The sequence below is a fragment of the Lagenorhynchus albirostris genome, chromosome 9 (genome assembly GCF_949774975.1).
Source record: "Lagenorhynchus albirostris chromosome 9, mLagAlb1.1, whole genome shotgun sequence".
Classification (NCBI taxonomy): domain Eukaryota; kingdom Metazoa; phylum Chordata; class Mammalia; order Artiodactyla; family Delphinidae; genus Lagenorhynchus; species Lagenorhynchus albirostris.
Genome location: NC_083103.1, coordinates 86,743,794 through 86,815,882, shown reverse-complemented (window position 1 = coordinate 86,815,882; position 72,089 = coordinate 86,743,794). Strand labels below are relative to the sequence as shown.

General features: G+C 39.2%; 1 protein-coding gene across 1 annotated transcript; it reads right to left on the bottom strand.

Moving 5' to 3' along the window:
- Positions 1–34,034: 34,034 nt before the first annotated feature.
- On the bottom strand, positions 34,035–68,947 carry FDX1 (ferredoxin 1). Its single transcript, XM_060160352.1, has 4 exons — positions 68,580–68,947; positions 63,558–63,682; positions 39,686–39,815; positions 34,035–34,850 (listed from the first exon to the last, which is right to left on the bottom strand). Exons 1-4 carry the CDS (start codon positions 68,777–68,779, stop codon positions 34,724–34,726), a joined length of 582 nt encoding a protein of 193 aa, XP_060016335.1. The 5' UTR covers positions 68,780–68,947; the 3' UTR covers positions 34,035–34,723.
- Positions 68,948–72,089: the final 3,142 nt, after the last annotated feature.

Here is a 72,089-nt window from a genome sequence, read left to right as displayed (position 1 = left end):
CAAAGCCTTGACCATAAAAAAGAATGACCTTTTAAAGATAGTTTGTAGGTTCTGAATTTTCCAGAAAGAATGTTATCTGGTTCAGATGTGCAGTTTCTTTAGCCTAATTAAAAAAAAAAATCCTATCTGATGTACCCTCATAAACGTCCCATGGGGATTTCTGCTAAATCTGAAATGGAGGATTTCACGTCATGCCTCAAATATTTATTGAGTGACTGCTCTGTGTGGCTGGTGCTAGGAATATAGTGACATACCTGATAATGTCTCATTCCCCACCTTCATCAAGCTTGCTGCCTAATTGGAGACTCCCAATGGAGGTTTTCGGGTTTTGAGGATAAAGACTGCTGTCTTCTCTTCTCTATTCAGTTCCCAGAACAGGAGCTTGGTGTTGCCACAATGCTCATCTTGGTCCTTAATGGCAATTCCCCATGCTCTTGTCTTTTTTGTCCCTTCTCATGACATAAAAATTAAACATGACAAGAACCTAGTACCTTCAGTTCCCTGTTAGGTGGCTGGCTCAATTGGTAAACTCAAAATTTTACTAAACTTTGCTTGTCATTCTTCTTAGAAAAAATTATTTAGCCCAAAGCAATCAGTATTATAAAGTCCAAGGCAGGGACATGGGGTTTGCTATTTAGAGACAGAGAGAATATTTTAGTGTTCTCCTAATCACACCATTGTTGAAAAGGTAAAATAATAACAATTATAACCACTCATGTTCTTGCTCTGCAGTGTAAAAGTGCTTTCAAATACATGACATCACCTTGTGAGGTAGGTAGTTATACTTCCCATCAGAATGTCAGCTCCAGGAGAAAAGGAATTTTACATTTTGCTCACTGTTGTATTTCCAGCATCTAGACAGTGCTTGACACATACTGATACTCATTGAATATTTGCCAGTTGCAGGAATGAATGAATGAATGAATGATCATAAATTTTATAAAAATAAAATTGAGGTTCAGACTCATCACAAAGTGATGAGTTCAAAGTCAAAAGGCTGATGCAATTAGAACCCAGGAAAAATCTTGGAAAAGTACACAAAAATACAATTTTCCAGAGAATACAGTCAGTAGTATTTGTCATCAGAAAATTCATATTAAAAACAGAGACATTTTATGACTCAGGTCTATTTTGGTAAACGTTTCATGTGCAGTTGAAAATAATTTGTGTTTTTCTGTTGAAATAGTGTTCTGTAAATAACAGTTGGGACAAGTTGATTGATACTGTTGTCCAAATCTTCCATTTCATTACTAATTTTTAAAATCTACCTCTATTATTTACTAAGAAGTCTCCAACTATAATTATGGATGTTTTTGTTTTCTCCAGTTCCATATGTTTTTATATTACATATTTTGGTAGATGCATACACATTTAGTATTTTTATGTCTTCTTGATGAATTGACCCTTTTATCATTATGGAATTCCCTTTTTATCTCTAGTTATATTCCTTATCTTGAAGTCTACTTTTTTATAGTCACACCAATTTCATGGTAGACATTTTTTCCACTCTTTCACTTTCAATCTGTCTGTGTCTTTTTGTTAAAAGTATATATCTAAAGGGAACATTTGTGCACAGTTGGTGAGATTGTAAATTGGTGCAGCCACTATGGAAAACAGTATAAAGGTTTCTCAAAAAATTAAAAATAGAACTACATATGATCCAGCAATTCTACTTTTGGGACTATATCTGAAGGAAATCAAAACACTATGTTGATCAACATCAAAAAATACCAAACGACCCAATCAAGAAATGGGCAGAAGACCTGAATGGACATTTTTCCAAAGAAGACATACAGATGTCCAACAGGCACATGAAAAGATGCTCAATATCATTAATTATCAGAGAAAGGCAAATTAAAACCACAATGAGATATCATCTCACACCTGTCAGAATGGTTATCAAAAAAGATCACAAATAACAAATGTTGGAGAGGTTGTAGAGAAAAGGGAACCCTTGTACACTGTTGGTAGGAATGTAAATTGGTGCAGCCACTATGGAAAACAGTATAGAGGTTCCTCAAAAAAATTAAAAAGTACTACCATATAACCCAGCAATTCCACTCCTGCATATTTACCCAAAAAGTCTGAAAACACTAATTTGAAAAGATATAGGTACCTTAATGTTCCTAGCAGCATTATTAACAATTGCCAAGATATGAAAGCAAACCAAGTGCCCATCAACAGATGAATGGATAAAGAAGATGCAGTGTATATATATACAATAAGATACTACTCAGCCATTAAAAAAAGAATGCAATTTTGCCATTTGCAACAACATGGATGGACTTGGAGTTAAACACTGTATGATATCATGTATATGTGGAATCTAAAAAAATACAACAAACTAGTGAATATAACAAAAAAGAAACAGATTCACAGATACAGGGAACAAACTAGTGGTTACCAGTGGAGAGAGGGAAGGGGGAGGGGCAAGATAGTTGTAAGGGATTAAGAGATACAAACTATTATGTATAAAATAAATAAGCTACAAGGATATGTAGTATAACAGGGAATATAGCCAATTTTTAATAACTATAAATAGAATATAACTTTTTAAAAAAATATTTATTTGGTTGCGCTGAGCCTTAGTTGTGGTCTGAGGGCTCCTTAGTTGTGGCATGCGAACTCTTAGTTGCAGTATGCGTGTGGGATCTAGTTCCCTGACCAGGGATCAAACTCGGGCCCTCTGCATTGGGAATGCAGAGTCTTATCCACTGTGCCACCAGGGAAGACCCTAGAATATAACTTTTAAAAATTGTGAACCACTATTGTCATACACCTGAAACACATAATATTGTACATCAACTATACCTTAATTTTTTAAAAAAATCACTAAAACAATGCCCACTATGTTGAAGAGATCTGCACCCACATGTTCGTAGAAGGATTATCTACAATAGCTAAGACATGGAAGCATCCTACGTGTCTATTAATGGGTGAATGGATAAAGAAGTTGTGGTTTTATATACAATGGAATATTATTCAGCCATAAAAAAGAAGAAAATCCTGCCATTTGTGACAACATGGTTGGCAGGACCTTGAGGGCCTTATGGCAGGCCCTTGAGGGACTTATGCTAAGTGGAATAAGTCAGAAAGAGAAAGGCAAATATTGTATGATTTCATTTGTATGTAGAATCAGAAAGAAAGAGAGAAAGAGAGGGAGGAAGGAGGGAAAGAAGGAAGGAAGGGAGGAAGGAAGGAAGGAAGGAAGGAAGGAAGGAAGGGAACCAAATGCATAGAAAAGAGATCAGATTTGTTGTTACCAGAGGTGTGAGGGTGGGGAATTGGATGAAGGTGTTCAAAAGGCACAAACTTCCAGTTATAAGAGAAGTAAGTAGTGGGAATGTAATGTACAACATAATGACTACAGTTAACACTGCTGTATGGTATATTTGAAAGTTAAGAAAATCCTAAGAGTTCTCATCACAAGGAAAAAAAGCTTTTCTCTCTTGTTTTTTTGTATCATGAGATGATGAATGTTAACTAAACTTACTGTTGTAATCATTTCACAATATATGTAGATTAAGTCATTATGCTGTACATCATAAAATCATACAGTGCTATGTGTAATTATATTTCAATAAAACTGGGACAAAAAGTGTCTCTCTCATAAACAGCATATAACAGATTCTTGATTTTTTAAAAATCCTGATAATCTCTGCCTTTTAATCAGTTTCATCTATTAATATTTTATTATTTAATATTTTAATATGATAGTATACCCACAAAATTCATGTCCACCTGAAACCTCAGAATGTGACATTATCTGGAAATTGGGTCTTTACAGACGGTAATTTGCAGAGGTTATTCTGAATTAGGACAGAGCCTAAATCTGATGCAGTTACAAGCCAAGGAAGAAAGAATTGCTAGCAATCACTAGAAGCTAGGAGAGAGGTATGGAACAGATTCTCCCTCAGGGCCTCTAGAAGAAACCAGTGCTGCATGGCACTTTGATTTTGTATTTCTGGTCACCTGAACTGTGAGAGAATAACTTTCTGTTGTTTTAAACCACCTAATTTGTGGTAATTTGTTAACGGCAGTCCTAGGAAACTAATACAACATTTATGGTAGTTATTGACATGGTTGAGTTTGTACCTACTATCTTCTTTTTGGTTTTTATATTTCCCATCTTTTCTTTCTTTTTCTTTCTTTCCTATCTTTTTTATTTTTAATTAAAATAGTAATTTAGTAATATTCAGTATTCCATTTTATTTCCCCTGTTGGTTTTTTATCTATATTTCTTGGTTGTGTATGTATATTTAAGTGGTTGCTCTATGGCTTCTTATCACATAATTAATATTATACCTTTTCACATATAATGAATGAAGCTTACGGCACTGCTGCTTCAGGAACTCCCCTCTCATCTTTTGTGTAACCAGTTTCTGCAGTTTTCTTTCCACCAAGCCTCCCATTTTCTCTCCCCATTCTCTTTTCCCACCTTTCCCAGAACCCAATGATCTAACAGTAAGGACAGAATTTAGACTCATCTTACAGACTTAAGCATATCTATTAATGTTGGGTTTTTTTCATGAAGTAACTGAGAATTTGCTCAGGAATTTATCTCTTTAGAGAAAAGTATGAGCTTGTGGCAGCATCACCAGAACTCAGACTGATGGAGCTGGGAAGGACTGGGTGAAATTGTCAAACCCAGAGCACAAAGAAACAGAGAAGAACGCAGGGGTGGGCTGGTGAGGGGATGCTGCGAGCTGGGGCTGGGGGCCAGCAAGGCCTGATGTCAACAGGGGCCCTGGGCCTCCCTTAGAAGGAGCCTGGATTTTATTCTGATCAAGATTTTTAAACCCACTAATGGAAATTAAGCAGGGGAGTGACATGACATGATTATTGTCTAAAAGATCAGTCTGGCTGAGCTGTGAAAACCTGGCTTGTAGGAGAGTAAAAATGGAAGCAGGTTAAGAGGCTACTGCCTTAGTCCAGGAAGAGCTGATGGGAAAGACTGATTTCTCTGAACTTCCCTGAAAGCCTGTTTTAAAACTCCATTTCTCTGAATCAGTACGTGTATTTAATAAGAGAGCCGTCGCAGAACATGAGATGAAAGAAGAAATGGCCTGTGTGCACCACAGCTGCAGAGCCTGGTGTCAGATGGAATACATTGCATTTACCTGAAGAGCACAAAGGAAGTGGCTGGATGGAAGCAGAGATTAGCTACTTAAGGGCTTATTCCCTGCTCCCTGCGACCCCTCCAGTGGATGTGGGCACAGTAGATGTGGGTGAGGCCAAATATTAGGGGTTCTATCGGTTGCCTTGGCTCATTCCATTTTTCTCGAAGTGGAGGAAATCTTCTTCCAAGTTGGAAAGCAATCCTTGAAGTGTTTGGCTAAACTGCAGGCTATTACCAAGGCCCTGGGAAAGCTTTTAATGTGTGTTTGAAGGAAAAACCTGCCCCTTTGAAGATTTGCTGATTTTTTTTTAACTCTATTCTGAGGCCTCCCTAACGGACAGACACTCGGGGGCTGAGGGGAGTGAGAGGCGAAGGAAGCAGTCTGGCCACCCCAAGGATTAGAGGCAGCAGGAACCTGGCTGAAATAGTCCTGCCATCCCCCACTTCCAGACCCTACTCCCTCCCATGTACGTATATATGGATCAACAGGCCCTACCTGTCAGCCTGGCCCTACCCACTGTATCCCAAAGCAGATAAGATGGCCCTTACCATCAACAGGGGACAGGAGCCTCATGGCTTGTAGACTTAGGATGTGCTAAAACAGACCAGCACCACAGAACCTACTTTTTTAAAAATATTTATTTATTTGGTTATATGGGGTCTTAGTTGCGGCTCACCGGCTCCTTAGCTGGGGCACGTGTACTCTTAGTTGTTGGTATGCATGTGGGATCTAGTTCCTTAACCAGGGATCGAACCCGGGTGCCCTGCATTGAAAGTGCGGAGTCTTATCCACTGCGCCACCAGAGAAGTCTCAGAGAACCTATTTTTATGCAACAGATTTTGTGCTATGTGCTGAGATAGAACGGTTGACAAAATTATGTGTGTCTGCTCTCATGGAGCTTGCATTCCAGAAGAGGGACGGGAGAAGAAAAAGTTCCCCAGGAATAAATGATCTTACACCCACCCCTCTCCTCAACCCCGCTCCTCCCGCACACGGCGCCACCACATAATACTCCTCTGACTGACTTTGTGGGTGTGGTAACCTGATCCTCAAGTGCCTGAACACTGCCTGTATCACTGCCTCGCCTCCAGCCTCTCCATCCACTGTGCCTCCCTGAGTGCCAATACTAGCCGGATTCTCTTCGAAGATTCCAAGCCCCTTGGCTCCCTGCTTGCTGTGTGAACTAAGCCAGTGTCTCCCACGTCCATCCCACCATTTTCTCTGGAGCTATGATGAAGTTCACGCCCCAGGGTGCTGCCTGCTTGAGCTTACATTAAAATAGTTCTGGCGCTTGAATATGCTTTATCAAGACTGGACCATCTACTTCATTTTCCTTTTCCTTTGGTCGTCCAAAAAAAATAAAAAAAAAATAACTTGACTAGGATTTTCATTCCCAAGAATATTTCTCTCTCTAAATGAAACTTGAATCCAACCACCATCTCCCACGAGCTGATCACGCCCTCTTTGAAACATTACTATAAAACTTCTCACTACCCTCTCCAAGGGGGAACACAGTTTTTCAAGGCAGGAGCCCGTTGACACACAGTTTTGAGTGCATTAGCCCACTGTGGCCCCCTTTGCCTGGAAAAGCAATAAAGATATTCTTTTCTACCTCATCCAAAACTCTGTCTCCATGATTTGATTCAGCACCAGTGTACAGAGAAGCTGAACTTTCAGCATCATTTTTGTAGAGATCCAGGTCTGATGAGGGATGATTGATTTCTACACCTTGAAGTCCTCACAGGGAGCAGAACTGGACCAGTGTTCCTGCGAGCCAGGAAGCTCCAGAAGGTGTCCATAGGAGCAGGGAAGAGGGAAAGGGAATCTCTCCATCCCTCCCCCACAGTCCTCAAACTCCACCAGCTGGATGGGTTTTTTTGTTTTGTTTTGTTTTGTTTTTTTGGCTGTGTTGGGTCTTTGTCGCTGCACGCAGGATTTTTCTAGTTGTGGCGAGTGGGTGCTACTCTTTGTTGTGGCCGCAGGCTTCTCATTGCGGTGGCTTCTCTTGTTGCGGAGCATTGGCTCTAGGCACGAGGACTTCAGTAGTTGCAGCACGTGGGCTCAGTAGTTGTGGCGCACGGGCTTAGTTGCTCCACGGCATGTGGGATCTTCCTGGACCAGGGCTCAAACCCGTGTCCCCTGCATTGGCAGGTGGATTCTTAACCACTGCGCCCCCAGGGAATTCCTGGATGGGAGTTTTAACCTGGAGAGCCGCAGGCTCACAGACGTCATAGGTGGTTTCTCTTCAGATCTGGAGCTTAGAGGTAGAATGCCCTCAGGTCAGACAGCTCAGTCGTTCTCAAACCTGGTGGCACAGTAAAATGTAAAAGAACAGAAAAGAGGGGAAAAAATTCCCAGTTCCCACTCCAGACCAACTGAAACAAACACTCTGGAATGAAGCCCAAACAATTATGTTTTTTAAAAGTGCCCCAGGTGATTCTAATGTGCAGTAAGGGTTGAGAACCACTTCTAATCCAACACGCTCATTTTGTAAATGAGAAAATCACAGGCCCAGTGGATTAGACAATAAAAGGCATTAGGCCAGTATAGGAGCCATTCTGGAAGAAATCAAATGAAATCCTCATCATGCACAACACAGCAAAATTAATTCCAGAAAGTTAAATGTAAAAAACTCAATCCTTAAAAAAGGAAAGTAGAAAAAATATATGTGCATATTTATCCGCTAGAAAAATTATAAAGAAATGCTCAACTTCTTTAGTTAGTAAAAGAAATGTAAATTCAAGCAACACTGAAATGTCCTTTTCCATATAGTATATAAATAGGATTTTTAAAAGATGAATGCTGAATGGTGTGGGTGAGGCAGACACACACTGTATTTCTCTTCTTTTCTGAATGTCAGCTTGTGTCCTCTCACACATTACTGGGAGGAATATTCATTGTTAAGTCTTCTGAGAAGCAATTTGAAAATAGCTATCAAAAACTTTGAAAATATTCTAGTGAGAGTTAGGGTTTTCCAGAGAAACACAATTGATAGAATGTGCAAATCTATCTATATATAGAAAGAGATATATTTTAAGGACTTGGCTCATGCAATTATGGAGGCTGAAAAGTCCAAAATCTATAGGGTGAGCTGGCAGGCTGGAGACACAGAAAAGAGCCAATGCTGTAGTTCAAGTTCAAAGGTCATTAAGCTGGAGACTCAGGAAAAAGCCAGGGATTGCAGTTCAAGTCTGAAGACATCTGTTGCAAAATTACCTCTTGCTTGGGGGAGGATGAGTCTTCCCCCCACCCCCCAGGCCTTCAACTGATTAGATAAGTCCTACCCACATTATGAAGGACAATCTGCTTTACTCAAAGTCTACCAATTTAAATGTAAATCTCATGCAAAAACACCCTCACAGAAACATCCAGAATAATGTTTGACCAAATATCTGGGCACTGTGGCCCGGCCAAGTTAAGTCATTAAATTAGCCATCACAGATGTATTTTAGAATTAGACCAACCAGCATTTGAATCCCAGTTTTGCCACTTAGTAGCTGTGTGACTCTCTGAGCCTTCCTTTATCTGTAAAATATAAATAATAATACAAATCCTGCAGGATTATGAGAATTAAATTATGCAATGAATATAGAGTGCCTAGCATATAGTAAGTACTTAATAAATGGTAGACATTTTTATTACCTTTACTCATAGATTCCTCTTTTGGTACTCTATACTAAAAGAAATAACCTGATGTGTGAAAAAGTTTTATCATCAAAGATGTTTATTGCTGTACTAGTTATAATACTGAAAAAATAGGAAATAGGAAATAACCTAAATGTCCACCCATTGAAGAATGGTTAAAGAAACTACAGTAGGAAAGAATATTAAGCAGCCATTAAAACTGATGAATGCAAAGTATCTTCTACACTACAGGAAAATAGTCATGTCATATAAAGTAATAAAAGCAGGAAACAAAATTCATATACATTTTATGTGCTTAACTATGTAAAAAAGGACAGTGAAATATTAGTCATGAATTATTCAAATATTCGTGATTTCTTTATTTTCTAATTCAACAATGAGCTTTCATGTTTTAATAATTAAGCAAAATTAAAGTAATAGCTTTAGATTGCCTTCTGTGATGAACTCTCTTTGGTGTAGTGGCAGAGTGGTGACCAAGAACACCTTCTCCCTAGCCTGGACCTTCTCCTTTGAGCTGGGCTTGAGCTGTGCATGGGCAGGTAGGAACATCCCAGGCTGGCTGCCAGGTTCCTTGGATGGTTTACAGCCAAGCTGCCCCATGGAAATTCTCCAAATATTTTTTCATTAGCTGGCTTTCTTGAAGAGTAAAGCCACATTTCTGACTCTGCAGGCGATATAGTAGTAGTTCCATTTTCTTAATTTCTTGAGAAAAAGTGCAAAGGTGCCCATAGGCATTAGGGCTGACTCCAGTCTCCTAACACTGGAGGTGCAGTTAGCAGATAAAGTTCCATACCCAGAGTCCCGGGCAGAACTCATGTGCTTATGGCTTATGTCTAGCTGAAATTACCAACTCCTGCAGGCAACAAAGAGTTGGCTGACCAGAAACCCAGAACCCAAGAACTGAGAAAATGCCTTGCATTGCTTCACCTCATGAGCTCATGTGACCAGGAAAACAAATTACTCACTGCAGAAATCACAAGGTAAGAGAAGAGCAGGAAAGGAGAAAAGAGGAAGGTTTCCTTCTCTCTGCAGCTGAATACATATAACTAAAGCATAAACTAGGATCAACATTCTGTCAGTGTGACCAAAACTGAATTTCTGCTGGGGATGGAAAGTCAGGAAATGATTTGTGTGTCATATTAATAATTTAATCATGGTCTCTGCAATTATCATCATGAATGAGCAATGCCCTTTCCCACAGGCAAGGCCTCAAGACAAAAAGAAATGTGTGAATGGACACCACGGCATAACCCATGTCAACTACAAATTGGCATTTTCCATGGGCACTTGCCATCTACCTCTACAAAGATTAAATCAGGTGCTGCTGCAGCAGCCGACTTTCAACACCCCCTGAAAGGAGTTCAGGGTGGAGAGCAGAAATGAGGCACTCTGTGCTCTGGAAAAAAAACTGGCAGAACAGGTCTTCAGATATTGATAGTTAGATATTTTCAGGAGCCAATTTTGTGAGCCCAATTCTTATATCGCCTCATACCTAGAAAAGCACTAAAATCCTTCATGGTGACGTCTGCTCCTTGTGACTAGCAGTAACCCTCATGAGACTAGAAAAAACCTTCAGCAAAAGAATATGTGCTTGATTGCATGTACTCCCCTTTCACCAAAATCACATACATCCTGACCTTCCCCCCTGCCACTTTGGAGCAGTTTCTCAGAGCTATCTGAAATGCTATCTCCTGGGCTACAGTCCTCATTTTGCCCCAAATAAAACACAACTCACAACTCTCACATTGCTCATTTTTTTAAAGTTGGCACCCCTAACTCTACCTTACGGGTTTCGGCATAAAATGGCACCAGAGTGATTTTCAGGAATAGGCTGGCTGGACATGACCGCGTGAGGGTAGGCAAGAGAGTGAATGCTTCTGGCTCCAGGTTCAACAGGAAAGCATTTCCCACCTTCCTCACAGTATCCTCTTCCTCTTTCACACATCTCTTCTTTTATCCTCCCCCCTCCCGTTCTAACATATTCCACCACCTTGGGTTGCACCGTGCTGTTTCCTGCTAAGGGCTTGTCTAGATAAGAGGTTAACTAGTAAGAGTGTATAGTGGCCACAGAGCTCCTACAGAGATTCACCAGTAATTAGACGATTCTTTGTGGAAAAAAAAACTTTTTTTTCCATTATGAAAGATAACACTCAACATTTTGTTATAATTCCCTTCCTTCTTTACCCTGTGCATAATTTTCATTTGGACTTTTGAGTGCAGCTGAGATGATTATGAAGCCTACTTTATTTTCATTTAACAAGCATTTTCCCCCCATTTATTATAGACTCATAGGAAGAATCATTTTTTTCAGGTGCTTATAAATATTCCACTGAGTGGATAGGCCAGAAATCACTTAATTCCTTTTCTATTGTCATAATTCCTTTTTTTACATTAAAAAAATTATTGAGGTAAATTGACATATAACCTATTAGTTTCAGGTGTTCAACATAATTTTTTGATATTTGTATATATTGTGGAATGATTACCACAATAAGTCTATTTAATATCCATCACTGTACATAGTTATCAAAAACAATTTTAAGAGAAAGTTTGTTTCACTCTTTTAGCAAATTTCAAGTATTCATTATAGTATATTAACTATAGTAAACATGCTGTACATTACATTCCCATGAATTATTTATTTTATAACTAGAAGTTTGTACCTTTGACCCCCTTTACACACTTCCCCCACTCCCCACTCACTGCCTCTAGCAACTACCAATCTGTCCTCTATCTATAAGCTTGGTTTCTTTGTTTATTGTTATATTCCATATGTAAGTGAGATCATATGTTATTTGTCTTTCTCTGTCTGAATTGTTTCACCTAGCAGGTCCATCCATGTTGTTACAAACAGCAAGATTTCTTCTTTTTTATGGCTGAATAGTATTCCATTGTGTATATATACCACAATCTCTAACCATTCACCCATCAATGGACATTTAGGTTTGGGGTGGGCGTATATATCTTTTTGAGTTACTATTTTCATTTTCCTCAGATAAATACCCAAAAGTGGAATTGCTGGATCATCTGGTAGTTTTATTTTTAATTTTTTGAATTAAAATAAATCTACTACTTTCCGGAATAGATGCTCCAATTTACATTCCCACCAACAGGGTATGAGGCATCTCTCTTCTCCACATCCTTGCCAACACTTGTTATTTCTTGTCTTTTTGATAATAGCCACTCTAAGAGGTGTGAGTTGAAAGCTCATTGTGCATTTCCTGATTTGATCAATGATATTGAGCATCTTTTCAGCTACCTATTGGCCATCTGTATGGCTGCTTTGGAAGAATATCTATTCATATCCTCTCCTCATTTTTTTTTTTTTTTGCGGTACACGGGCCTCTCACTGCTGTGGCCTCTCGCGTTGCAGAGCACAGGTTCCGGACGCGCAGGCTCAGCGGCCATGGCTCACGGGACCAGCCGCTCCGCAGCATGTGGGATCTTCCCGGACCGGGGCACGAAGCCATGCCCCCTGCATCGGCAGGCGGACTCTCAACCACTGCACCACCAGGGAAGCCCTCTCCCTGTTTTTTAATTGAATTCCTTAAGGAAGAACTGTCTGATCTTACAAAAATGCTTTTAAGTCCTAGAAGAAATAGTAACAGCTAACATGTATTGAATAGTGACATGCCCAGTATTGTACATTCATTAACTCATTTGACCCTCACAGCAAATCATGTAAGAATACTATTGATTTCACTGCCATTTGGTAGATAAGCAAACTTGAGCAGAGAGATGGTGAGTAACTTGCTGAAGCTCCCAGCTAGAAAGTGAAGAGCAGAGATTCCAAACCCACACACTTTGGCTCTGGAACTTGGGGACTGAACCACCATGAGATGGATGGTAAAGGTCCAGGTTTGAACTGGAGTCAGAAGTTCAGAGTTAAAGGACAAGGGCATAACTGCTCAGCATGACATTTGTTGTTGAAGCAAGAGAAGGTGGCGGGGAGAAAGAATGGAGGTGAGGAGAGAAGAGCCAAAGGGTGATGTGGGAAAGGGCCGAGCTCCTCATGGTGGGGAAGTCTAAAACAGGTCTTTGGAGAACAGGAGTGTTTACAATTTTTTTTAACAACAGCTTTATTGAGGTATAATTGACATACCCTGTACATATTTAAAGTATACTATTTGATAACTTGAAACCATCACCGCAATCTAGATAGTGAACACATCCATCACCCCCAAAGTTCCCTCATATCCCCTTGTAATCCCCAACCCCCTGCCCTCCCAGGTAACCAATTATCTTCTCTCAGTCATTATAGATTAGTTTGCATTTTGTAGAATTTTATATAAATGAAATCATACAGTATGTACTCTTTTTCTGTCTGCTGTCTTTCACTCAGTGTAATTATTTTGAGATTCATTGTTGTTTTAATGTGTATCAATAGTTTATTTGTTTTTAATGGACATGCTTTCATCCTACTAGGAGTGAAATACCTGGGTCATATTTTAGGTTTATGTTTAATTTTTTAAGAAATCGTTTTCCAAAGTAGTTATACCAGCAGTGTATGAGAATTCCAATTCCTCCACATTCTTGAGGAAACTTGGTATCACTAGTCTTTTTAATTTTAAACATTCTAAAGATGTGTATCTCATCTAGTAGGATCTCATTGTGATTTTAATTTGCATTTCTCTAATGACAAATGATGTTGAGCATCATTTCATGTGTTTACTTACCATCCATGTATCTTCCTTTATTAAATGTCCATGAAAATATTTCCCCATTTTTCTTATTGAGTTGTTTTATTGAGTTTTATTTATTTATTTTTGCGGTAAGCAGGACTTCACCGTTGTGGCTTCTCCCGTTGCAGAGCACAGGCTCCGGACGCGCAGGCTCAGCAGCCATGGCTCACGGGCCCAGCCGCTCCGCGGCATGTGGGATCTTCCCAGACCAGGGCACGAACCCGTGTCCCCTGCATTGACAGGCGGACTCTCAACCACTGCGCCACCAGGGAAGCCCTGTTTTATTGAGTTTTGAGAGTTATTTATATTTTTGGATACAAGTTCTTTATCAGATAGGTAGTTTGCAAATTTTTTTTTCCAGTCTGTGTCTTGACTTTTCATTCTATTAACAGTGTCTTTTGAAGCAGAAGTTCCCAATTTTAATGAAGTCCAATTAATTCATTTTTTTTCTTTCCTGGATCATGTTTTTGGTGTGATAGCTAAAAAAATCTTTGCCTAACTCAAGGTCACAAAGATATTCTCTTATTTTTTCTTCTACAAGTTTTATACTTCTAGGTTTTACATTTAGATCCATGATCCATTTTGAGTTCACTTTTTGACATGGAGCAATTATGGATCACAGATCATATTTTGCATATGGACATTAATTATTCCAGCACCATTTATTGAAGAACTATACTTCTTCCACTGAATTGCCTTTGCACCTTTGTCAAACTCAATTGACCATTTATGTGTGAACCTATCTCTGAACTCTCTATTCTGTTCCATTGATCCATATATATCTATCTTTACACTAATATCACATTATCTTAATTACTGTAGGTTTATAATACATCTTAAACTAAGGTAATGTAAGTCCTCAAACTTTATTCTTCTTCAAATTATTTTGGCTATTCTAGGTCCTCTGTATTTCCATATGCATGTTAGAATCAGCTTGTCAATTTCTATATAAAAGCCTCTTGGAATTTTGACTGGGAGTGTGTTGAATCTATAGATCAACTTAGGGAGAATTGGCATTTTAATAGTATTGAGTCTTCCAATTCACAAAAGTGGAATATCTCTCCATAAAATGTATTTTTTAAATGTTATCTGTTGACTTCAGTAAAGTCATAAAGTTATAAATATATGCTCATAAATATTTTGTGGGGTGCACGTGTGTGTGTTTGAAAACTGTTGAAAGAGCTAAGTTTCATGTTTTGTTAACACAGTAGGGGCCAAACAGCATGTGTGGAGCCAAGAGCATAGCACTATAGGAGGGTGAGTCCCTAAGAATTGATAGAAATTTGGCAGTGGACCTCCACAGGCAGTAAAACTGATGTGATTATATTGTGTTAACATGTTATGGAAAGATATTACCTAGATCTTAGGAGCCAGAGTGCTTCTGGTGACATCTGGGTCATAGACTGAAAACCGCTTGCAAGAGAAAGAAACGCCCCTCACCATGCCACCTCAGATCCAACCCCTCTTTCCAGGGTGACAAAAGAAAAAGTCCAACCATAGCACTTCAGAAAATCTATTCACCTCTACTCCATATGACATGAGGCTCTATAGCATTGTAATTATATATGTGCACTCAACCACCTTATAATCCTACTCAGGTTTGGAAAGTTGCTAACTAGAAGTTAAAGAAGTCTCTCTTTCTTTCTCTCTCTTCCTTCTTTCCTTTCTTTCTCCCTTCATTTTTCTTTCCTTCTTCTTAAATTTAAGTTCTCTTTTGATAAATTAATAAATAAAAAGTCTTACATGTCCCTAACCATTCTCCCTCCAAGATTCTAATATGCCCTTGGAGGGTACATCTCTCTCACTTAACTTCTCATTTATCATTCACAAGAAGTTGATGCACCAGGTGGAAAGTTCACCTATCTCTACTTGCTTCCCCAGCTGTAGAAGACTTTTGACTTCTAACCGGTGCTAAATTTTTCCCTGTCTGTACTTTTTTATGTGGCCAGTGTCACTCTCACAGTCTCTGGATCTGCCAGGGTACAGTTTGGAATTGCTGATAGGACAAGGATTCTATTTTATTTTTCAGTAGCGTCTTTGCTACCTGAAACACTTTCTGAAGCTACTACCTTCTTTGTGCTCATTAGGAACTGAGCAACAGGATGATAAAATGCATCCCCCTGCTGGCATGAGTTGGAATCCTACCTCAACAGAGGAGCTAAATGAGAATGTAAACTTCAGCCACCAAACAGAGAACTGTGTTATTTTCATAGTTCCTTCCTTCTAGGAATGATTTTTGTTTCTTACAAAAGAACAGTATTCTTCTTGCCTTGAGCCTTGTGCAGAATAACATTCCTTCAGGACTAGGGCCCTGGTGTTCCCTGAAAGTCCTCCTGCCAGGACCCAGAACCTATCCTGAACCCCACAATGGAGCTGGATATTTGGAGTGCAAAGAGTGGCTCTCTCTGAACCAAAACACATGAGGGAGAGCACTTCATGGTGCGTTCAGGGCTCTTGTCCTGACTTTAATTTATTTCACATTTTTTTCAGTGACTTGCTGGAAAACACAGAAAATTATGGAATTATGATAGTGAACGTAACACAGAAAATCAGTGCTCACCAGATATTTCATGTTTCCCAGCCTCCCTTGAAGGTAGGATGGGGTCATGTGACTAATTCTGGCCAATGGGCTATGAGTCAGGCACCTCCTCCATCTTTTCCTTCCCCTGCAGCAGAGACCCTGGGGTACCTGTGCTCCAGATGGCCCTGCCTCAAGATAGAGGGAGGCAGCCAGACCCACATTGGACCTCATGTAAATAAGAAATAAACCTTTCTGTATAAGTCACTGAGGTTTGCCGTTTTGTCTGTTAGGGCAGCTACTGTTATTATGTCAGTGAATATAGCCAAACTTATTAATGCGGTTGAGAAACAGTCTCTTGGCCTAATTCTGAATCAGGATGAGTAGAGCTTTCAGGTATCAGGTGTTATTAGCTAAAATGGAGGGAGTCACTAGAGCCTCCTTTTTGCCTTAGAGGTTTCTGAACTAGCAGGGTAAGTTAACTCAGAGACACATAGTTCAGAGAACTATGACCAAAGGTGGTGGAAGCAGCCTTTTGGTGGATATATTTAATGATGTCTTGAAACAGGAATTTCAGTAACCCCTAGATGAGAACTTCATCACCTACTGTTTACTGTGCTTTGAATTGCAGGCATGGAGGTGCAGAAACCTCTGCTAGCCCTTAGGCAGAACCCACATAAGCAGGCCTTCCTTCCAGAGACCCTCTGGTTTCTCATTCATGCCAAGGGCTGACATCAAAACTTTCTTGCAACAAAAAGAAAAGAAATTGAGTTATTTGTAGTGAGGTGGATGGACCTAGAGTCTGTCATGCAGAGTGAAGTAAGTCAGAAAGAGAAAAACAAATACCGTATGCTAACACATATATATGGAATCTAAGAAAAAAAAAAAAGGTCATGAAGAACCTAGGGGTAAGATGGAAATAAAGACACAGACCTACTAGAGAATGGACTTGAGGATATGGGGAGGGGGAAGGGTAAGATGGGACAAAGTGAGAGAGAGGCATGGACATATATACACTACCAAATGTAACATAGATAGCTAGTGGGAAGCAGCTGCGTAGCACAGGGAGCTCAGCTCGGTGGTTTGTGACCACCTAGAGGGGTGGGATAGGGAGGGTGGGAGGGAGGGAGACACAAGAGGGAAGAGATATGGCGATATATGTATATGTATAACTGATTCACTTTGTTATAAAGCAGAAACTAACACACCATTGTAAAGCAGTTATACTCCAATAAAGATGTTAAAAAAAAAAAAAAGGAAAGTAGTGTGGTACTTGCCTCCTCACCACTGACAATCTCCAGCTCATTATTAAGAGGAAAGAGAAGTCCTCCCTCACTGGAAGGACTGGGGGTGGTTTTTATCTGATGCAGTGGTTACGTAATGCTGTCTCCCTCAGAAATTAAATTGTAATAGGAATATTGGCAGCACTACCAAAAATAAGTAAATAAAGTTCTCTCTCTGGCTCCAAGCTTACCTTAGATTTGCCTTACAGTGATCACAAAGAATACATTAGGAGATTCCATCGGGGTTAGAGTCTCATTCAAGGGGAACTGGTATTAATCTACAGAGAGAATTAGGAAGTGGCAGCTTGATCGTAGTGTCCTTTATATAACGATTGCTTTTTTTTTTTTGTAGTGCTGGTGAACCAGTCTATTTAGAGCTAATTGCTTAAGTAGCAAAGTGAGCTCTGGGAGAAAAGAAGAAAGGGAACTTTTAAACAGCACATTAGTCTCAAAATGGCAAAGACATCCACGTCTAAAAGAAGAAAAAATACTCAAGACAGTTTTCTGCTCACCATAGAGCTCAGGTACTTTAGAATTCTTTCAGATTTGGGGATGAAGAGCTTTGAAAAATTAGCCAAAATGATAGGCTGATGTGAGAGGACCAAGTGACAATTTAGTCAAAATGAGATTTTCTTTTTGCTGTCTGCCTATAGAGCTGCTACAGCTCATTGCTGCTACCTAAAGGAGACCAGTTCTCATGAGGTCTCAGTGGCCTCTGAACCATCCCCAGGCGAGCACCCTGGTTTCTTCAAGACAATCATGGCAGTGTGCCATGTGGACAGAGTTTTAGGTCTGGAGGCAGGTTTATAGAGGGAGAGTCTGGCTTAGCTGTGGCCTGGACCAGTCATCCCAGCCATCCTATCCAACTAATCTGCACAAGGCCAAGGCAAAAGAGATGGTTTTCCATTATGCTCTCCATCAGCCGGCCTTCTCACTTGGTGAGCAGCAGTGCTAAGCCTCATTCTTTCTCTAACTCCCGGGCCACCTGCAGCCTGACTGGTATCAGCTCATCAGCGGGCTGAGAAGGATGGTTCAGAAGTTGAAAGACAAGAATGGCAACAACAACAAGGAAAGGTGTTCGACATGTGTTTCTTATCCAGAACCCAGTTTACTTACTTAGATTAGAATAACTTCAGATGTGGTGAAGCTATCAAAACATTATAAAACATATCAATATTCTATATCTGGGGTCTGCTTGAAACTAACTAGGGGGTGGGACTGGGGGTAGGGGTGTCAATTAAGGAATGTCACTCACCACCCAGTTCTACAAGAATCAAGTCATTAGCCACTGCACCCACTGACCTACAACACACCCTGGAAAGAATTCAGGGTGAAGATCAGCGATGAGGCCCTCTGTGCTCTGGGAAAACTGGCAGAACAGGCCCTCAGATAGATATTTTCAGGAGAAAATTCCAGGAACCCAGATTCTTGCATCTTCCCATACTTAGAAAAACACTAAAATCATTAACTGAGAGACCCGTTCCTCATGACTAACAGTAACCTTCTACCAAGATGTGTGCTTGCTTGCACATACCCCTTCTCCAAAACCCTGTATCTATCTACTGACCTCCCCACCCCCAGCCTCTCTGGAGCAGTTCCTCAGAGCTATCTGAGAGGCGTCTCCTGGGCTATAGTCCTCAGTAAGTCCCCAAATGAAACTGAAACTCACGGCTCTCACATTATGCATTTTTATTTCAGTTGACAGGGGCGTGGAGGGTGGGGGTTTGAGGGGGTGAGGTTATAGATGGAACAGTCATCACTGAGAGCTGATACTTGTTGAAACTGGGTGATGGGTATATGGGGGTAGTATTCTTATAGTATGGTTGTTTGGCTCATACAAGTTAATGGATGCAAAGTGCTCAGCATATAGTAAACGCTCAATAAATAGTAACTATTATCCCCACTTTATACATGAAGATGTGAGGCTCAGAGAAATTAAGTAATTTGCCTGAGGTCACAAATCTGGGAGACAGTGGAGCGAGGTCTCTAAACCACACCTGTTGCATCCGAAATCCTGGGCTCTTAGGCGCTCTCCTCTGTGTCTCTTTCCTCTACCCTTCTCCAGGTTTCTGTGGTTTCCCATCGTTTGGCTCCTTTCTTCCCTTTCAAAGTTACAGTTGCTTAAACCCCCCTCCGCTCAGAGTCCTGACTGGACAAAGCCTGGTTGTAAAGTCAAATTTCTCAATGATTCATTCAACTCACATTTGAGCGACTGGCACTACACGAGGTGCTGGTGTAACAGAGATAAAGGCCCAGCTCTCAGGGAGCTCACAGTCTAGAGCTGCAGACGGAAGTTAATGGACAGAGTTATCGAGGGTCTACCATGTGCCAGGCCCTCTTGCAGACGTGTGGGATGGAGCACACAGGAACATAAAACATGCTGAGTCCCTTGTGTTCAAAATGAGGAGCCTGAGGTAGAGGTGAACTAAAGCAAGCAGGACATGGGGTAGTGGCAGGAAAACCACCAACTGTAATAAACGTTGGTAGGTGCTGTTCCTGTGTTAGAAGCGAGAGCTGGATGCTCCAGAAACACAAGGAAGTGATACCTGCAAGGAGTCCTAATGCCGGGAGGCTTGGTGAAGAATGTGTGCGGTCCCCAGGGCAGCATTCAGAGCCACAAGAAAAGGTGTGGAGTCGTGCCACAGGGTGGCACACGTGGGTGGTATGGCTGGAGTTAAAAGGGTGTGCGAGAAACGGTGGAATCTGCAGCCAGGCCACAGAAAGCCTTGTCTACAGGTCAAGGGTGCCTGGACTCTACCTTGTTGGCCCCTGTGTTTCCTAAATGTGCCGATAAGAATCACCCAGGTGCTTGTTAAAAGCTGCCTTTCAAGTTCTACAACAGGTCTGCTGCATCAGAGTCTTAGAGGAGAGGCTCTGACTGAGGCCTTCTAACAAGCCCTCAGGTGGTTCTTATGACCAAACAAATTTGGAAACAGCCTGGAGGTGATATTGGTCAATGAGAGCTAATTCTAGACCAGTTCTTAACGAAATGAATCCTCATCTCCCTACCTCCGCCCCTCCCCCTTGCAGAAGTGCACACCCTTGAATCTTCCTAAGTGTCTGCAGGGCAAGCAGGGGTTGGTACACTGACCCTGTCTGCAGACTTCTAGACCTCATGACCTGATGAGGCTGTGTGTGACCTTTGCCACCAGCAGCATCACTGCAGAGCAGTATATTCCCACAGGCAGAAATCAAACAGCAGATATAGAAGCAATAGAATATATTGTTCCTTGTTTTCACTGTTGTTTTTTTCTTTTCTTTTTATTAGGGTTTGTGTTTGCAATGTGCACTAGCTATAGCCTGACTGAATATTGCAATCATAAAAGGAGTAGAAGGGAGAGAGGATGAATCCTGGAAGAGGGGTTGGAACGGTGAATAGAAATTTCTATGGGTCAGAAAACTATGTTTGTAGCCATCTGGCAAACTATAATAGAACAAGCCTTGATGAAGAGACAAATACCTCCTCCTTCTAGCATTCTCAAGGAGTGCTGGCAAAAGCTTCCTCAGAGAGAGAGTGGTGAGAGATTTGACAATACAGATTTTATACATGCTGTGCGTAAGTGGGTTCGGGATTAGGTTTCCTAATACCAAGTTTGTGTTGCTAAAGCTTCCCATGATGGAAAAATGCTCTCGATGTTAAATATCTTGGCTTCAGACAGTTCAGAAAGGATTAGTGAGAAATTCTACTGCAATTCATGGTTGATACCAAATAAGGGTGGGGGGAGGAGAGAACAGAGAAAAGAGAGACAATGCCAAAAAATGAAAACTCATTTTAGCTCTTCTATTAAAGCCAGATGTATTTTAGGCCCTGTTTCTAAGCAACTGCATAACGGTAATATTCTGGAATCTTTTTTAAAGACTCACAACTGTCAGAGTCAGTAAAGGGCAGAAGGTAATTATAAAGTAATAAGGATGACATACGAGAGGCAGAATCACCCCAGCATCGTTTGGGAAGCAGTGACATTTTGTATTTTGCATTCATTTTCATAAACTCTAAGATCTTCCTTGGGGGCACTCAGACATGCCCCGCTGGGAAGACCACTGACCCAATCAAACTTGAGGGCAACATTGGCATTTAGCCTGCCCATCCCATCATCGCCCATCTCCAATCACCCATGGAGACGGATGGAGCTCCCACAGTGTGCACACGCCTCCACTGGTTGCTGAGGGGGTGTAATAATCCTCTCAGACAATGTAGAACCAATAAAGAACTTTCTAACTGGAAATGCCTTAGATAGCAGTCCAACAGGCGTCATAGATAGATATGGAAACTGAACCCATAGACAGGAGGGGAAAAGGAGAGAGAAGGAAACTAAGATCTATGAAGTGCATGCATGTGCCCGCTTCAGGCTCTCTGAATGTGGAGGCCTTTTATCTAGCATGACTTTGTCCTTAATTTTTGAGTGCGACCTTGGGACAAAGAAGGAAATTAGCATTCATTGTGTTCCTCAAGAACTTTGCTAGGCCCTTTATATACATTAGCATTTGATTTTCACAATAACTGCATAGGGTTTACAGAAATCATTCCTAATTTGTAGAGGATGAATCCAGGGCTTACACAGAGGTCAGGTCTCCCTGACTCGCCCACTTACTGAATGTTTGACTTTGAAAAAGGTCCTACAAGCTCTCGCCTACAAAATAATGACACTACCACGTACCTTGCAGGGTGCTTTACAAGATTAAATGGGGTCGTTTATGTGAACACCTAGCACAGAAAGCTGGGCACATGATGAGTCAGAACATCACACTTCTTTTCTCAAAACCCTCCTGCGGCTTCCATCCCACAGCAATAAAGCCGAGTCCATGCCAGCCTCCAGGGCCTGCTCCCTCTGGAAAGGCACCTTCACTCACTGACCTTTTAACCCGTCCTGGTCCTCCCCGGCCCCTGCCGCTCTCGGGCCCGTCCACCTCGCTGGCATGCTCTCCACCTCAGGGACCACCTCACTTAAAATTCAGCTCTTCACTCTCCCTACCTCAATGCCTTTATCTCTCCTCTGCTTTGCTGTTCCCCAAAGCACTTACTGCCATCTAAAATATCCTATATTTTCACTTATTTTCTATCCTACCCCTGCCCTGGAAAGTAAGCTGTGAGGACAGGAATTTGGTTTTTTTTCGTTTGCTTGGTTTTTGTCCTTGCTGAATCCCCAGCACCTAGTAGATGCTCAATAAATATTTGCTAAATGAATAAATGGATATTATCTTCCTTTCTCCTTCCCTTCCTTTCTCTTTCAAGGTCACACACCTTGTTAGATCAAAAGTCTCTGCCCTTCCAAAACATGAAAAAGACAAGAACAAAACTTAACCATAAGTAACTATGAAACACGTTTAAAGGGCTCCAAGACAAAGAACATGTCCAAACCAGGAACAAGCCATGTTACCAGGGCTTCTTTATTCATACTAGAACTCCTTGCTGAGTTTGGGATGTTTAGGACTTTATGGCTTTTTGGTTTTGTCTTTAGTGTTCACATGGCTTATCCCCCTAGCATGAAGGCACCCACTCCCTGCCGTCCAACACTTCAGAAAAAGCATCTATTGACGGATGAGTGTGAGTCAGGCACCATGTTCTGGGCACTATGATACACAGGATGGGGCTTAGTGGCAAACAAACACCAACAGCCTGCCTCAGCACATTCTAATATGGCAAATACCCTGGGGGGGGCCCAGAAAGGGGGAATTTAACCCCAGCTGGGAATCCAGAGAAGACTTCCCAGAGACATCTACAAGAGGATCAAGAGTTAGCCAGGACAGGAAGGGGCAGGAGGGTGCTCCAGGGATCAGTCTAAATGCAGTTATGAAACTGCATGATGTATTCAGGGAACTACCAGGGAGTTTGTGCTACTAGAGCATAAGCTATGAGGCTCAGAGTCTCTTACATGCTATATGCAGGGGCATGGACTTCACCTGTGGAACATGAAACGATCCGATTTGCTTGCAGACTGATCATCCTAATGGAGGATAGTTTTAATCCAGGCTTGTGGAAGGTTTCTTAGGTCTATGAAAGCAAGACTTGGTGAGATCTTGGATGACACATCTAGCCCTTTCCATATGATGACAGGAGAGGATACAGACCCTTCAGAAGCCCCCGTAGCCTGGAGGCCTTCTTAGAATCAGGCAGAATACCTAGAGAGGCTGGGTGATCCACTCCAGCCCATGGTCAGTCTGCAGGCTCACCCCAGGTCTGGCAAGTCTCCTAACACTGGAGATCCCTTAGCAAGCGAATCAACTTTGAGGCTCCTCGAAAATCAGATTCACTGAAAGAGGCCCACGTTGACATTTCAGACCTTTTTGAGTATAATGTAAGTACTAATAGTTAGGACCCAACTGACTCACTTCCCAGGGATTCTTAGACCAGAGGTTGCAAGGTGGCAGCCCACTTTATCTGCTCATTGCTGTTTTATTTATCCCATATAATATTAAAAACAAAGGCTAAAACAACTTAAAATCCTTGCAAACATGTCACAGTCAGGAGAATTCACGTGAAAATATGGGTCCCAGCTTCTCTTGGAGAAAAGAAATCTGAAAATACTGGCCTGCCTTCCGATGGGGCAACAACTGGCTGGAGTGAAATAGCAGCTACCGCCACCCTCCTGTCCTCATCCTCCCTAGACAGGCCATGACCTCATGTGCCCTCATGTGTAGGGGAGCCTACAGGTAACTTCTGAGACTTCAGAAACTGACCCTAAACATTCTTAAATGTCTCCACCTTAGTCAAAATCATAGCCCCTCATCTGCAGTCTGGGTTTATCAGGTGACCAAATTGAAAAATTCTTTCAAGACTAATGAGTCCTACCAATAAGCTCTCTCCAGCCAAGTACTCGGTGCTAATATTGGGTTAGACATGGAAGTTACCTTAGTAAAGGAGAACATAATGGGCACTAACAAAGAGGAGGAAAGAGACAAGGTAGGGTGAGGTAGGAGTCGGGGTAGGCAGAGCACCCCAAAGAATCAGATCAGAGGGCTTTAAGGAGCTGATTTAAAAAAAAAAAAAAAAAGACATGAAGTGGGGAGGGGCAGGACGGGCTGGAGAGAAGGAGTTAGTGTGGAATTAATATCTTGGCAGGAGGTGGGAGTAGGACGGGGAGGGATTCCCCTCCTTCTCAAACCTCATGGTCAAATGTTTAAAAGAAAAGCATTAATAGCCATGTACTTTTAAGTTTTATTATGAATTAGAATTTAACATGCTTGGGAGTTTGGGATGAGGTGATAAGTACAAAGTATGTTAACTTGGGCAGGGGTGAGATTTTTCCAGTTCAAAATTAATGCCCCTACAAAAAATGAGAGCAATGGAATGTTTCACCCAGATGGTTTGGCTCTTTAATATCTACAAACATCTTGAAAACACGTAAAATATTTTTCAACTTTTCTGTGCAGTTGCATTAGTTGATGACTGCTGACTTTCTTATTTCCTGTTCAGTTTTTCCTTTGCTCTCTCCCCAAACAACTTTTAGTTTGGAAGGCTGTAGTCAGTCCACAAAATTGGACTTGTGGCATAAAAACTTGTGTGGGGACTTCCCTGGTGGCGCAGTGGTTAAGAATCCGCCTGCCAATGCAGGGGACACAGGTTCGAGCCCTGGTCCTGGAAGATCCCACATGCTGCAGAGCAACTAAGCCCGTGCGCCACAACTACTGAGCCCGCACCCCACAACTACGGAAGCCCACGTGCTTAGAGCCCGTGCTCCACAACAAGAGAAGCCACCCCAATGAGAAGCCCGCGCACCGCAAAGAAGAGTAGCCCCTTCTCGCCGCAACTAGAGAAAGTCCACGTGCAGAAACGAAGACCCAAGGCAGCCAAAAATTAAATATATATATATATATATATATATATATATATATATATATATATAAAACCTGTGTGGCACTTCCCAAGCGGTCCAGTGATTAAGACTCTGTTCTCCCAAAGCATGGGGCACAGGTTCAATCCCTAGTTGGGGAACTAAGATCCCACGTGCCGCAAGGTGCAGCCAAAAAAAAAAAAAATGTTGTGTAATAATGGAGACACATGAGTGCCAACAGGTGGTTTCACAATCTAATGCGTTGTGATAAATTCTGTTATCCTGCTGCTTGGCATGAATTCTGAGCTTGAGGATGGATGTTTTGAGGTGTGCACATTAACCACATCAAGATGAGGCTCTCACCTGCAGGGGATGGGGTTTCACTGGGGCTATGGAAGAGCTCCAAGACTGCGCATGATGACTACACAAAGGTAACCAGCCGGCTGGCTGAGAGCTGCTGTAATTGTTAGACAAACGTTTTAGTCCCTGGTGGCGAAAGGAAAAGCCAGGGAAGTCAGCTTCCTACCGCCCTCTCTTCGTCCTCTACTGTAAAAGAAGCCTCCATACCCTAAAGGTGTGATCGTCAGGCAGGGCACCCCAGGACACACAGTAGAAGCTAGTAGAGCTGGTTGCCAGGTCAAAGTATGTCCACTCCCCTGCTGGGTATATGAACACTTTATTTTCAGTTTTTTAATTCTGGCAGCATCCTGAAAACAAATAATCATTTTGTCCTCCTGAAGAGTTCAACTATTTGGCAAAAGTAACAAAGACTAAAAAAAAACACTTGAGAGTTTGTCTCCTCATCATCCTGATAAGAGCTATAACCCAAGACTTTAACCTCAAAAGCTGTTGATGGTATATAACCTTTTTGCTTTTCTGTTTGGTTTAGTGAACTCATTTAACATAATCGCATTTATTTAGTCCAAAACTCTAACCCGAGATTTTCTCCTCTCAAGCCCCTCCTATTTTTACCCCAGAAACCTTTCAGGGCACAGGGGTGGGCAAAGGAAGTAGGTCCTTTCAGAGGAGCTTCATTCAATAAATTCAACCAATATTGATTGACCACCTGTTATGCATCAGATACTCCCCTCAAGCCATTTGGAATGTAACAATGAATAAAAGAGCCTGAATTTTTTTTTAAAAAAAAACACCACAGGAGCTATGGAGCCATGGTCTTGAAATCTGATCTTAAGTAGATCTCATCACCTGAAATTATTGTATACATGAGAATCTGACTGGCAAGTTCACTTGGTTGCCAGGACCCAGCTCAAAACTGAGCAGCCAGAGCATGGTACTCCCTATAACAAACAGAATTACAAAAATTTCCCCAAAGTGTTTTAGCTTTTGTTTGAAGAATGGTTTACCTATCATGCAAGATCTATCCAATGATCATACTTTTAAAAATTAGATTGGGCTGTCAAGAAATATGTAAAAAAATTTTTTTGAGCTTGATTTAAAAACTATATTAAAACTCTTACGTATATCCCAAATTAGTGGGTGGGGAGTAAGCTGAACACGGTAGTGCTGTTACCCCTTTTAAAACAAGTTTCCATACAGCAATTTGTATTTCAGTATTATGAGGAACTATGTGGTTTGAAAGAATTGATGTTGCTCTAAAAACCAAACAAATTTTTTAACAACTTTATTGGAGTATAATTGCTTTACAATGTTGTGTTAGTTGCTGCTGTATAACAAAGTGAATCAGCTATACATATACATATATCCCCACATCCCCTCCCTCTTGCGTCTCTCTCCCACCCTCCCTATCCCACCCCTCTAGGTGGTCACAGAGCACCGAGCTGATCTCCCTGTGCTATGCGGCTGCTTCCCACTAGCTATCTATTTTACATTTGGTAGTGTATATATGTCAATGCCACTCTCTCACTTGGTCCCAGCTTACCCTTCCCCCTCCCCGTGCCAAGTCCATTCTCTACAGCTGCATCTTTATTCTTGTCCTGCCCCTAGGTTCTTCAGAACGATTTAAAAAACCAAACAATTTATACTTCTACTTTCAACAACACGTCCTTCCCTTCTTTCACTTTTATTGGAAGTTGCTCCTTGCTTTTTCTATCAAGAAAAAGGCAGAGTTATTTCCAGATCACATACACAGCTGTATTCTTATTTGCTTCCTTTTGTAGTTATTACAGCCTAGAAATTTTCAACTCATAACTACTTCTTGAGAATTTAATATATGTGGTTATCAATGGAATATGTCTCTAACATAAAATATAATAAAGCACTTCCATATTTAGTGCATTTATCAGATGGGTAGTTAAGTTTAAAATTAATCCCTTTATACATCTGCTTTTTAAAAACAACTATTCTGAATATAAAAGTCAAATAATCAAGTCTTAGTTTGCAATTCATACATAATAGGAATTCTATGTTATAATACCTAAGGGTTAAATTTTGTCAAGAAGCAACAACCAAAAACCACACAGTGCTTTCCAGTTGACAAAGGTGTTTACACGCATCATTTTTGAATTTAAATAATTACTAAACTTTGTCCAGTGGATATTACTATCCGGATGAGAGAGTAGTTTGGCTGAAGTATGGGTATCATCATCTCTACTTAACAGATATGTAACCAGAGACTCAGTAGGGTTAAGTGACTATCTCAAGATGGAACATTCATGAGGAGGCATAGCCAGGCCTCAAGCGGTCACTGTACAATTTTCTATAAATTATAAAGAACTCTCATACAAATATATAGTGATCACATGTCAAAGATTTAACTCATTAGCAAGGGAATCAGCAGAATGACAAGGCTGGTTCAAAGACATAAGAAACTGATACACACACACACACACACACACGCATGCACAGAGGAGAAAAAGAATGCTGTAGTAAGACTGCAGAGATAAATACAAAACTGGATAATGCCTTACAAGGCAAGAAAACCATAACTCTTGGAGTTACCGTTTTTAGCAAACAAATCCTTTGCAACTTATCAAGCTTCTCTAAGTTACTTAACATCTAACTTCAGAGGGACCGGGTCTTAGTCAATAGTAAGTACCAAGTTAAAGTTACCTCCTCTGGAGCAGAAGTCAGCAAACTTTTACTGTATATGGCCAGAGAACAAATACTTAAGGCGTTATAGGCCATTTAGTCCCTGTCGCAACTACTCAACTCTGTTGTTGTAGCATCAAAGCAGCAATAGGCAATAAATAATGCATGAGAATGGCTATGTTGCCATAAGCCATCATCTACATAAAACAGGTGATGGGCTTGATTTGACCCACAGGATAGTTTGTCAACTCCCCTGCCCCAGAACATCAGATGATCCTTAGGTGGCTCAGTTAGGCAATCCTCTAAGTACAACTTTGAAGAGAACTGCAGTATTTTTTTTGCTTTATTTCCAAGTTTTAGATAATTTTTTAAAAACGTACCCAGGTTTTCAAATGATAACTTTTGTAGTGCTTTTCCCGCACTACATAAGAGAGCTTACTTTGCCCTCTAAGGCTCATTCAGACTTCGGACTTCTGTTACAAAACAAAGTAAGCCTCTATTAAAGAACATTAAAACAAAATTACTGAGTGTTTTTCAACATGTCTTCAACTTGCTTGGTTTGGTAAGATTCTGTGACTCCCTACCCCTTTGCCCCAGCCCTGAAGAATGCCCATCAGGACCAACAGGAAACATAATGCCAATGAGAACTTGCTGAGCGCTATCAGAAATACAGGATGCCAGACACTTCCAAGATGAAGAAGCACTGATTTGCAGGCGTGGTCGTAACAGTGTCACATGATTCAAAGGGATGGAGTCCATGTACCACCTGTAGGACCTCAGCACTCAGACTTCAGGAACTAGTGATCTACAAGATGTAAGACCCAGCAGATGGACCTGCATTCAGCTCATTCAAAAACTGTTTCAGCCAAGATGTTAAAAGAAAAAGACAAAATTTCATTCTTTCTATGGCTGAGTAGCATTCCATTGTATATGTACACTACATCTTCCTTATCCATTCATCTATTGATGGGCATTTTGGTTGCTTCCATACCTTGGCTATTATAAAGAATGCTGCTATGAACACGGGTACACGTCTCTTTTTGAATTAAGAGTTTTCATCTTTTCTGGTTATATGCCCAGGAGTGGGATTGCTGGATCATATGGTAGTTCTATTTTTACTTTTTTGAGAAACCTCCACACTGTTTTCCACAGTGGCTGCACCACCAACACTGTATAAGGGTTCCCTTTTCTCCACATCCTTGCTGACATTTGTTGTGTTCTTTTTGCTGATAGCCATTCTGACAGGTGTGAGGTGATATCTCATTGTGGTTTTGATTTGAATTTCCCTGATTAGCAATGTTGAGCATCTTTTCGTGTGCCTGTTGGCCATGTGCAAGTCCTCTTTGGAAAAATGGCTATTCATGTCTTCTGCCCATTTTTTAATTGAATTGTTTTTTTGATGTTGATGTGTAGAGTGTTCATATGTTTTGGATATTAACCCCTTAGCAGTCATATCATTTGCAAATATTTTCTCCCATTCAGTAGGGTGTCCTTTCATTTTGTCGATGGTTTCCTTTGCTGTGCAAAAGCTTTTAAGTTTAATTAGGTTCCATTTGCTTTTCTTTTTGTTTTTGCAGTACGCGGGGCTCTCACTGTTGTGGCCTCTCCCGTTGTGGAGCACAGGCTCCGGATGCGCAGGCTCAGAGGCCATGGCTCACGGGCCCAGCCGCTCCGCGGCATGTGGCATCTTCCCGGCCCAGGGCACGAACCCGCGTCCCCTGCATCGGCAGGCGGACTCTCAACCACTGCGCCACCAGGGAAGCCCCCATTTGTTTATTTTTCCTTTTATTTCTTTTGCTTTAGGAGATGGATCCAAAAAGTTCTGCAATGATTTAAGTCAAATTTTGCCATTTACAACAACAACATGGACGGACTTGGAGGATCCCATGCTAAGTGAAGTAAGTCAGACAGACAAATACTGTACGGTATCACTTACATGTGAAATCCAAAAAATACAACAAACTAGTGAATATAACAAAAAAAGAAACAAACTCACAGATACAGAGAACAAACTAGTGGTTACCAGTGGAGAGAGGGAAGTGGGGAGAGGTAAGATAAGGGTAGTGGATTAAGTGGTACAAACTATTATGTATAAGCTACAAGGATATATTATACAACACAGGGAATATAGCCAGTATTTTATTATAACTATAAATGGACTATAAGCTTTAAAATTGTGAATCACTACATTGTACACCTGTAACTTACATTATATTGCACATGAACTATACTTCAGTAAAAAAAAAAAATTTAAAAGATGGCATGTTGAACACTGTCCTTTTAAATACAGTGGAGACAGGGCTTCCCTGGTGGCGCAGTGGTTGAGAGTCCGCCTGCCGATGCAGGGGACACGGGTTCATGCCCTGGTCTGGGAAGATCCCACATGCCGTGGAGCATCTGGGCCCGTGAGCCATGGCCGCTGAGCCTGCATGTCCGGAGCCTGTGCTCCGCAACAGGAGAGGCCACAACAGTGAGAGGTCCGCGTACCGCAAAAAAAAAAAAAATATATATATATATATACACACACATATATAGTGCAGACTACCTGACCTCTCAAGAAAACACTCGTATGTATCCGGACTCCTGTTAAGAGTTAAGGTTCAGGCACAGGCTGAATGTAATCTCATCAATAGCAGGTGACTGCCAAACAGCAAAATGCTAGAAGCATAAGACCAGGTTTTGATTAATTCAACTATGTATTATATACCTACTGTGGGCTAAATACCACAAAAGAAACTGCAGTTACAAAGTTGAACAAAACCTAATCTTTACTCTTAAAAAGCTTAACCTATCAGGAGAAAAATGTAGGAAGTGCCACATGTAACAAATACTAAAAAGGACAGTCTGAGACAGAGGACTGGGAAAGATGAGGGAGCAGTGAAACTCACTGGGGTAAATCAAACTGAGTGTTAATGGCTTCAGAAATGATTAGCAGACAAAGGAAGCCAGAAAGGCACAATGGCTCTGCTTAATTTTATAAATTATTACCAAACCAAGTCTAAAAATTAAATGACAAATAATACATCCAGATAATAAGATAAGCAAATGGGAGTCAAAAGGAAAGAGGAATAAGACACTGATTAGGTTATTACTAACAGTTTTTGGAGAGGTAATGCCTCTCACTGTAAAGATCTTTCCTACCAACTTCTCTCTTAAGTTGCTTCTGGTAGACTTAAATTATCTTTTAACTTCCTATTTCTGTTGTTATAGCCACATTTATTTCTGTCTGCAAGTGATCATGCCTTCCTCCCGCCAGCTGGCTTTCTAATTTTTCAGCTTCTAGAAACTTTTAAACAGAAGAAAATCTGATAAAAATAACTTGATATGTGATGTGTTGACATATTAAAGGAATCCTGTTGTTGCTTAACCAAGATCATACTTCTATTCTTAAATGTTTCTCCAATAGGAAACAAAGTTTATGTGTAATGTTTGAACATCTCTGAATGGTTTACACTTAGAATAAAGTTTCACAGGCTATTTTTAGAAATGTAATACAATTATTTGTCTTTTCATTTAGAGTGATATTATCCTATAAATAAGAAAGCCATTTAAGAAATTCTGATCCCAAAATGTGGTTTACCACAAAATTTCAAGTAGTTTAAAAAAAGGAAAGCAATTAAAAGAGTTGTAAAAAGGAAGAAAAAGAAAAGATGGGAAAACATATACTGTATCTAAATTTCCCTTAGAAAACATTTTTCCAAGTGAAACGTAATTATTCTATTGCTGAATGACCATTATAAAAAATCACATGGATCACCATATGATACTTAAATTTAAAAACAGGAAAGCAGTCCTTTAAGACAAAAATTAGACAGTATTTTCACACTGAAAGTTAAGCAAAAGGTTTTGGAAATTTTTAGAATGGTTCACTTAGAAAAACAAATTCAGCAATTCTGAATTACTTATATAATTACAGGCTGGTTTTATCTGTGAAAACCAAATACAACATTAAGTATCAGCATGTAACCAACAATTATATGGAGTACTATACCAAAGGAAGATGCCTTTCTTGATGACAAAAATGACAGAGAGGTGTAAACCAAAATTATACAGCATTGAAAGGAAACCCACCACTCTTCCCTCTGATTTAAATCAACTGTCAAGAAAACTGCAAGGAGTCAGAGAATAAAACAAATGAACCGTCATAACAAAGAAGACACAAGAATCTTCTGAAACACAATACAAGAATAAAATCCTACCCCTCTTCAAAAGTTTAGAACACTGTTAGTAAAAGGCCCGTTTTCACAGGCAATGATGTGCCAGTAAATTAATCTGAAAATAATGGTTGCTGTGATGGCTTTAAAACATGTCTGCAAATTCTTTGACACCCCTCAATTCAAATGATGGGTCAGACTTGATGCCTCACTTCTAATGAAAAAAACGGGCAGAAGTGATACTGTGTGACGGTCAGCTTCTGCCTAGCAATGCTTATACGCTCTCTTAGGGCACTGGCACTCAGAAGCCAGCCACCATGTTGTGAGGAAGCCCAGGCCACGTGCAGGGGCCATACACGGGTGTTTCAGTCAACAGCCCCTGCTAGACCCCCAGCTGATACCAGCATCAACTTGCTAGTCACATGAGGAAATCATAAGCCTTCAGATGATTCCAGCACCTGGCCCTGAAGTCCTCTAGCTTAGGCCACAGACATCGTGAAGCAGAGATGAGCCACCCCTGCTCTGCACTCTCTGAATTCCTGACCCATAGAAACAGAGACAATAAAATTGCAGCAATAGATAACTGAATAACATTACCTAGAACGCACACACATCAAACATGGATTTTTTTTTGAAACTGAAAAAATAACTTTTATACAAAACAATTATAGGACATATGCTCCACTTAGTAAGTTTAGTAGGTTTTATTTAAGTAATACAATTAAACTTCATTAATAAGAAGCTCTCTTAATTTGAAATCTGAGACAATTAGACTAAAGTTTAGAGTCTTAAGCTGGATGCCATCATTAAAGTGCTCTGGAAAGGAGAATTTAGGGAATCCATGCAAGAATACGAGGAGAATATGGAAGCTAACTAAGAGGTCAGATTGTTTTGAAGTACTCTAACAGTGGAACACTCTCCACAAAGAAGGCACTCGATGGTTATCAAGTGTCAAATGAACATTAGAAGCCCTGAGTTCTTCCTTAATCACTTTATACATGTTAGTTAGTTTAAAAGTATTCTATTTGGCAAATTGGTCAGTTTAGTTGAAGCAAATGATTTGTGCATACATATATTTTATCTTTTCCTAATAAAAGGTGAGCTCCCGGGGCTTCCCTGGTGGCGCGGTGGTTGAGAGTCCGCCTGCCGATGCAGGGGACACGGGATCGTGCCCAGGTCCGGGAAGATCCCACATGCCGCGAAGCGTCTAGGCCCGTTGAGCCATGGTCGCTGGGCCTGCACGTCCGGAGCCTGTGGTCCGCAAAGGGAGAGGCCACAACAGTGAGAGGCCCGTGTACCGCAAAAAAAAAAAAAAAAAAAAAAAGGTGAGCTCCCTGAGGGCATTCCTGATCGTGTTCATCTCTGTACCCCAATGGACATAACACAACGTTGTAGGTCCAACACCATACTTGACAAATATTTGTGCAAATGCTCAAAGTGCACAGATGTACCTGAAGCTAACTCAACTTTATAATTCACTTTTAACTAGTTTTTTCTGCCCTTTCCCACCATTAGTCCAAACTAATGTTTTATTATACTTCCAAGAGCATACTCTGTACCCCTTTATTATCATTTACCAGTGTATTCACAGTAAAGATAAAGTACAAAGGTCTGCCATGCACAGACAGTGATCTGAGGTGTTCGAGCCCACCCCCTTCCAGGACCGTGCCCATCGTGCTCAGTGCACTCTGTGAGGCTCTGTCCTCACCGAGAGGATGGCAGCCCACTCGCTTCCTTCTGCAGCTCAGGACAGAGAAAACCTAATCCATAAGATGTCCATTCTGTCACAGGCATTATTTTTAAAAGATTACAAAGACAGGCCATTCTGATTAGGATAAAAAAATAAAGACATGTAATTTTTAGTTTATTTCTCCAGTTCAGTCAGAACTGACACCAAACATCTTTGACAGCACTCCATTACCTGTGCTCAGTCGTTGCTCAGCACATTACCTGTGCTTTCACTGAATCAAAATTTTGGAATAATGATTTATAAGGTCATACCTATCTTTGAAATTAATCAGCTTACTGAGCAATTAAATACACATCCATACACATTCACATTTAACTACAGCTATGATATTCCTAATTTCTCCACTTTCGATCTCAACACATAACTTGTAATAACAAGATACAGTTCTAATACTGACCTTCTAATTTGTTGTATGGCCCTAGACAAGCCATTTTACATCTCTGCCTCCACCACGTCTAACAGAGATAATGATACCTTTTTTTAACCTATTTTGTAGGTAAGTAGGCATAAGATTTATGTGAAAACATTTTGCTAATGTTGCTAATCAAACACAGGTAAAATATATAAGGTTTTATCATATTAACTACTTTCTAATATTTGATTTGTTTTTATAATTTAATCAAAATAAAGATGACATTCTTTCAGAACTACAAAATTCAGCAGTTACACAAGGTGAATTAAAGTAATAAATCTAGTCATAATAATAAATGCATTCATCCATGTTCTCATTTAATTACATTAAGAAATAATAATTATAAAAATAGGTAAAATGTTGTGAAAATATTCCTATTTATTCTCGCTTAGAGGAGTTCATGCCCATATCAATGGACTCTCTGGCATCAGACACAGCATCAGGTACTCGAACAGTCATATTGTCCATAGCCTTTGTCAAACAGATTTGGCAGCCCAACCGCGATCTGTATAAAAAGGGGGGGAGTATGATTTAGTATTAAGTATATATTATTCACAAAGCAATGCAGTTACCAGGACCTTTTCTTACCCAAAGCATAGGGATTTATTTACCTTTTAAATTTCCGTTAAGTAGAAAAAGATACATCCAACCCTTTCAACTAGAGGATAACAGAATGTAAATATGAAAAACAAAAAGTGTGATACGCCAAAGCTTCATTTTAATCTTTCTACTAATTGTTTCACTGGAACTACTGCTTTTTTGGTGACAGGACTGACAAGCAATGAAATGATGAGAAGGCACAACAGTGGAGGAGAGAACTGAGGTTTTAGCAATGCCAAGAGAATGACTAATCAATTCCCAGATAATTAAAACCATACAGTCTATGAAAGAAAGCTACACTTTTTAAAGCCTTTAAAACAAGAAATTTGGAATAAACACATAGATGTAAGTCATCAATTATCAGATGCATATTTTTCCCACAATTTTAACATCTCTGAAACCAAATGCATCTTAAAATCAATGCCATCTTACAATCACAGCTACACTGTGAGGTAGCAGTCACATCAGAGGTGTCTCTTCAATTGAGTTATGGGAAGTATGTTAATATTATGTGTTGAATTTCATTACCATTCAAAATAAGTACAAAAAGATTACAAAACAAAAATTAACAATACAGAGACCCAGCATAAATTGATATTAGGAAAGTAAATATTTGTCATTGGAAGAATAACTGTAATTCCATTTTCTTTTATTTTTTTCAGTATTGTGACCAATTTTATTTATATTTTCCTTTTAAAACAGTGATGTACAAATCTGTCTAAATAGTTCTAAATCTAAGTATAAATAGCTCTTTCAATATGCATAAAACGTTAAGTGATAAGATCATTTTACACCATATTTTAATCAGCAGAGCTTTTTCCTTCTTAATGGCACATAAAAATAAATACTATATTAGTCTTATAATCAAACTGCCTTCAATTTGATGGAATGTGGTATGTAGGTCTTGGTTTTGTCAACATATTCAGCAAGCACCTGCTGAGCATCAAAAGGCACAGAACTAAATGTCAGTGGGTTTGCAAAAGAACAGCAACTCACTTCGATCCTTACTGAACACCTCTTACATGCTGGGTGCCAGGGATGCAGGGGTTAGAGCCAAACAGACCAGTGGTACAGAATCCAGCACTGAACATGACGTGTTCACAAGCAACTTTCTTAACCATGCCAAATATTAGTTTCCCAACCTCATCCTAAACATGGATAATAAGTGGGCTCCTCACAGGACTGCCATAAGGATTAGTTGCTAATATCAGTATTAAGGCATGAACTTTCAATCAAATAGAAGAGCTGGGACACATTTGCAGATAATTAACATGAGAGACTCTGACAAATGCCACAGAGAGAGAAAGCTGAAAGGGCTGAGGAGAAAGCACTGACTTCTGATGGGGGAGATGGTGTTTCTAATGGGCTTTGAAGGCTGGCTAGAACTTAAGAGGAGAAAGGCATTTGAGGCAAAGCTAATAGGGATTCAAGGCATGTTTGAGGCAATATGGGTTTTTGGCCTGGCTGCTGTGCAGGCCAGACGAGGACAGGGGAGTGATGGGCTAGAAAGGTGGCCAAGCCATGGACAGCTCTGAACACCAGTGAAGGGGTTCAGGTTTTTACTGGTGAGCAATGAGGGACCACTGGGAGGTTTCTGAGTAAGGAGTAAGTACTACTGCCATGGGAAATATTGATTGCTGATAGAAAAAAATCCCCTTTTACCAATAATTCCTATTTGTTGAATAGAAACAGCCCTGACAATATTCAATTATGCATTAAGCTCTGTCTGCAAGAGAAAAAATAAGGCAAGCCAATTTAGACAAATTCATTAGGACTGCGGTGAGCCCTAGAGAGACTATTGGTTACTCTTGGTGTCCATACAAAGATGAGTAGGGTAATGCTAGCCTTCAAGGAACTTTTAGTAAGGGGAACAGGACAGAAAGAGCTACCAGTGATACAGGGCAGAATAAAGTAAGTGTAGTAACAGAAGAACAAGAACTGTGTGGGGGAACACAGGGAGGGGTGGCACCGAAAGCCCTTGCTGGTTCTATAACCCTAGAAGATAAGGCAGTGGCACTGTGGCTGTTCTCACTCCCCTACTTCCTCCTGGAAGGTCTCTAGCTCTAGGGTCTACCAGTGTAGAAAGTGTCTTACACTTCTACAGGAGACGGACAGCAAGTCTTCCTTGATTTCACTATTAATCCTACAAAATCTCACACTTGTGCAAACCTTGAAGACATTTTCTCCATATACACCTGACAGTGGAAATATACTAGGTGTTACATTAACTTTAATTCTAAAGTTTGGTTTTCAATGCAGAGAAGAAGCTTCAAATAGTAAAAAACCAAGGGTTTTGGGGTCTAACATAACTGATTCAAACCAGGGCTCTGTCATTCTCTAGCTGTGTGGCCTTGAGCAAATCCACAAGAACTAAGCTTTGTTCTATAAACTGGTGATAATACTGCCTAACTCTGAAGGTTAGAAATAATCTTTGTTAAGTTTTTAGGCATTATAGTAAGTTTCCGGCATTTGAATTAATATTATTATAGTCAGAATGCCAACAACAACCATTTAATGAATGCTTTCTTCACCAGACACTGTTCAAGGAGCTTCACGTACATTTATTAGTTGACACGACACAACAACCCTATGAGGTAGGTACTATTATTATCCTCATTTTACAAATATGGAAACTGAGGCCTCTGTGTAGATTATCCATGGAAACTGATAGCAGGGAGCAATGACAACCATCAAAAATAGATTCACAGATAATTCCTGAATCTCTCTACCAACCACTAATTCCAAAAACAGTTGGTGACACCTTTTGTGAATCAGGCACTGGAGACACAATGATGAAATAAGACACGGCCCCTGCTCTAATGGGGAAAAGGAGACATGTAACCAGTAAAATAAGTGCCATATGCACCCGTGTATCAACAAGCCATCATTAATCAAGGTTAAGTACACCCTAAAGTAAACATTAAAATGATGCTGTTTTATCTTAAAAATTATAGACATTTACACAGCACTTAATTTTAAAAATAAACCTATGGGACTGCCCTGGTGGTCAAGTGGTTAAGACTCCACGCTCCCAATGCAGAGGGCCTGGGTTTGATCCCTGGTCAGGGAACTAGATCCCACATGGATGCCACAACTAAGAATTTGCGAGCCACAACTAAAGATCCCACATGCTGCAACTAAAGATCCCACATGCTGCAATGAAGATCCCGTATGTGGCAATGAAGATCCCACATGCCTCAACTAAGACCTGGTGCAGCCAAATAAGTAAGTAAGTAAGTAAATAAATAAAATAAACCTAAGAACTAAAGACTGAGTTTCCTTGTTTCTTTGTTTGGAAGTATATGGAACCCTAGAAATAGAAGTTTACACGCAGTTACTATCTTTGAACAAAATTATTTTCATTCCAAATATGTCAGTGTTTTCTAAATCCTACCTGTGAAAAGCATTATACTCTTTCCCCACAAAGCATTTCTACTAAAATTCTGTGTACTTAAGAATATCAGCTATAAAATGCCATAAAAGCTATTTCCTGCTTTCCATTATCTTGTTCTAAAACTTCTGAATTTTATTATCAAAGTTCTTGGCTAGTTTACATTTACAATAGGTCTCTTGTATCTTCTCACACTCATGGATCTCTCCTAAATGTAGCTCTCCATTTCCTCTCATTTTTTTTTCTTTTCATTCAGAATATTATCTGTTACATGCGCCTACAAATTTCACCTGAATAAAAGGGCTAGCAGTTAGCTATGATTTACCCCTCACATTGAAAGAAACAATTTTCAGAACCAAATTAACACAACATTGAGTGTATTCTGTGTGTTATCCTTTAGGGAAAAAAAAGGAGGTGTTGATAGAGAATGTGGCACCTGAAGATGTGAGGGGAGACAGGCAGATGGCAGTCACAATAAATACCAATGACCTAAAAACTTTTTGAGGATTATTAGATAAGAGGGTTTAGCTTAAGGATCTAATAAAATTGTGGTTACATGATACACATGAAATAAAGCTATTATTATTACTATTATTTCTTATTTTTTTTAACTATTTTTCATTAGGGCCACCAAATTACAGTTAAACACCAAAGCCAACCTTAATTAAATAAACTCTTGTTATCTTGTCCCTTGAAACAGTAAATTAACTACCTATCTTCCCTAACTCAAACCAAAAGACTAGATAATTAAAAAAAAAATAAGGTATCACTTGATATCTCTTGCTACTATAAATCTTACCACTTTTAAGAGTAATTCTACTTATTAATAACAAGAATAAGCTCTGATTAATTTACTTTAATGTACAGTTAGAAACAGAAGTATTCATTTTAACATAATTACTATTATATATTAAGTTCTTTTAAAAATTGTATTCTCTCAAGTAGGTAAAATTTTCCATTATAATTTCTTTCAATTATCAAATCTGTCCTTCAAGAATACCATAAAAAGCATTAAATTTAATCCCAACTCATTAAATTGTGATAAATATTAATTCCTGGAATAAAAATAGATGAAAGAAGATTTATTAGGATCTAGAACTTATGCTTCTAATACTTCCAATTATTTTTTTTTTACTTTTGTTAAAAGTTTCATAAGGGTTAAACTGTAGAATACATAAGAGAAATGTCACATATTTGATATTCAAAGTCTGTGACTGTTATCTATCTACACTGGGAGACCCTATTACATGCATGCGTATTACATGTCTCTGGTCAGAGACAGACATGAACTAATAAAACTTTTATCCTCCTATATTATTATTACAACAGAAGTGGTCCAAAAATCTTACCTATCTGTTAGTCCATATGCCAGATCAAGCATGTCATTCTCCTCATCACTGATTGCTTCTAATTTCTCAAATATGTGCTGTTCAAAGATGAGGTGACAGGTGGAGCAAGCCAAGGTTCCCTCACATGCACCTACAAAAGCAACAAACATTGAATATGCTCCCCTCTACATTCAACACAATTCAAAATTGACTTGAATTAATTAAATAATTTCTAAATTTAAAAATCAGCATTAGCATACATCAATGATAGGACTTTATTTCTGAATAAGAATTAGGGACAACCCCCCCATACCCAACACACACACACACACACACACACACACACACACACACACACACACACACACACAGAGTTTGAAATCACTTTCAAATATTATTTTTAAAAAGTATGAACTAGATGCTGTGAGGGGAAACATAAAAATACAAATCCTAATACCAAAGAGCTTACAAGTTAATAAACTCAGATATGCATACATACAAAAATGTATGCATTTTAAACTTATATAGTAATGATTTATATAACAGCTATGCAAGTTACTTACCGTTTCCTGGAGAGTGCAACACAATTTATAATGCCTCACAGTATATAAGAGGAACCAGAAAGTAACCAAACTGACATCTAAAGTTAAATATTTTTCCCTCTCAATCTCTCCTTATAATCAGGACAGAATCAAATAAGTCACTTTAAGAGTCACATTGGTTTGGGACTTCCCTGGTGGCACAGTGGTAAGGAATCCACCTGCCAATGCAGGGGACACGGGTTTGACCCCTGGTCCGGGAAGATCCCACATGCTGTGGAGCAACTAAGTCTGTGTGCCACAACTACTAAGCCTGAGTTCTAGAGCCCGCGAGCCACAACTACTGAGCCCATGTGCCACAACTACTGAAGCCCGCACACCTAGAGCCAGTGCTCTGCAACAAGAGAAGCCACCGCAATGAGAAGCCCGCACACCGCAATGAAGATTGCTCGATGCAACTAGAGCCCACGTGCAGCAACTAAGACCCAACACAGCCAAAAATCAATTAATTTTAAAAGAGTTCTTTGTACATTAAAAAAAGAGAGTCACACTGGTTTAAAATAGAGAATATTTCTCCCGTTCCATGTTTTTAAAAGTCACTAATTTAACAGTTATTTATTGAGTGCATATTAATATGCCAAGGACTGTGAAAAGGGAACTGAAAAGTCATCTAGTCCAACTAAACTATGAATCTGCTCTGCAAAATTCTTTTCCCAGGGGTTACCCAGCTTTTGCTTGAAAACTTCCTGACAAAGAAATCCTCACTGCTTAAGCCAGCCAATTTCACACTCAGCTTCTACTGAGCTAAAAGTCTGTCACTCTGTAACTTTCCACCTACTGCTCCAATTCTATCCCATGAAGTCAAATCTGTTTTTTCTCTCTGGCTCTACCGAGGTGTAACTGACAAATAAAATTATAAGATATTTAAAGCATACATCGTGATGATTTGATATACGTAGACACTGTGAAAGGACTCCTCTCATTTAGTTAACACATCTGTAACCTCATATATTTACTTATTTATTTTTAGTGAGAACATGTAAGTTCTACTCTCTCAGCAATACAGTGTTATCACTGCAGTCACCATGATTTACATTAGATCCTCAGTCCTTAATCATCTCAGAGCTGGAATTTTGTACCCTTTTACCTATTCACCTCCTTATTTCCCAACCTCCCCCAAGCCTCTGGAAATCACTTTTCTATTCTCTGTTTCTATGAGTTTAGTTAGTGAATCCTTCTAAACAAGAGCTGTACATATATTTGAGAATGTTCTTTCTTCTCCAGGCTGAGCGTAACCAGGCCCTCCAAATTTTTCTTACGTAATGACATAGTTCTCAATCCCTTCCCTCAGTCTGGTTGGGCTTTTCTTAAAATACAGCATCCAGAAGAGGACCTGACAAAACAGAATCATCCAAAATCATGTTCTCATTAAATTCTACCTAAAAAAGTTATTCTGGTTTGTTTCTGAATAATATTTTTAAAGCCACTATACAAGTGTAAAGATTATAGAGTCCTAGGAGTAACTTCAGTTTGATTTAGATTCTTTTGGTCAATAAACACTATATAAAATATTAATAAAACTGCTATCAATAATTAGTGAACTTCTTAATTTTCCTCAGAATGAATTTATCATTTTAAAAAGAGTTGTTCTTTTATAAGTTAAACATTTGTTACTCATATTTTATTTTTTAAAACATCAAGAAAGAAGAGACAGGCTTCCTTAAACATTCATTTTTATTAAATCTCATTCAAAGCAGTAACAAGATAAAGCACAGAGACACCATATAGTGATGTACAGGAGCCATAAGCATGGACTGTAGAGCCAGATTCCCTGGCTTCAATCCCAGCTCCACATTTTACTAATGGCATCACCTTGGGCCACTACACCCTCCTGCCTTAATTTCCTCAATAGTAACTGTACCAACCTCACATAATAGTTGCAAGAATTACATATAAGTGTGTACTTAACATATGTACTTGCAACCACAACTGACTGGTAGAGAATAAGAACTATTCAAGTGTTGGTAATTATTATGATTTGGAAGTTATAAGAAAACTTAAGAGTCATTTAACTTTGTTAAACGTAAGAGTAAGAATTAAACCCAAGAAGTTAAATGAATCAACTATGAATTCCTGCCATTCAATAATCTAATTCACCTTATGTGAATATTAAATATATAAACATATATATACATATATTCAGTACATTTATGTAATACACAAATATATACCCACACCAATTGGTTATTTGAACAAGCACTTTCCTTTTCTACTTTTGTATAAATATGAGGCATTTCACAGAAAAAGGTAAATGGATATATTTTACTTAAAAAGAAGTAAGCTTCCTCTGCTTAAAAAAATACAGATAGGTAGGTAGGTAGGAAGAAAGAAAGAGAGGGAAGGAGGGAGGGAGGGAGAGAGAGGAAGGAAGGGAGGGAGAGGGAGGGAGGAAACCCCTGCAGTAAAAGGAGAACTGGTGTAGTACAACCCTGAGGCCATCTGGGCTCTAGATGAATCTGCCATACTGTCTGCTATGTCCTGGGCAAGCCTCTCAAGGGCCTCAGTTTTCTTCTCATCTGTACCATGAGAGACTGAAGCAGATGATATCTAAGGGCCTGTTCCCGCTAACATTTTATGACTCCACAAAGAAGAATTACAGTTCTTAATGGATTTGTTCCCTAGTATTCAATAAATATATACTAACTTTGTTTTCTGTTTTTATCTCATCCATACCCAATCCAGACAAACTCAAAACTAAAATGGCAAATCGCTCTGAAGATACTATGGGACAAAATTCAGGAAATCCAGCATCTTTTGTCTTAAAAAGTATGTAAAACCTCCTTATAAAATATACCAAGCAACGCTTCTAATTTAAAAAGCTTATAACTCCCTTCATATTTTTATTATTAAAAAAAGACAAATCCTGAGAACTGCAAGCCATGTGTAACAGAATATGCAAGAAAAACAAAACTCACAGTCCAGGGTGGGATGCGGTGCTAGGGGCTATAGAGGCAGACAGGGGACCAAGCATGGAGGTCTCTCATGCTCTCCTAAGGAGCTTGAGCTGTCCTATAAGCGCACTCCCTGTTTCCTGACACGGTGGGTAAACTAGCATGCTCGTAGTGGGTGGGTTGACAGAGATGTTTCTGGCCAGGGGTTATGAGCACCTGTCACTTCACTGCCCCTCTCCTGGATCCATACCCTGAAGGACAGTGGTTGCTATTGAAGTTACGGGAAGATTCTAAAGGATTCTGAGTAGGAAAGTGACATGGTATGTTTATTTTGGATAGCTCTTGCTGGTGCCTGTGTGTAAAGGATGGATTTGACATGAACAAGACAGAAGCAAAAGTCATGAGATTTCACCAAGGAGGAGGGGGAAAAAGAGGAAAAGAAAGATAAGAAACTGAGTCAAGGAGAGACCCGCCCCCTCCAAGAAAAGGAGTCAAAATACAAATGTGTCAAATGCTAGAGAGAGAACCAGAAAGTGTGACATGAGAAAAGCCCAGGGAAGAAGCGAGTGCATACAATATGGTCTCAATCATCTCGGAATGCAGAGTAAAGTTCACATGCTAATAAATCCCTCTAGAAAATTTAGGACATTCCTTTTTTTTGCCACCTGGTCAGTCAAAATGAAGAGTTACCATCTGTGTTCCAGCTCTTCACTTTCTTCCCTAGGAAACCTCAATTCTTTTAACCTTCTCTTAAAGGCTTTATTTTCATTCTCTAATAGTTTTCATTGCTCCTCTCAGGAACCTTGCCAATTATTTCCACATCTTGCTTAAGTTGCCAAGTTCAGAGCTGAAGAGAGTATTCTAGTAAGAATTTGACAAATGTTGAATATATACAGAAGATTAACTTTTGGTTCCTACACTCAAGTTTCTATTATACATTCTAGTCCCATAGTTATTCTTTAGATAAACGCACCATGCTCAGGATTCCTTATTTTACAGTTCCTTTCAAACTTTTTCTATCACAAGTTGTCAACAGGTATGCTTTTCTTATTCTTTGTACTAGGAAGAAACTCAAATATAATAGAAACTTTAAAACTCAGAATGAATCAACTCAGCATGCATAAGATGGCTACCACTGAACCAGAGACACATATGGTCATATAGTGGTACAAGTATCACTACAGAAAAAAATGTGGAGCAAAGATTTACAAACCCTGTGGATAGTACTTATAAGAAGAAATAGTCAATCCTGCAAAACTCCAAAATAATAAGACAATCTGAGCAGTTTTTTGGAGGGTTTTTTTCCCTTAGATTTAAACTATATGTTCTATAAAAAAGAAGAAAAAATTAGAGAACAGTGAAGACATGTCTCTGAAAAGGTATTAGGAGGAAAAAAGATTTTAAAAGTGAGCCTAAAACTGTGAGAAGAAAACTTTAAGAAAAAGTTACTCCGTTTTTGTTTTTTTTTCATCTCATGATTTCATGATGGGTATTTCTGCCAATTTATTTGTTTCCTGGTCTGGTAATTAGAGGGCGCTCCCCAATTAATAAGCATCTGACTTTTGCCTTTTTGGCATACAGGTCTATGAATCTTAACACATGTATAAGTTTGTGTACCCACTACCATAACCAGGATACAAAATAGGTTCGTCATCCAAAAGAAACTCCCCTGTGTTGCTGTGCCTTTGGAGTCACAGCCTGCATTTCTATACAGTAACAACGAACCACAAAGACAAATTAAGAAAAACAATTCCATTTACAATCGCATCAAAAAGAATAAAATACCTAGGGGTAAATGTACCTAAGGAGGTAAAAGATCTGTACTCAGAAAACTGTAAGACACTGATCAAAGAAAGTAAAGACAACACGAACAGATGGAAACATACACTGTGTTCATGGGTTCGAAGAATTAATATTGTTAAAATGACCATACTACCCAAGGCAATCTACAGATTCAATGCAATCCCTGTCAAATTACCAGTGGTATTTTTCACAAAACTAGAACAAATTTTTTTTTAATTTGTATGGAAACACAAGAGATCCCAAAGAGCCAAAATAACTTGAGAAAGAAGAACAGAACTGGACATATCAATCTCCCTGACTCAGACTATACTACAAAGCTATAGTAACCAAAACAGTATAGTACTGGCATAAACACAGACACATAGATTAATGGAACAGAATAGAGAGCCCAGAAACAAACCCACACACCTATGGTCAATTAATCTATGACAAAGAAGACTATACAACGGAGAAAAGACAGTTTCTTCAGTAAATGGTGCTGGGAAAACTGGATACTACATGTAAAAGAATGAAATTAGAACATTCTCTAACACCATATACAAAAATAAACTCAAAATGGATTAAAGACCTAACTGTAAGACCTGAAACCATAAAACTCCCAGAAGAAAACAGAACACTCTTTGACACCACAGCAATACTTTTTAAATCTGTCTCATAAAGCAAAGGAAATAAAAGCAAAAATAAACAAATGGAACCTAATTAAACTTAAAAGCTTTTGCATATAGCAAAGAAAACCACTGACAAATTGAAAAGACAATCTACTGAATGGGAGAAAATATCTGCAAATGATACGACCAATAAGGGATTAATCTCCAAAATATATAAGCAGCTTATACAAATCAACATCAAAAAAACCAAACATCCCAATTTAAAAATGGGCAGAAGATCTGAAGAGTATAGCCACAATGTAATACAGTATGGAGGTTTCTCAAAAAATTAAAAATAGAACTACCATATGACCTAGCAATCCAATTTCTAGGCATACATTTAAAGGAAATGAAATAACTACGTCAAAGAAATATCTGCACTCCCATGTTCACTGCAGCATTATTCACAATAGCCAAGATATGGAGACAACCCAAGTGTATGTCCATGGATGAATGAATAAGATGTGGTGTGTGTGTGTGTGTGTGTGTGTGTGTACAGATACACACACAATGGAATGCTATTCAGCAATAAAATAGAAGAAAATCCTGCCATTTGTGAAACATAAATAGACCTTGAGGGGATTATGCTAAGTGAAATAAATAAGACAGACAAAACAGTGTATGACATCACTTATATGTGGAATCTAAAAAAGTCAAACTCATAGAAACAGAGAGTAGTGGTGGGGGCTAAAGGAGATGGGGAGGATGGTCAAAGGGTGTAAACTTTCAGCTATAAGATGAATAGGGTCTGAGGATCTACTGTAAAACATGGTGACTACAGATATAATACTGTATTATACACTTGAAATTTGCTGAGAGTAATATTAAATGTTTTAACCAGACACACACAAAAAAGGAATGATGTGAGGTTAACCCTATTGTAATCATTTTGCAACTGAGATGTGTATCAAACCATCACGTTGTACACCTTAAACTTATACAACGTTAGTTGTCAATTATATCTCAATAAAGCTATAAAATAAATAAAACAAAACCGTGGTGATGGCTGCACAACTCTCTGAATATACTAAAAAACAACGTATACTTTCAATGAGTTAACTGTATGGTATGTAAATTATATCTCAGTAAAGCTCTTCCAAAAAAAAGAACTCAACTAGATATATTTTTAATGGGTCTACCACTTAACTCTTAATTCTATTTCACTCATCTACATGTCTATGTTTTTGCTAATATTACACTGTCTTGATTACTGTAGCATCAAGTTTTAAGATCTGTACTATACATATGTCTTCCAGCTTTATCTTTCTCTTCTAAAATTGTTTGGCTATTCTAGTTCATTTGTTTTTCTGTAAAAAGTTTAGAATCAGCTTGTCTGTATCTAGAAAAAATCCTGCTGAGATTTTAATAGGAAATGTATTAAATCTATACATCATCTATAAATCTAAAATCAACATCTTTACTATGTTGTCTTCCAATCCATGAATACAGTATGTCTCTCTACCACTTAGGTCTTTGCTCTCTTTCATCAGAGTTATATAACTTTCAGGATATTGATGCTATACATATTTTATTAGATTTAAACCTAAAAATTTCATTTTGAGGAGCTATTGTAAATGTTCTTTTTTTTGTAAATGTTCTTTTAAAAATTTTTTTGGTTTCCAACTGTTCATCGCTGGTACACAGAAATACAATTGATTTTTGTGTGTTGACCTTGTATCCTAGGACCTTGCTAAACTCACTTAGTTCTAAGATTTTTTTAATAGATTCCTTGTGATTTTCTATGTAAATAATCATCTAAAAACAAGACAGTTTTCTTTTCAACCTGTATGCCTTTTAATTTTTTTATTTTTTCATTATTTTATTTTTATTTTATTTTACTTATTTTTAAAAATTTTATTTATTTTTGGCTGCATTGGGTTTTCATTGCTGCGCGCGGGCTTTCTCTAGTTGCAGTGAGCAGGGGCTACTCTTCACTGCGGTACGCAGGCTTCTCATTGTGGTGGCTTCTCTTGTTGTGGAGCACGGGCTCTAGGTGTGCGGGCTTCAGAAGTTGTAGCACACGGGCTCAGCAGCTGTGGCACACAGGCCCTAGAGCGCACGGGCTTCAGCAGTTGCGGTGGGCTCAGTGGTTGTGGCACGCAGGCTCTAGGGCACGCGGGCTTCAGCAGTTGTGGCGCACGGGCTCACTAGTTGTGGCTCGCAGGCTCTAGAGTGCAGGCTCAGTAGTTGTGGCACACGGGCTTAGCTGCTTCACAGCATGTGGGATCTTCCTGGACCAGGGATCGAACCTGTGTCCCCTGCATTGGCAGGTGGATACTTAACCACTGTGCCACCAGGGAAGTCCTCTTTTTTCTTTTTTTGCTTCATTACACAAAGACTTCCAGCATGATGTTAGTAGGGTGGTGAGAACAGACATCCTTGCCTTGTTCCTAATCTTAAGAGAAAGACGTTTCATTCTTCAGCATTAAGCATGACGTTAGCTGTAGGCTTTTCATAGATATCCTTTATCAGCATCTGATTTTGCACCACAGCTGCCCACTTGGTTTCAGTTAAAACACGGGAGCTGCCACCAATTCTATATCCCATTTGAACAGAGTTCACATCGTTATTGAACGTCCCTGCTGCTCCCAACTCCACTAGAGCCACAACCCAAAGGCTATAGGCAAGAACAAAGTGGATGAGATTCCTGTTGGGCCTCATCTTCTAACTCCTTTTCAGCATCACAGAATTCCCAGGCTCCTATCTAACATGAAATTATCTGCATTGAAAATCAGCAGTATATATATTCCCAATGCCAGACTGCAAAGTGGAGTCCCCATAGTGTATGTGGGGTGTGTGCATTGTGTGTGTGCAGTAGGTGGGCCCAAGGAGTTAAGGAGTTCTTGATCTGGTATTAAAAGTTAGAAGTTGCAATGCATTTTCTCATAGAAGCCAGGCTATAAATGGTGATTAAGTTAGTTGTGAAGAAACAGGTTCTGTGGGTTGGCCCGAAAAATTTAGCCACCATGTATAACAGTATTTCCATCGGAAAACAAATTCCAAATGCCAACTAGTTGACCTGAAAATGGATTTGGTAAACAAAACCTATCCCTAAAATGGGAAGTGTTTGTTGTTTTTTATGCTTATCACATACACAGGGAACAACTATACAAAACACACAGTGGGAGGCAACCTACCAAAGGAAAAAGGATACAAAAGCAACAACTATAGAACCTTCAATCTAAAACTGATAGCTGATCAAAATATAGGTACACCGATATAATACATGTGGAGAGTTGGGGATTGAAAGTGCAAAAGTTATGTGACTTATGCTTATATACAGCCCCAAAGCAGCACTGACAGCTGTCAGCTTTTAGTGTCTTTATAAGTGGTTGGTTACATAAGAGTAAATTAATAGGGGAAATGTGTACATATGTGTGTATATACATATGTAAATAGAGATACATACACATATATTAAACATAAAGTGATCACATTTTATGAGGAATACATTCTCAAAGATTTTGAAATTGTTGAAGTCTCATAATTCGAATTATATTCTCAATGAAACAAAATGTAAAGTAAGGAGTGGGTTCTTATAGTTCGTAAATCTATAATCCTCATATCATATTTTTGTTGCAAAATATACTTAGAACAAACATTTGAAGTGAAACTTTTTCCATTACTATGTCCACATTTCAAATAATCAAAGATACTCCATGGCTTACAACAGACGATAATCTGAACTGACTTAGGGACACATTACAGCCGTATTAGCCCCTGATGCCAGCATTTTATCCATCATCCTTGCTTAGTTACACAACAACTGTCATGAACTTAAAGGTATGTACAGTTTAGTGCTGCTTTAATATTGCTGGCATTCTGGCTAATGATTCAGTTCTGTCTCCTAAATTAACAGTAATACAAATCATGATAGGTTTTTGGCTTTCTTCATTGCATTCTGTCATATTTAACTTCTGTCCCAAAATAACTCGCTTTCGGATGCATTTTTCGGCATTAACACGTAATGAATGCTTGGCTGAAACTGTCATAGGCTTTAAAATGATATTAAATTATAACCACAGTTTAAAATATCGGCACTACAGTCAACAGAAATCACACAGACATCAGATGTCTGGAAACAGCACAGTTCACATGATACTGACAAAGGCTGACAGGTATTTGTTTACAATTGTAAAAGGCATGGAAGCAAATATAAAATTTATAATTCGCACAGCCTGCCAGCTTGAAATTATGGGATTCTTGACAAAAGGTTTGGTTTTCACAGTATTTCTGATTTTACTAGAGTAAGAACCTTAATATTGTTAAACTGTACAATTTCAAATTTGCATAATTTAAAAATTACATTAAGAATAAGTAAGGCATGGGGCTTCCCTGGTGGCGTAGTGGTTGAGAGTCCGCCTGCCGATGTCCAGGAAGATCCCACATGCCGCGGAGCGGCTAGGCCCATGAGCCATGACTGCTGAGCCTGTGCATCCGGAGCCTGTGCTCCACAGTGAGAGGCCCATGTACCGCAAAAAAAAAAAAAAAAAAGAATAAGTAAGACATGGTTACTGGCTAATTTCAAGGTTGATGATGAATAAAACTCTGAACTGAGGTGTTTTTTTTTTTAAAAAAGACCGATACTAAGGTTTTGCACAAAAGCTTAGAAATTCCTGCCATAAAACTATTCCCAAAGAAAATTAGCTATCTGCAGACTATTGCTCCTTTCATGTAATTTGAGAGTTTTCCACCAGGAAAAGATTGTTTCGTTTGTGTGTGTAACCATACTAAGATAATTTGGAGATCTGTAATGATGCTGACAAGACAGACTGCCTAACCCCTTTCCCAAACAAAACTCCAAGGGATAGCTATGTGGAAATATTATATATTAAAAATATGAAACTATATAAAAATATAAAACCTAATTTTCTAGAGTAAACCTTGATCCACCAGAGCTGGAAATACAGTATGTTAATAAGGAGTCAATAAACATAATACAAATAGAGATTTATATGATCATTATCAGGGTCACCCAATTTGAATAATTTCCCTCCAAACAGACCCATGAAGGAAATACATAATATTTAAGAAAAAAACAAAGTCTGAGATAATAAACTAGGTAAATTTGATCAGAGAGGTGTAACTGCCCCCTAGTGACAGAATACTATAATATACTCTGAAAACTTAAAGATCATCTAAAAAATCTACATTAACTTAAAAGTTGGAAAGGAATGTTCATAAATTTATTGCTTCCAAAATTTACAATTGTCCCTTTTTACTCACTTGTCCATTCACTACTTCACTTCATATATAAATAAAACAAGGATGATTTTATACTTCATCACAGTCTCTTAGGAGAAAAATGTACAAGTAAACAAATATACAATTAACAGGTTGTGATAAATGCCATGAAAAAAATGAACAGGATGCTGCGATGGAGAATAACAGGTTCAGGGTAATGAAAGAACATTTTGGACTGGGTGGTTGGGCAAAGACCCACTAAGGAAGTATTACAATATAAGATAAACTGAGACCAGCAAACACATACAGGATATTCAGGGTGGAGTGAGAGGGAAGTGTCCCAGGCAGAAGAAAATGCAAAGCATGAACAAAGTGTCCAAGCTAGAAATTCTGGGTGAGTTCAGCTCTTGATAAAAGGCCAGTGTGGCCAAACTGAGAGAAAGAACAATGAGAAATGGGGAAGAGGAAGAAAGGCAGATGGGGCCATTAATGCAAAACCTTTTAGGCTAGGGTAAGGAATGTGGATTTTAACCTAAATGAAAAGTTATTCATGGCTTTAAATCAAGGAACCTGTCTGATGTGCATTATGATGAATCACCCTAGCTGCTGGGCTCAAGAGCAGAAGCAGAGTAGTGCAGTTCCTGGAACATAGTAACTAGCCAGCCCCAAGTAGTGACTGCAGGGATGGTGAACACAGGACACATTGGAGACATACATGGAGCACATCTGACAGGAGCTGCTGGTGGACTGAAGGTAGAGGATAGGGAAGAAGAAAGAATAAAAGACGCTCTCCAGTTTCAGGCTGGAGCACCTGAGTGATGCTCGCTACTGGCAGAAAAGATTCTCAGAAAGATAAGTTTCAGTGGGGGGGAAAGAATCAAAATCTGTTTAAATATGTTGACTTGTTTAAATGCCTGTGCAATTTCCAAGAAAAGACATAAAGTAGGAAGTTGAATCTATAAGTCCAGGGCTCAGAGGAATGGTTGAGCTAACAATGTAAACTTAAGAGTCTATGAGCATCTGCACACCAGTCAGAATGGCCATCATCAAAAATACTACAAACAATAAATGCTGAAGAGGGTGTGGAGAAAAGGGAACCCTCTTGCACTGTTGGTGGGAATGTAAATTGATAAAGCCACTACAGAGAACAGTATGGACGTTCCTTAAAAAACTAAAAAGAGAACTACCATACGACCAAGCAATCCCACTACTGGGCATATACCCTGAGAAAACCATAATTCAAAAAGAGTCATGTACCAAAATGTTCATTGCAGCTCTATTTACAATAGCCAGGATATGGAAGCTACCTAAGTGTCCATCAACAGATGAATGAATAAAGATGTGGCACATATATAGAATGGAATATTACTCAGCCATAAAAAGAAACGAAACTGAAGTATTCGTAGTGAGGTGGATGGACCTAGAGACTGTTGTACAGAGTGAAGTAAGTCAGAAAGAGAAAAACAAATACCGTATGCTAACATATATATGGAATCTAAAAAAAAAAAATTGTCATGAAGAACCTAGGGGCAAGATGGGAATAAAGTTGCAGACCTACTACAGAATGGACTTGAGGATACGGGCAGGGGGAAGGGTAAGCTGGGACAAAGTGAGAGAGTGGCATGGACATATGTACACTACTAAACGTAAAACAGCTAGCTAGTGGGAAGCAGCTGCATAGCACAGGGAGATCAGCTCGGTGCTTTGTGACCACCTAGAGGGGTGGGATAGGGAGGGTGGGAGGGAAGGAGATGCAAGAGGGAAGAGATATGGGGACATATGTATATGTATAACTGATTCACTTTGTTATAAAGCAGAAACTAACACACCATTGTAAGGCAATTATATGCCAAAACAGATGTTAAATAAAGTAAATTTTATACAAAAAAAAAGAGTCTATGAGCATCTGGATGGGATTTAAGGTCACAGAAGGGATAAGATCATCCAGGGAGAAACTGTACAGACACTCTGTACTTGGCCACCCTCGTCTGCATATGGTGTTCACCTATGAGCATGACTATAACAAAGGCAATATGTAAAGGGTGTCCTGTATTCAACTTTAGAAATGAATTAAATAGTTGCCCCTATAATGTTGTTATCACAACCTCTTCTTCATAAACATAATATTTCAGACTTCTTGACTGCATTTCTGTCATCTTTTTTCTAGAAAGTGGCTGAGTATTTTAACTCTATCTTTTGCGAACCTATTTTAGCTTATCTCAAATGTGTATTTACATGCCAAAATTTCTGGACACATTAGGATCCTTGATCTTTAAAGTTTCTCTTCTAAGTCTGTATAAACGAATGCAGAAATCTTATCAAACTACTGAAGACTGTATTGGCATTAAATTTTCTGTATTTCTGGGGCATCAGGGGAAAAAGATTCTGTTAGTGGTTATCTCTGTGTGATAAGACTATAGGGACAAGCAAGAAGAACTACAATCCTGCAGCCTATGGAACAAAAACCACATTCACAGAAAGATAGACAACATGAAAAGGCAGACAGCTATGTACCAGATGAAGGAAGAAGATAAAACCCCAGAAAAACAACTAACTGAAGTGGATAGGCAACCTTCCAGAAAAAGAATTCAGAATAATGAGAGTGAAGATGATCCAGGAACTCGGAAAAAGAATGGAGGCAAAGATCAAGAAGATGCAAGAAGTGTTAAACAAAGACCTAGAAGAATTAAAGAACAAACAAACAGAGATGAACAATACAATAAATGAAATGAAAACTACACTAGAAGGAATCAATAGCAGAATAACTGAGGCAGAAGAACAGATAAGTGACCTGGAAGACAGAACGGTGGAATTCACTGCTGCGGAACAGAATAAAGAAAAAAGAATGAAAAGAAATGAAGACAGCCTAAGAGACCTCTGGGACAACATGAAATGCAACAATGTTCGCATTATAGGGGTCCCAGAAGGAGAAGAAAGAAAGAAAGGACATGAGAATATATTTGAAGAGATTATAATTGAAAACTTCCCTAACATGGGAAAGGAAACAGCCACCCAACTCCAGGAAAGGCAGAGAGTCCCATACAGGATAAATGCAAGGAGAAACATGCCAAGACACACAATAATCCAATTGGCAAAAATTAAAGACAAAGAAAAATTATTGAAAGCAGCAAGGGAAAAATGACAAATAACATACAAGGGAACTCCCATGAGGTTAACAGCTGATGTCTCAGCAGAAACTCTACAAGCCAGAAGGGAGTGGCATGATATACTTAAACTGATGAAAGGGAAGAACCTACTACCTGTCAAGGATCTCATTCAGATTTGATGGAGAAATCAAAAGCTTTACAGAAATCAAAAGCTTTCTCTTAGCAAAAGCTAAGAGAATTCAGCACCACCAAACCAGCTCTACAACATATGCTAAAGGAACTTCTCTAAGTGGGAAACACAAGAGAAGGACCTACAAAAACAAACCCAAAACAATTACGAAAATGGTAATAGGAACACACTTATCAATAACTGCCTTAAACGTGCATTGATTAAATGCTCCAACCAAAAGACACAGGCTTGTTGAATGGATACAAAAACAAGACCCATATATATGCTGTCTACAAGAGACCCACTTCAGACCTAGGGACACATACAGACTGAAAGTGAGGGGATGGAAAATATATTCCATGCAAATGGAAATCAAAAGAAAGCTGGAGCAGCAATACTCATATCAGATAAAATAGACTTTAAAATAAAGAATGCTACAAGAGACAAGTAAGGACACTACATAATGATCAAGGGATCAATCCAAGAAGAAGATATAACAATTATAAATATATATGCACCCAACATAGGAGCACCTCAATACATAAGGCAACTGCTAACAGCTATAAAAAAGGAAATCGACAGTAACACAGTAATAGTGGGGGACTTTAACACCTCACTTATATCAATGGAAAGATCATCCAAACAGAAAATTAATAAGGAAACAGAAACTTTAAATGATACAATAGACCAGATAGATCTAATTGATATTTATAGCATGTTCCATCCAAAAACAGCAGATTACACTTTCTTCTCAAGTGCACACGAAACATTCTCCAGGATAGATCACATCGTGCGTCACAAATCTAGCCTCAGTAAATTTAAGGAAACTGAAATCATATCAAGCATCTTTTCTGACCACAACTCTATAAGATTAGAAATGAATTAAAGGGAAAAAATGTAAAAAACACAAACACATGGAGGCTAAAAAATACGTTACTAAATAACCAAGAGATCACTGAAGAAATCAAAGAAAAATCAAAAAATACCTAGAGAAAAATGACAATGAAAACATGACTATTCAAAACCTATGGGATGCAGCAAAAGCAATTCTAAGAGGGAAGTTTATAGCAATACAAGCCTACCTCAAGAAAAAAGAAAAATCTCAAATAAACAATCTACCCTTACACCTAAAGGAACTAGAGAAAGAAGAACAAACAAAACCCAAAGTTAGCAGAAGGAAAGAAATCATAAAGATCAAAGCAGAAATAAATGAAATAGAAACAAAGAAAACAATAGCAAAGATCAATAAAGCTAAAAGCTGATTCTTTGAGAAGATAAACAAAATCTGATAAACCATTAGCCAGACTCATCAAGAAAAACAGGGAGAGGACTCAAATCAATAAAATTAGAAATGAAAAAGGAGAAGTTACAACAGACACCGCAGAAATACAAAGCATCCTAAGAGACTACTACAAGCAACTCTATGCCAATAAAACGGACAACCTGGAAGAAATGGACAAATTCTTAGAAGGGTATATACTTCCATGACTGAACCAGGAAGAAATAGAAAATATGAACAGACCAATCACAAGGAATGAAATTGAAACTGTGATTAAAAATCTTCCAAGAAACAAAAGCCCAGGGCCAGATGGCTTCACAGGTGATTTCTATCAAACATTTAGAGAAGAGCTAACACCCATCCTTCTCAAACTCTTCCAAAAAATTGCAGAGGAAGGAACACTCCCAAACTCATTCTATGAGGCCACAATCCCCCTGATCCCAAAACCAGACAAAGATACTACAAAAAAAGAAAATTACAGACCAATATCACTGATGAATATAGATGCAAAAATCCTCAAAATAGTAGCAAACCGATTCCAACAACACATTAAAAGGATCATACACCATGATCAAGAGGGATTTATCCCAGGGATGCAAGGATTCTTTAATATATGCAAATCAATCAATGTGATACACCATATTAACAAATTGAAGAAGAAAAACCATATGATCATCTCAATAGATACAGAAAAAGCTTTTGACAAAATTCAACACCCATTATGATAAAAACTCTCCAGAAAGTGGGCATAGAGGGAACCTACCTCAAAATAATAAAGGCCATATATGACAAACTCACAGCAAACGTCATTCTCACTGGTGAAAAACTGAAAGCATTTCCTCTAAGATCAAGAACAAGACAAGGATATCCACTCTCACCACTATTATTCAACTTAATTTTGGAAGTCCTAGTCATGGCAATCAGAGAAGAAAAAGAAATAAAAGGAATACAAATTGGAAAAGAAGAAGTAAAACTGTCACTGTTTGCAGATGACATGATACTATACATAGAGAATCTTAAAGATGCCACCAGAAAACTACTAGAGCTAATCAATGAATTTGGTAAAGTTGCAGGATACAAAATTAATGCACAGAAATCTCTTGCATTTCTATACACTAATGATGAAAAATCTGAAAGACAAATTAAGGAGACACTCCCATTTACCACTGTAACAAAAAGAATAAAATACCTAGGAATAAACCTACCTAGGGAGACAAGAGACCTGTATACAGAAAACTATAAGACACTGATGAAAGAAATTAAAGATGATACAAACAGATGGAGAGATATACCATATTCTTGGATTGGAAGAATCAGTACTGTGAAAATGACTACACTACCCAAAGCAATCTACAGATTCAATGCAATCCCTATCAAATTACCAATGGTATCTTTTACAGAACTAGAAAAAAAAACCTTAAAATCTGTATGGAGGCACAAAAGACCCGAGTAGCCAAAGCAGTCTTGAGGGGAAAAAATCGGAGCTGGAGGAATCAGACTCCCTGACTTCAGACTATACTACAAAGCTACAGTAATCAAGACAATATGGTACTGGTAGGAAAATAGAAATACAGATCAATGGAACAGGATGGAAAGCCCAGAGATAAACCCACGCACATATGGTCACCTTATCTTTAATAAAGGAGGCAGGAATGTACAGTGGAGAAAGGACAACCTCTTCAATAAGTGGTGCTGGGAAAACTGGACAGGTACATGTAAAAGTATGAGATTAGATCACTCCCTAATACCATACACAAAAATAAGCTCAAAATGGATTAAAGACCTAAATGTAAGCCCAGAAACTATCAAACTCTTAGAGGAAAACATAGGAAGAACACTCTTTGACATAAATCACAGCAAGATCTTTTTTGATTCACCTCCTAGAGTAATGGAAATAAAAATAAAAATAAACAAAAATGGACCTAATGAAACTTAAAAGTTTTGCAAAGCAAAGGAAACTACAAACAAGAGGAAAATACAACCTCAGAATGAGCGAAAATATTTGCAAATGTTTCAACGGACAAAGGATTCATCTCCAAAATATATAAACAGCTCATGCAGCTCAATATTAAAAAAACAAACAACCCAATCAAAAAATGGGCAGAAGACCTAGACAGACATTTCTCCAAAGAAGACATACAGATCGCCAAGAAGCACATGAATAGCTGCTCAACATCACAAATTATTAGAGAAAAGCAAATCAAAACTACAATGAGGTATCACCTCACACCAGTTAGAATGGGCATCATCAGAAAATCTACAAACAACAAATGCTGGAGAGGGTGTGGAGAAAAGGGAACCGTCTTGCACTGTTGGTGGGAATGTAAATTGATACAGCCACTATGGAGAACAGTATGGAGGTTCCTTAAAAAACTAAAAATAGAATTACCATATGACCCAGCAATCCCACTACTGGGTCTATATACAGAGAAAACCATAATTCAAAAAGACACATGCACCCCAGTGTTCACTGCAGCACTATTTACAATAGCCAGGTCATGGAAACAACCTAAATGCCCATCAAGAGATGAATGGATAAAGAAGATGTGTTACATATATACAATGGAATATTACTCAGCCATAAAAAGGAAGGAAATTGGGTCATTTGTAGAGATGTGGATGAATCTAGACACTGTCATACAGAGTGAAGTCAGAAAGAGAAAAATATTGTATATTAATGCCTATATTTGTAACCTAGAAAAATGGTACAGATGAACCGGTTTGCAGGGCAGAAATTGAGACACAGATGTAGAGAACAAACGTATGGACACCAAAGGGGGAAAGCGGTAGGGGATGGGTGTGGTGGTGTGATGAATTGGGAGACTGGGATTGACATATATATACTATTATGTATAAAATGGATAACTAATAAGAATCTGCTGTATAAAAAGATAAATAAAATAAAATTCTAAAATTCAAGAAAAAAAATCTCCCCGCCAAAAGAAAAGTAAAAACTATAGGAAGTTCTGATTTTTTTTAATGTACTTCTTAAATTTGTTATAATGAACAATGAGCCTGTAGTAATAACTATGTTAACAAAAATAGCTAACATCTATTTAGCCTTGCTTAGATAAACTCACTGGATCTTTACAGGAACCTTACGAGGTAGATACTAACATTATTCCCATTTTACCCTAAAGGAGACGAGGTTATGAAGGGGTTAGAGACCTAACCCAAGGTCACAAAGCTGGCAAAGTGACAGAGCTGGGGAACAAATCAAGGCAGGAAGACTCCATTCTTAATCATTCTAACCAATGGCTTCCAAAAAGAATGTTTTAATTTTGAGTTCTATTTTACATCACAACCTAGTAAACATATACTTTGTAAAATAGCTAAACAATCATTTCATGGAATAATACAAAAGATGGTGTGTTTTTACATGTTCTTTTTAATTACTTTAAATTCTAGTTGAAAGCTATTAAGTTGATTATATGACCCACAAATGGTTACAACCTGCAGTTTGAAAAACAGTGTACTACAATATATACCTTTTAAAAATTAAAGAAAAATACTTTTTAAAAATTTTAAAGATACTTTCAAGTATTAAGGTCAAAATACTTATACTTTTATTTCAAAGTAATGGAAAGCAACTTATGAAAATTATCTACTATAAATAAAGTAATGTAAAATACTTTATGTAGCTACTGAATGTAGCTTCATGTAAAAAAGAAGTTAAAAGCCTTTCAAATAAATGTTTAAAATTAATTTTCTTTTTTTTTTTTTTGCACATTTAAAGAGCCTTTCCTAACGGCTGAAAATAATACCTCATCTGAAAAACAGGCAAACAGTTTGAGCAAACAATTTATAAAACAAGCTTTACTAAGTAATTCCATCTCCAGGAATTTAATGCAAGAAAATTACAGAACATAAACACAGAAAGGTATTTCTGGGGATGTTCACCTTAAGGTTATTTACAATAGTTGAAAACTGGAAGCCACCTAAATGTCCAAAGAAAGAGATGGATTAAATACACCATGGCACTTAAAGTCTCCCCTCTGCCTCCCTCCTATCAACAGGTAATCACTGATATTTGTTTTTAAGACTCCTTTCAGAGATTTTTTTTCTTTTTTAAACACAGCCATATAGTATCCCCTAGTAGGACTACATAGATCAGTCCTCTATTGATGGGCATTTGCTTCTTTCAAATCTTTCGCTGTTACAAACATCTTTGCAGTAAACAGCCTAGTATACATGTCCTTTCCTAAAGCTGAGATGGAATCTGTGGAGAAATTTACAGAAAGAGATTTACCGGTTCACAGCCTCCACATTAGCCTTCCCAGAGCAGAAGAGATCAGCTTTCTCAAGGGCAGGAACAAAGTTCACTATTTCTTTTACATACCCTTATACAGTGGTAACAGGGTCCACATACACAGATGTGCAAAGGCCCAAGAATATCTCCACATACTTTCCTTAAGCTCTCTGAACTTTTATAACAGCTGATTTAACATCTTTGTCTAGTAAGTCTAATACCTGGGCCTCCTTGGGGACAGTCTCTATTGACTGCTTTTTTTTTTTTTTTTTCTGAGTATGGACCATACTTTCCTGTTTCTTTGGGTGTCTTGAATTTTTTTATTGCCAAGTGGACATTCTAAGTAATATAATATGGTAACTCTGGAATTCAGATCACCACTGTCTCCCCTGGGTTTGTTGTTGCTGCTATTTGTTTCTCCAGTGACTTTCCCAGACTAACTCTGAGGTCTGTATTCCCTGTAGCACGTGACCACCAATGTCTCCACTCAGTGAGCTTAGTGGTCAGCTAGATGACTGGATGGAGGTTTCCTTCAGTGCTCTGAACCAATATGGCTTCTACCCTTTGCTGAGGAGCTCAGTGCGTGATTATGCGCACCTTCAGCGTTCAAGCAGTCTACATGTCTGTCTTGGCCTTCACCTGCATGGGACCTCAAAGTCAGCCAGAGATGAGAGACTGGGGCCCTGTCGGGTCTTTCCTGGGCACAAACACAGTCCTGCATTTGTGTGTGGCCTTCTAGATCCCTGAAGCATTTCAAAGCCCACTACAGACATCTCGTTCCCCAGATCTTCCTTTTAGATTTTTGGCCAAGCTCTTGTTTGCTCCAAGTGGCATCACAGCCTCAGGCAGCACAGTGTTCAACGACTGCAGGTAATTATTTTAGATGGAAGTCCTAGGGACAGAGACTCCCCACAGAGCAATCTCTGAGGCAGGTCAAATAAGAACTCCCTGGAACGGAGCTTTTCTGAGAAGCTGCAAGACAAGTGACAACGTTCTGGAGATGGGACCTTCTGAGGAACTCAAACCAGTTTGCCCCTCCAGTGGCCACAAGGTTGCTGGTTTTTAAGGCTACTGTTGAACTGGGGAGAGGAGAAGGCGAATAGGGCAAGTTAAAATGCCACAAATCCTACTGTTCTTACCAACGTAGCCACTATGCTAAGCACTTCACTTCCAATACCCTATTTAATCTTTAACAACCCTATGAGGTTAGAACTATTACAATCCTATTTTACAGAAGAGGAAACTGAGGCATACAGACGTAAAGTAGCTTGCTCCAGGTCTCATGGCTAGTAAGTGACAATGCTGGTTTATGAACCACAATTTGTCTAATTCCAGAGTCTATTCTCAATTACTGTGCAATGTACTACTTTTCATTTGTGAGAGAATAATTCAGAGAAACACAGCTTAGTCGAAAGTGTTGCTGAATATGAACTCATGAGGGAGATCAATTATATATAAATTTTATAGAATATATATATAAATTATCAATAGGTTCTTTTCCATACATTAGCTGTTCTTAACCATGGTATGGATCTGAACCACGTGGAGCTTTTTAAAAGGATACCTGCACAACTTCCTTTTCTCCCTTACCATCAAGGACGTAACACTTTTTAAAGTTCTGCAGAATTCTGAAACTCAGTCCTAGCCAAGAACCACTGCATTAGAGTAAAAAATTCCTTAAAACTAGAACTATATCAACTATTTCATCACCTAATTTCTGTAACAAGTGTTCACAAAGGAAAGATGCTTCTTAGAGAAAAAGGCATAAAGGAAAAAGCAGAGGTTTAGGAGTTAGAGAGACTTAGGTTTGAATCTTAGCCTTCTCACTTGCTACCTGTATGACCCAGGGAACATTAATTTCTCTGAACTTTAGTTTCTTCATCTATAAAGTGGAAGTTAAAAAAAAAATCTACCTCTTAGAGTTATTACAATAATAGATAACATATGCTGGGATGTAGTATGCACTCAAATGGTAGTTGTTACAGTTATCCCTGAAACTGACATTAGATTGAGAAATTCAGCAAATATTACTGACTGCCAACTCTGGTTACCTGAGTGATAACAGTCTTCCAAAAGTACAAACTCTAATAAAGGAAAGAGATATTCCCTCTAAAAAGAAAAACTGAGATGAATATTAACATAGAGAAGTATATTTAATATATCATGGGAAAATGGAGGAGGAGAAATAATTCTGATCTGAAAAATGTTCTTAAAAGTGCAATGTGGGGCTTCCCTGGTGGCACAGTGGTTGAGAGTCCGCCTGCCGATGCAGGGGACGTGGGTTCGTGCCCCGGTCCGGGAAGATCCCACATGCCGCAGAGCGGCTGGGCCCATGAGCCATGGCCGCTGAGCCTGCGCATCCGGAGCCTGTGCTCTGCAACGGGAGAGGCCACAGCAGTGAGAGGCCCGCGTACCGCAAAAAAAAAAAAAAAAAATGCAATGTGAACAGTGCCTTGAAAGAAGAATAGTCAGATATGCTCCCTGGACCTGATTGCAGACCAATGGTTCTCAAACTTAAACATGCAACCAAATCACATGGAGGGCTTGTTAAAACACACATTTCTGGGCCACATCCCAGACTTCCTGAATCAGTAGATCTGGAGTGGGGCCTGAGAATGTGCATTTCCCAAGTGACACTGATGGAACCCTCTTAAAGAACCACCATTCTAGATAGAGAGAATGCTCGAGCAAAACTGACAAGTGATATACAGGGTATCCCTGAGCTCTAAGATGTCAGCTTCCAGGACATGGGCTTTGTGTGAGTGGTTAAGGAATATGGTCAAAAGCCTAGAAATGAAAACTTTCTAAACAAAACACTTCCTTCTCTAGTAAGAGGTAGATTAAGTACCCTTTCTAGGAAGGTGAGATGACATTCAAGACTACGTATGGTGATGAATGCTAACTAGACTTACTATTCAGGTGATCACTTCACAGTGTATACAAATATCAAACCATTATGTTGTATACCTGGAACTAACATATCAATTATATCTCAATAAAAATAAAATAAAATAAGAAAGTAGTAAGTAAAATAAAACTCACTTAAAATAAAAAGAATGCATAAGCTCAATGTAATTAAGAAAACACCAGTCTGGGAATTCCCTGGCAGTCCAGTGGTTAGGACTCGATGCTTTCACTGTCAAGGGCCCAGGTTCAATCTCCGGTTGGGAACTAAGATGCCATAAGCCACATGGTGCAGACATACATAAATAAATAAATAAAATAATTTTTAAAAAATTAAATTAAAAAGAAAAAGAAAGCACCAGTCAAACCCAAATTGAGGAACATTTTACAAAATACCAGCACTTTTCAAAAGTATCAAGGTCATGAAAAACAAGACTGAGGAAATGTCAGACTGAAGGAGACTAAGGAGATATGATAACTAAATGCAATGTGGGATCCTGGATTGAATCCCAAAACAGAGATATTAGTGGAAAAGCTAGCAAAATTCTATAAATCTGTAGTTTTTTAGTTATTGAACCAATGTTAATTTCTGTGTTTTGATTATTGTATTATGGTTATATAAATTGTTAACAGTAGGGGAAGCTGAGCGAAGATTATACAGAAACTCTCTGTACTATTTTTGCAACTTTTCTATAAGTCAAAGATTATTTCAAACTAAAAAGTTTAAAAAAAGACTAAGTTAAAATGATTTAACTACCCACTGATATGACATTTATTATCTCAACCTGGTATCTTTCAATTCCACTTCCTACTCCCAGCTTTGCATTGCACACATAATCAATAAGGTAATGAAGCAACAGACTTTGGGGCATATAGCTAATTAATGTTCAAAGAAGAGAAACACAGTGTCACTTATTCTTTATAGGTGAGAATATAACACTAACACATCCTGAATTTTAATATTTCACTTAGCATACTCTAGTTAAAATTCTTCGAAAAAACAAAGCTGAAACCTATTCAATAGTTTCACTTATAAATTTTAAAGTATGTTCCATACTCACCAAAACCATCAATATCAAGATTATTTTCAACCACAATATCTAGTAGAGTGTCACCAACTTTTCCTTTGCTTGTTAATGTTTCACCATCACGGTTTATAAAGTGGACTGTTATTTTATCTTCTGAGCTGGAAAAGGAAGCAGTCCTTTATTATTTTTAATAATTTCAAAAGATACTTTAAAATAATTGTTCTAAGAACCTGTAACGTCAAAAAATAGGTTGTGTGTGTGCCTGTGTGCATGCAAATATCCTCCTTTACGGTATTTTCTTTCCCAAGTTTATTTGGGAAGGAGACACCACAAATCACAGGCATATCTATCTACCCACCTACCAGGAGGGAAGCTCTGCCACCTTAAAGGAAATAGCAAGTACATCACTATCAAGTCCACCTGTAGTATGTGTCTCCCCAGTGCTCACTCTCAGGTCACAGTTACATGAAATGCTTAGCAATCATTGTCACTCGTGAAGTTTGCTTTGCTCTCACATAGCTCTCTGAAAAACAATGTCTCTATGAACGTGTCCCTAAAAGACTAGGTGACGGTTGTGGAGAGCTTTAAAAACAAATCATTCTGCTATTGATAAGGCAATTGTTATGCAAGTGTCCGATAAGTACGGTCACTGAGAGCCAGCAGTTTGATAGTTTTCTGAGTATTTGAACATCTCATTTTGGTCCATATAGTGTACTCAAAAAACAAAGGGACTAGAAAAAGGGTTTTCTTTGCTTGAATATGTCAGAAAATAAATATAATATCTCCTTACATGTTTCATTACTATAGGATATCTATCAGCTAGTTATCAGTTAGCTAACTAACTTAAATTTCTTACCCTTCTCACAAACATCAGTCCAAACTTTGGGAAAAGAAATCATATTACTATTGGGCTTCCCGGGTGGCGCAGTGGTTGAGAGTCCGCCTGCCGATGCAGGGGACACGGGTTCGTGCCCGGGTCTGGGAAGATCCCACGTGCCACGGCGTGGCTGGGCCCTTGAGCCGTGGCCGCTGAGCCTGCGAGTCTGGAGCCTGTGCTCCGCAACGGGAGAGGCCACAACAGTGAGAGGCCCGTGTACCGCCAAAAAAAAAAAAAAAGAAATCATATTATCAACTAGATACTTATCCTCCACTACTGGTTATTTAAATTTTTACCTCACAATTGAAAAGATGTACTTCAGCTTAAACGAATTAGTTGTAATTTTCACTACTGCCAATAGATGGTAATAGTCCATCAAAGAAAATGTTGCTTAGTTTAAGTAAAACCTAGAATTACATAATTTCAGAGCTATAAATATCTTGCAAATTACCAAGTCCATCATCTCATTTCCCAAACAAGGCAGCTGAGGCCTTATCAGATAATGTCGTCCTTGATAACTCAATGCTGAAAAATGAGGATCCTAGTAATTAAAAATTTTGATCAGAACTGTGTGTGTGTGTGTGTGTGTGTGTGTGTGTGTGTGTGTATGTGTGTGTGTGAGAGAGAGAGAGAAAGAGAGAGAGAATGTCCCTTAAATGGGCATGTGCTCTCTGACTTCTTTTCGTAGCAACAAATGCTTTAAAGCAAGTATTCCCAAACATTCGTGATTTTCAACTAGGCAACTGCTATTTTTTCGAAGAAAAATGACTAGGAATGAAGACACTCTGGAGGCAGGGAGACCACGCTGGAGGTCATAAACAAAGTAGGGACGTAGGAGACACTGATTTGAGAGATACTGAGAGATATTCAGGAGGCAGAATTAAAAACTTTTGGAGAGGGAAGAAATAATGTTGAAATTTCTAGCTCGGACAATGAGGGAGTACAGTTTAACTTAAGTTTAACTTAGGAGGAGAAGGAGCTTTGGGAAAGATTGGAAATGAGTTCAACTTTAAACCTGTTTGATTTAATAATAAACAGATGCAAATGTCCAGAAGCCTGATGGAAATATGGGTCTGAGCCCTGCAGAAGCCTAGAGATTTGACATCAAAAAATGCCTGGTAGCCTAAGGTACAAGAAGTGCAGCAGAAAGAATTCCATCATTTATACACACTACTGAAGGCCGGAGGTTTGGGCACTGCTGCTCTTCTGCAGCACTCTAGAGATGAGCTACAGCCAAGAAATTGCAACTCTGACATCAGACTCCTCTTCTGTAAAATCAGGGTAACATTTATCTCATAGTTTGGACAACATATGCAAAATTCCTAACATACTGTAGAGCTCAACAAACACTGATTGATAACTTTTATTTAAAAGTCCTTTTGTTGTTAAGGAGCCTGAACTGCTGCTACATATTAAAAAAGGTGTACAGCCCCAGAAAAAAACTGCAGAGTAAGAGTAATAACAGGTTTATCAAAGAACAGGAGAAGCAGCAGAAATGAGAGAGAAAAAGTAATTTTGCAGCTGAGAAAGTATGGAATATAAGATGTAAGAGTCAGAAAAGGTAGATTCTAGCCCTGGTTCTGACATATGTATACTCATTAGGTGACCATGGGTAAAATGGCAATAACAGTGACTTCACCCAGCTGCTGAGAGAATTAAAGGAGAGAAAGTTTGTGGAAATATTTTGTTCCTTAAAGCATTATACACATGCACTTTATCCAGGTAACTTTATCCATTCACTATTAACAAGTGGTATTTGTGGGTTTTCTATAGTTTTCTTCCCCAATTCTAAGAACTAGCTAAAAGCTTCTAGCTGTTTCCAAAAAGGATAAGATTTCATGCACTGGGAAATAATTAGGATCCTTCTAAATCCTCTATCATCAATGAGTTAGCCAGCACCACAAACAACTATTTTCTTCACTTGTTTACCCTTTATGCACCGCCATTTATTCTGCTCAACCACAGCAGATATTTTGACAAAGCTCTCCAGGGGCTGCTGCGGTAAAGCTCTTAACAGACTTCTAATAGGGAGAGGAGTTATGGCTGCTGATGCCCACCCTTTCACTATGTGGGGTAGCCTGGGGTAGTTGGTCCAAGAAAAGGGCCCCGTCTAGGGCTCCCCACTTCCATAGCCACCTTAACTCTTCCAAATGACCCTATGGGCTAAAGAATTATCAACTCTAATGGTGCTCAAAAAACAAACAAAAACTATGTGAGTTCTAGTCCTAGTTTTGCATGCTACTTAATATAAATTTTTATTCTCGTTTATCTACCTCACCTATCTCAGGATTTTCTTAAGAGTCAAGGGAAATAATACATGTGAAAGCCCTTTACAACCTAAATCACTACAAAATATAAAGTACTATATCAGGGTATTTTGGAGTAAAAGGAGTTTTTCGACTCTCAATTACTGAAAGCTTATCTAAATGTTAAACTTCAAAGTCAGAACTACAGCTTCTAGACTGTTCTGTCCAAACTTTGTGCAATAACAGAGATATTCTATAGCTGTGATGTCCCAGACAGTAGCTTCTAGCCATGTGTGTTTATCCAGTACTTGAAATGTGGCCAGTGGAACTGGGAAAATGATTCTTTAATTTTATTTAACTTTAATTATCTTAAACTTAAATGACTACATGTGGTTAGTAGTGACCATATTGGATAGCATAAGTCTTAGATAATAAGAGTCAGAAAACCTAGTTGTAGCTCCAAAGTCTGTGATAGGAAGCACAGGGCACCAATGGAAACCGTGCCAATGAGGGGGAAAGCAGGTTTATAAGGGAGCAGACAGATGTGCTTCCCTTTAAGACAACTTGATGTACCAATTCAAACAGTAAGTTTGGGGGATATAATTCCCATTTACAAAAGCAATCATGTTCCTTTAAATACTAGTTACACAAATATGTTCAACATATGTCCCAATTTATACACAAATTTTCAAGAAAGCATACAATGCAGAAAACAAGGCATTCAGGCAGAGGAAGGTCAAAGATAGGAAAGTGTAACGGAAACGGACAAATAACCCCTGCTTGCCTTCCCCATTATCTCCCTCACAGTTCATGCAACAAAAATGTATTGAGCACCCACTATATTATGGGATTACAGGAGGAAATATGAGTAACTCCTCCACCCTATTCTCAGGAACCTCATGAAGAAGAAACTAGAGAGGAATACAAATCCAGCCCTTTCTCCCTGCAGCTCCTTCTTGCTGCTACACAACAGCAAGGGAGTCAAAGAGCTGTTCCGAGGCCTGCATTATATAAGGCGCCAACACAGTGCTATACTCTGAAATTATGAGGAAATTTTCTATTATATCTAAGGGGATTCTGTCTTTGAGAAACGAATCTGCCCAAGAATATAAGACTGCAACATATTTTGGGCAAATTTTCTCTCACCTCTTTCGACACTTAATACAAAACACAACGCTGTGAGCCTAGGAGGCAGCTGATGCTAACAGGTGGGATCTACTGAGTCCTCGATACTGGCCAGACACAAGACTCCCTGCATTACCTGTATGCTCTCATTTGTTCTTCAAATAATCCTGTGAGGCCGACACGATTATTATCCTCCACTGACGTTAGACAAACTGGACAGTAAGTGTCAAAGCCCAGTTTAAACCCCGGCCTTGCCAGTCCAACGCTGGGGCTTTTACCCCGACAGCAACCAGAAGAGAGCAAACAGGGAAGCTCGGGGACAGAGCAGGTGTATCCTAAATGGACACGAACTTGGAGACAGAACGTCCTGACCTAGCAGGAGGAAGGCACGATAAGAAACTGCAGGCCAGGACACGAACGGGGCGCATCTTACGAAGGTCACCGCGGTTTCTAGCATAGCAAAGGTTAGATCCTCGCCAAACCGCACGGAGAACCAGCGGCAGCAAAGTGCCCGGTTTTCCTGAGGGCACAGGAGGCACTGGGACAAGGAGATCGGGGGTCCCGGGCCTCCATTCCCCGCCAGGCGTCAGTGGATCTGAAAGGCAACTTGGCAGCGTAAGGAAAGGAGGCCGTGACCATACCGAGCGACCTGCCGGGGACACGGAGAAGGTGGAGCAAGAGGCGGGTGGGGCCGGGCGTGTGACCCGCACGCCGTCGCCGGGAGAAGCAGACGGAACCGGAAAGCGGGCGGAAGGAGCGCGGCCGTTCTGCCAGGGACCCAACGCCCACGCTCCCCCTGCGCCTCACCTTCTCCGCGCGCGCGCCGACACGCTCAGCGTCCGCGTCGCCGCAGCTGCGCCGCCGCCCAGGCCCGGCCTGGCGCTCCCGCCCTGCCCCCGGCTCCCCCGGAGACCGCCGGCTCCGGCGCGGGGTCCGGCGAGGAGCAGCCACCGGCCGGCTGTGTCGCCGAGGGCGGCGGAGGCGACACGCAGGAGACGAGCGGCCATAGCCGGTCGGATAACTACGGGAGGCAACGCAGGCCGCACTGCAGCCGCCACGAGAGGGAGGCTCCAAGACTGGGGGCGGGCTGACGCTGCGCCTGCCTGACGCCCGGGGTCCCGGCGAGGGCCTGCTCAGTGCACCGCCAAGGCCTCGCGCGCCTTCCGGCTGACCTATAAGTCTTGCGGGCCGCGAGTGCGGCCCCGCCTCCAGGGCGTGGTTATAGAGGCGGGGCTACGCGCCTTGTTGTTCTACCTACTGACCAGGTTTTGTATTGATGACCTTGATGCTTTGTTACCTTCTGGAGTTGCCAAGCAGGAACAATAAATTTTACAAGATAGCTGAACGTCTGACGGAAAGATACAGTAAAACAATCCCCAGTTAACTAAACCACTTTCCTTTGTCCTGCGCTTCCCTCCTCCTCCTGCCCATTAAGAAAAAAAAAATGGGAGATTGTCATCTTGGAATTCAAAAACTATGATAAAAGGGAATTCTAGCCATTGTCAACAAGGACAGTGGGAAATTTCAGAAAGCCAATAAGCAGACACCCAGGAGAATAACTATGACTATAAAGTTATAAATGATCACGGTAATGAATAAACAAGGATACCGAAGAAGGCAGATAATGATCCTAGGCTTTGAATGGCAAATAGATGCTCTTGAGCACCTGAAATCCATGAGCCTGAACAGGAACTGAGATTTTTTAAAGAATTTTAAAAAACCAGGAAGATTAATTTTAAAATACACTTTATCACGGTTAATAGGTTGTGGTGGGAAAAGCATGGGCTTTAAGGTCAGAAATAGCGATGTTCAAATCCAAGGTCCACCACTTCTGAGCTCTGAGACCTTGGATAAATTTTTCTTTTAGAGGGTCAGAATCTCCATAACAGTTTTACATGGATAAGATGTTCCATCCTTCAGGGCCATCCTGAGGGTTAGAAAAACTGACAGGCAGGATGGGATAGTGCGTCACAAAGAGCCATAACTTTTCCTGGGCCTTCCTGCCTAAGGCTACTCTTCAAAGGCTAAAGTCAGCTGGATATTGCAAATATGCTAAACACAATAAAAGATACTTTAAAGAATATTCAGAACAAGAAAGTACAGGCCTGAGTAAAGTCCCTCGAGACAATGTATGGTGAGTTCTGAACCTGAGGGCAGAGTCGGCAGTCATTCGGCTCCTAAATTGCCTCAGTCTTCTGGTAAAGAGAAAGACGTTCGAGTTGAACCCGTCGCAACAAACCCTGCAAGTAATCCGGAAGAGGTGGTTGTAAAAGAACATTTAATCCTTTTTTTATAAGGTCAAATCTCCAAAGTCAGATGAATGACTTGTAGGAGGAGAACTGGATAAAAAAAACAAACCAAAAAAACCCACTGCAGATGATCCCTCTCCTCTCAGCCCTCCTAGTGTAAATCCAGCTTCAGCTCCGTTAGGGCACTTACAGCTCTGTGCTTTGTGGGGTAGTTGCTTGTATACATAGTTCATCTTAGTAGGCCCCGCACTGCCAGGGACAAGGCCTTGAGCTTATCAAGGTTTCAATAAGTATTTGTGAATAAATGAATACTGTCATGTAATTTCCATTAGTAATCATCAGAATTCATGAATCACGTGCATGAAAATTAAAGATGAATAAAAAAAGGTTTTCCAGATTTTCAAAGGCCAGTAAGGGTAGATTCCAAAAATTCCAGATATCAAGATTCGGCAGTATTCCAGGGGGAATTTATAAACATATGGTTTGCGAACACAGATAAAAAAGGGATACAGAATTACGGAGGACAAGTTTTTGCTTGCGTATTTCTCTGTCTTATGAAACTCCCACCCTTCCATCTTTCACTCCTGTCAAAATCCATCTGTATTCTGAAACTCAACTAAAATTCCATCTTTCCCATGAAGTCATGCTTACTCATCACAAAAGATCATCCCTCCCTCTGCTGAATGCCTAAGACCTTTGTTTATTCTTGTAAAATTTATGGTACCCATTGTTTCAAATAGGATAATGTTCATGAAAGTGCTTTGTAAACTGTAAAGTGTTATAAAATTTAGGTTCAATGTTTATAGAGCACCTACTCTGAGCTTCACAGTACCTTGTGCTCCATCACAAATACTTTGTGTAGCTCCTTTAGACTGAAACTCCCAAGAGTAGGAAGGCTGTCTTATTCATCTTCATATCCCCAGCAGCTGGCATAGTTCCTGACACAAAGCAGCCATTTAATAGTATCTTTGTTAAGAACTGTGTTAAGAACTTTCACAATTTTTTAAAATTAAAGTATATTTGATTTACAAAATTGTGATTGTTTCAGGTATACAGCAAAGTGATTCAGTTATATATAGTTTTTCAGATTATTTTCCATTATATGTTATTACAAGATATTGAATATAGTTCCTTTTGCTACACAGTAAATCCTTTTTGCTTATCGATTTTATGTATAGTAGTTTGTATCTGTTAATCCCATACTCCTAATTTATCCCTCCCACCCTCCCTTTCCCCTTTGGTAACCATAAGTTTTTTTTCTATGTCTGTGAGTCTGTTTCTGTTTTGTATATAGATTCATTGGTATTACTTTTTAAATTCCACATATAAGTGATATCATATAATACTTGTCTTTCTCTGTCTGACTTACTTCACTGAGTATAATAATCTCTAGGTCCATCCATGTTGCCACAGATGGCAATATTTCATTCTTTTTTATGGCTGAGTAATATTCTATTGTATATATGATAACCACATCTTCTTAAACCAGTTGTCTGATGGGCACTTTGGTTGTTACCGTGTCTTGGCTGTTGTAAATAGTGCTGCTGTGAACATTGGGGTACATGTATATTTTTGAATTCGAGTTTTCATCTTTTCCAGATATATACTCAGGAGCGGATCGCTGGGTCATATGGTAGCTCTATTTTTAGTTTTTTAAGGAACCTCCATACTGTTTTCCAAACTGGCTGCACCAATTTACATTCCCACCAACAGTGTAGAAGGGTTCCCTTTTCTCCACACCCTCTCCAGCATTTATTGTTTGTAGATTTTTTGATGATGGCCATTCTGACCGGTGGGAGATGATATCTCATTGTAGTTTTGATTTGCATTTCTCTTATGATTAATGATGTTGAGTATTCTTTCATGTGTTTGTTGGCAATCTGTATATCTTCTTTGGAGAAATGTCTATTTAGGTCTTCTGCCCATTTTTGGATTGGGTTGTTTGTTTTCTTGATATTGAGCTGCATGAGCTGCTTGTAAATTTTGGAGATTAATCCTTTGTCAGTTACTTCATTTGCAAATATTTTCTCCCATTCTTAGGGTTGTCTTTTGGTCTTGTTTATGGTTT

Bases quoted from the DNA above. Each gene is read 5' to 3' on its own strand.
- FDX1 (XM_060160352.1), bottom strand. From the start codon at position 68,779: ATGGCCGCTCGTCTCCTGCGTGTCGCCTCCGCCGCCCTCGGCGACACA. The intron at 63,683-68,579 runs GTGAGGCGCAGG...TTCCTTTTCCAG, and splicing joins TCGGCGCGCGCGCGGAGAAG to CTCAGAAGATAAAATAACAG. The intron at 34,851-39,685 runs GTAAGATTTTTG...CTTTTTATACAG, and splicing joins GCATATGGACTAACAGATAG to ATCGCGGTTGGGCTGCCAAA.